This window comes from Labeo rohita, chromosome 1, assembly GCF_022985175.1.
Source record: "Labeo rohita strain BAU-BD-2019 chromosome 1, IGBB_LRoh.1.0, whole genome shotgun sequence".
Taxonomy (NCBI): domain Eukaryota; kingdom Metazoa; phylum Chordata; class Actinopteri; order Cypriniformes; family Cyprinidae; genus Labeo; species Labeo rohita.
Window position 1 is genome coordinate 49,684,100 of NC_066869.1, and position 60,288 is coordinate 49,744,387.

Sequence of the window (60,288 nt, forward strand, 5' to 3'; positions counted from 1 at the left end):
TATGTCGCACATCAAATAAGACTTAGAAATATTACACGTTCAAAAATGTCATGTTTACACGACGAAAACGTTCGTCTAACAACACGTAACAAAAATACACGGCCAAAAATGTTACGTTAAGGCGATACAAACGACCGTGTCTTTAAATAACACGACAAAAAATTTCGTGTATAGACGTACAAAACGTTCGCGTTTACACGTACCAAAAAGACACGTACAAACTTTGCGTGTTAATGCGTCCAGATTTCTCGCGTTTCATATAATAGGTATTGTCCCCAATGGCGTTCCATAATATAGTGATGCGAAGTTCGGATCATTTTACCGACTCGGACCTTTGAGTCTCGTTCAGCAAAACGAACGAATCTTTTTTCGAGTCATTTCGTTCATTTTAGCAAAATATAATTAAAATGTTACGTGTTACTTCCCTAACACATCCACTGCTTACACAAACGCTATAAGAAACAGAAAAGATTAATTCATTGTTTACCTGGGTTTTTAGTCTATGATTCGCTCACCTCACCTCTTATCTGACAAGTTTTCGGGTTCGAGTCGTTCGTTCATCACGTGACAGCCCCATAAGATGAACAAACGACTCGAAAAACAGGTGAACTAATTCCAGTACAGAACCTAGCAGGATGTTGCGCATGCGCGACTGAACGAATCACTCCCCGAGACGACTCGTTCGTCCCGAGTCACATTAAAGACTCGTTCAAAATGAACGAATCGTTCAAGAACGACCCATCACTAGCGTCATACCCATAAGCGCCCGCGGTGATCCGGAAGCAGTTGTCCGCCTGTCTGTCTGAGGCTCGGGTGTCAAACACAAGGTTAGACGAGATTTTTCTTTGTCGTGCATGAAAATGTAAATCTATTCTTTATATGTGTGTCTGTGTAAAGTGTTGTCGTTAAACACGCGTGTGCGCGCTTTAGTGTGCTCGATGTGATGTCGTGTTCTTCTGCTCACACTGATCTCAGAGCTGCTGCTGATCACACAGAACTCCAATATTCAGCATTCGCGTCAGTCTCTGCTGTGATCCCGCACTGTGATATCGACTCTGCTGTAGTGTAGATTTACTCTGGTAAAACTGTGGTATCGTGTGCTGAGCCCAGTTTGACCTTGTTGAGTTCTGCTGCTGCTGCTGACGAACATAAAAGTCCAGCACTCGACACACAGTCACACGTTTAACCCTTCGTAATGTCAAATATTACATGTTAAATGTCATGTTAAAATATTAAAGCGATTAAAAACAGCGCAGCTCAAACATGCAGGAAAAGTGCTGATTTTTCGGCCCGTTTCATGTTGTAAATCCTGACGTCATTATGTTCAAAAACATCATTTTACAATCATTTGTTGTCATTTACAGCACCTATTTCTAATGAGGGAGATGAAAGAAAAAGTCAGGGTTATTATAGTACTAAAACAATATTTTTTTATTACTTGAAACAGACAAACGTTGACTTACAATGAAGTATAATTTTAGGGCTGTCAAATGATTAATCGCGATTAATCACATACAAAATAAAAGATTGAGTTTGTCTAATATATGTGTGTGTACTGTGTGTAATTATTATGGATATATAAATACAAACACATTCATGTATATATTTAAGAGAAATATGTTATTTATGTACAAAATATTTTTATTTAAATAAATTATATAATAAATACATATACTTGTAAATATTTCTTAAATATGTACATGAATGTGTTTGTATTTATATATCCATAATAATTACACACAGTACACACACATATATTAGGCAAACTCAAACTTTTATTTTGTATGCGATTAATCGTTTGGCAGCCCTATAATTTATTATTTTCTTTGAGATAATTAACAAGGCATTGGTTCTCATTTTTATTTAGTTTAACTTTGTGCTAAAATAACTAAAACTAAATGTAATAACTATATACCTTCAAAAAATAAATAAATGACAGCAGAAAAATGACTAAAACTTTCACTGAAGTGTAAACAGAAAATATTAAAAACGGTCAAATATGAACTGACTTTTTCACGTAAGATCATTAAAATGACATTAAAACAATTAAAAATAGCACAGCTGACAACAGGTGGAAAATTGCAGGTTTTTCGGCACCTTTAGTGTTGTAAACCCTGTTCCGTTCTGTCAAAAACATAAAAAGAACTTAAAACAATCATTTTTTTGTCATTTTGATGACTTATAGCACTTATTTCTAATGAAGGAGATGAAAGAAAAAGTCAGGGTTATTATAGCACTAAAACAATATTTTTAATTACTTGAAACAGACAAACGTCGAGTTAAAATGAAGTATAATTTAATTATTTGATTTGAGATAATTAACAAGGCATTGATTCACATTTGCATTTAGTTTAAATTTGTGCTAAAATTACTAAAACTAAATGTAATAAAAACTATATACTTTCAAAAAATAAATAAATGACAGCAGAACAATGACTAAAACTTTCACTGAAGTGTAAACAGAAAATATTAAAAACGGTCAAATATGAACTGACTTTTTCACGTAAGATCATTAAAATGACATTAAAACAATTAAGAATAGCACAGCTGACAAAAGATGGAAAATTCATGTTGTAAACCCTGTTCCGTTCTGTCAAAAACATAAAAAGAACTTAACTTTTGATGACTTGTAGCACTTATTTCTAATGTAGGAGATGAAAGAGAGAGTCAGGGTTATTATAGTAAACTAAAACAATATTTTTATTTTTTTTATTTGAAATAAGACAAATGTTGACTTAAAATTAGGTATAATTTAACATTTTATTTGAGCTAATTGCCAAGCCATTGGTTCTCGTTTTCGTTTAGTTTAACTTTGTGCTAAAATAACTACAATTAAATTTAATGAATAAAAACTATATGTACTTTTTAAAAAATAAATAAATGACACAGCAGCACATTTCTAAAACTTGAACTAAAATTTAAGTAAAAATAGAAAACACGGTCAAATATTGACTTTTTTTTTTTTTTTTTTTTTCCCCACATAGAGTTGTTGAAATATTAAAACTATTAAAAACAGCACAGCTGATAAAAGGTGGAAATTTGCAGGTTTTCCAGATCATTTTATGTTGTAAACCCTATTCTGTAATTTATATTCAAAAACATACAAAAAAATTCTAATTTTTGGCAATTTTGATGGCTTATAGCACTTAATGAGATGAAAGAAAAAGTCAGGATTATCAAGTAAACTAAAACACTATTTTTATATTTTATTTCTTGAAATATGACAAAAATTTACTGAAATAAAAAGTAATAGAAATAAACTTTTTTTTTCAGCTAGTTGCCAAGGCATTCTCATTTTCCTTTAGTTTAACTTTATGTACTAAAATAACTCAAAATAAATGTAACAAATTAAAAGTATGTATGTATGTGTGTGTGTGTGTGTGTGTATATATATATATATATATATATATATATATTTTTAATTAAAATTACAAAAACACAGCAGCAAAATGACAAAAAATGTAAGTAAAAACTGAAAATCTAAAAATCAAATGTAATTAAAAATATTAACCAAAACTGTGGCAGTATCTCAGTGATAGTATAGTTTTTTTTTTTTTTTTTTTTTCTTTTTTTAATGTTATGCTTTATATAGCCAAGTACCTAAGTGTTTTTCTATATAATTTTGAAAGCATGTGTCCATTCAGTAGGTGATGTATTGATATATATTGTGTGTGTGTGTGTGTAGATACGATGGCTCTTCATCGGCTGTTCCGTCTGTCCTCTCTGCTGCGTTCGGCGGTGAGCGTGACGCTGCGCAGGAACATCGGTCTGTCCGCCGTCGTCTTCAACAAAGCCAAGGACCTGGATCCCGTGCAGAAGCTCTTCCTGGACAAGATCCGCGAGTACAACACCAAGAGCAAGTGTGTGACCGATCGCATTCATACTAGTCACGATGAAGCGTCTCGTACTGCACTCTGAGTGATTTTGTCTGGTTTGTGGTGTCGTAGGGCGGCTGGCGGTGTGGTGGAAGCCGGTCCGGCGTATCAGAAGAACCTGACGGAGGAGATGACCAAACTCCAGCGCTTATACGGAGGAGGAGACCTCACCAAATTCCCTCAGTTCAAATTCCCAGGTCAGCTTGAATCTCTGCTGCTGTACAAACATCTCACACTCACAAGATGAACTTCAAATAACAGTCATGGGTTAAATTAAATGACTGTGGGTGACATGACTTTATTTTTTCTGTTATTGCATTTTGCATTTTATTGTTTGAAAGTGTGCAGCACTAATCTAATTAATAAGGTAATTTGTGTTTTTTAAAGTGCTTTAAATAAAGTTTGACTTGATGTTTCATTACTTAAAATAGTCCGAAATAAAATCTAAAGACCTTGGCAAATCAACATTTCTCATTTAGTTTAATTGATTTGATATACTTAAATAACAAAAATAAAATAAAAACTGTTTAGGTGTACATAAAAGCAAAAAATAAATAAAAAGTTCTAAATATTAGCAAACAGGATGATTTTCATCTGAACTACAGGAGCAGATTATTAAACTTACATAACAGTGCTTCTATAATCACACAATGATCTGGATGACATTTAGGTTAGTTTGGCTGGTTAAACTAGTTGTTTAATCTTTGCTTAATGACGGATTTGCATGTTTGCCATGTTTTATTTTTTCCCGCAGAACCCAAACTAGAGGAGGTGACGACGAAATGAGCGCCGTCTGTCCGTCTCTGTCTGTGTGCTGAAAATAAGAGCTCAATATTTAATAAACAGTCTTTGGTTCAAACATGAGTTTGTCTGTGTGATTCTGCGCTTTTATCAGTTCATTTACAGCCTGAGCTCCTTCAGATTATGTTCCTGAACATTCACGTTTATTGATCTGCTTCTCCAATCAGCTAAAAACATTTTGGTCATTATTTGAGGAACACTGTATCATAAGACCTTGTTTGTTCTCATTGTTTTACTAAATTAGTGAACGTGATTTAATAATAAACTGCACCTATTGGTGGATTTATTTCACACACAAATGATTATTGTCTTCATTTTCACCTTCATGTTGTTGTTTCAAACCCAAAGCTTTAAGTTCATCTTTAAAATGCAAATTATATTTTTAATATTCTCTCCAGGGTTCATTGATGAATCCACAAAAACATTCTTGATGTAAACATTAACTGAAATGACATTAAATATTTCACCTAGGCAACACTGCTTATTTTCATATAGTTTAATTACAGTTCTACAATTGGAAAAAAAACTATAGACAAAAATGACAACAATATACAACAAATTCACTAAAATTAAAATCTAGAAAAAATACTATAATAGCAAATAATAAAAAAAAAAAAAAACATGCTTTTTTTGGCTATCCACTGAAAGTCTAGGTAAAATAACATTTTAGAGCATCAAAAATATAATTGTAAAATCCATATGAATCGAGGGGTTTAATCCAAATCATCTAAAGAAACAGATGTACGCATTTATTAGTGATATGTAATAAATGCAAATTAAAACGTTTAAAAAAGAGTTAATGTAATGCACTTTTTTTAAAGAAAAAAAACCTTCATTAGGGTTTGGAAAAAGTCTTTAATGCTAATTCCAACATTTCTGATTTAAAAATCAAAATATCAGTAAATGTTAAATTAAACACTAGAAATTCATGGTTAGTTCTAATGTAGTTAACCAATGTAAACTTGAACAACTGTATTTTCAATATTAAGCTTTACAAATATTGTGACAAGTGCACTGTTATTCAAAGCATTAACATCCACAAATGAAACCTTACTGTAGGACTTTTCCTTTCTGTCTCTAAATCTATGAATTTTGTATTTGAGTGTTTCTCATTTCTCATCACAATGAATCACTTTTGAATGAATGCTGCAGCTAAATGAATAAATGTTCCAATTCAGACAAATCAGACAAAAATGCATTTATTTTTATTAAAAAAAACAAATATTGATAAAATATACAATAATTCAGCCCATCCCATGATTCCCGTCATCACACGCAGTAGATACAGACATGATTGAGTTGAAATAAAGGCACGGTGTGTCAAACATCAATCTGACTCTTTCGAGCTCGTTTAAAGGCGCTTCGGTCGCTCAGATTTATTCAGTTCATTTGATGATTCACCAGCAGGAGGCGCTCCGTGTTCTTACATCAGTACAACATTGATCAGAAAACCACATGAGACCGGCTCTCGCAGCAGCTGGATTTTGGAGGCCTTTGGAGGATCATTATTGCAGGAAAGAGCAAATGTTACTGTTTGTCCAGCTGCAGCCGGATTCTTCATGTTCCAGTGTCACTACAATCACAACTATCACCATCCGTCCGTCCGTCCGTGGTTTCACATCACAGCATGAATGACTGAGTGTGCTTGAAATCCTGAGGATATAAAATAACATTTATTTAAAAAAAATAAATAAATAAAATTATATATATATATATATATATATATATATATAGATAGATAGATAGATAGATAGATAGATAGATAGATATATAGATAGATATATAGATATATATAGTACTTTATTATAGTGAGTTCTTCAAAAAATAATTTACAGTTATATTAATTTTTTATAGAGTAAATTATAGATCTGCTTGAAATGAAATAGTGCATAAGTGAAGATTAAATGAAACAAAAAATGTTTTAAATTCATGTTTAAACATGTAATAGTGCTGTATTATTGTGAATACAGAAAAAAAAAAAAATTACCACTAGATTTTCTGCAAATAAAATTTACATGTAATTTTTCATAGTACGTAAAAATTGTTTAAGTAAATTAAAAAAAAAAAAAATTAAAAATGCATTCTAATAGTAAAAAAAAAAAAAATTGTGGGGCCAAGCACAAAAGAGGCAGAATGAGGAGTTAAGCACGGCAAGGAGCAGCAGACCGACTACAACAGTGAGTAACTTAAGCCATTTTAGGATAATATCAGTTGAAATGGCTGAAAAATCATAAATACAACCAATCGTAATAAAATTTAATGGCTTATCACTTTTGACCAACAGGTGGTGCTGTTTTCAAATTGATGTGACGTGTTCTGTGTGAAATGACAATGACACACACAAAGTTTGCCGTCATTATGTCAAAGCTTTGCAGAGATACAGCCTCAGATGTAGTTTGGCATCTTTCCAGCAAATTTGTTGATGCGCTAAACGAAAACGGTTTCGTATATCGACACGAAATTCATAACTTTTTGCCAGCATAGTCTGAAGACGATCTGAGCCAAATTTGGTGAAGATCGGACTAACAGTCTGGGAGGAGTTCGAAAAAGTAGGTTTTGTACATTAATCAAAATGGCGGACAGGAAGTTTGGCCAATTTCGGCATAATGGGTATCAATGTTCTCGACTTGACCCAAGGAATCTATTGGCATCAGTTTCATTCCAATAGGCTAATGTAAACAGAAGTTATTAGCATTTTTGTAAATTTCATTATTAATGTTTAGTGAATGGCGTATTACTTCTGACCCATAGGTGGCACTGTTACCAAATTGATGTGGCTTGGTCAGAGTGTGGTGACAATAGCACATATAAAATTTGGTGTCAATATGTCAAAGCTTTGCAGAGATACAGACTCGGATGCAATTTGGCATCTTTCCAGTAAATTCGTTGATGCGCTAAACGAAAACGGTTTCGTGTATCGACACAAAATCCATAACTTTTTGCCAGCATGGTCTGAAGATGATCTGAGTCAAATTTGGTGAAAATTGGACTAACGGTCTAGGAGGAGTTCGAAAAGGTAGGTTTTCAACATGAATCAAAATGGCGGACAGGAAGTTCAGCCAAAATTGGCAAAATTGGTATCGGTGTTCTCAGCATGACCGAAGGAATCTATCAAAATCAGTTTCATTTCAATAAGCTAATGTACGCAAAAGTTATTAGCATTTTTTGAAATTTCGTTATAACTTTTGACCACAAGGTGGCGCTGGCCCCAAAATTTTTATGTACATACAGGGCATGGTGCCGAACATTTTTGTAATTAATGTCGAAACGATACGCTAATCCGTTCTCAAGATACAGCATTTTAAAGCTAAATTCAAAATGGCCGACACCCAAAATGGCTGACATGGGAAAATTGGATATGGTTCGACTCGGTATGACACACCGAATCTAAAGAGACCAGTTTTGTGATCATTCAGACGTTATAAAGAAAAATAGCCATTTTTCGTATCTCCTGACCACTAGGGGGCACTGCACCGAAACACTGCAGTTAGCCTCAGGTCATGCTTGTTATAACACACACCAAGTTTGGTGTCAATATGACAAACTATTACGGAGATATAGCCTCACATTGATTTTTGCTAGCTTTTCGTAGAATTATTTTGCGTGTTATTCATGAACGGCTGGACAAATCGACTTGAATTCCATAACTTTTTGCCAGCGTGGTCTGAAGATGATCTGGATCAATTTTTGTGACAATCGGTGCAACGGCCTAGGACGAGTTCGAAAAAGTAGGTTTTACAAACAATTGAGAATAGCGAAAAAACTAAACCTTACGATTTTTGAATTTTGGTGTCCATTCAACTCGGCATAAGCCAAGGAATCAGAGGAAAAAAGAATTTTTGTTGTGTGGCTTACGGTTCAAACGTTATTAGCATAAATCTTTTGAAAGTTTGGACAAGTGGTGGCGCTAGAGAGTTTGAGTTAGAGACTCCAAACTTGCTATGGTTAATGTTGGGACTGTCCTCTATCAGTGTGCAAAATTATACAACTTTCCCGCAAGCGGTTCTATGGGCTGCCATAGACTTGCGGCGGAAGAGGAAGAAGAAGAAGAAGAAGCGGAATAATAATAACGCCAACGGATACAATAGGTGCCACCGCACCTTCGGTGCTTGGCCCCTAATAATAATAATAATAATAATAATAATAATAATAATAATATTATTATTTATATATATATATATATATATATATATATATATATATATATATATATATATATATATATATATATATATATATATATATATATATATATATATATATATATATATATATATATATATATATATATATATATACACACACACACACAGGTCAGTGTTCACAGTGAAGTCTAAAGAAAATCTCACTCACTTCTTTGGGAGGATGACTGTAGCCTGAATTTTGACTGAAACAGGAAATAACACTGTTAATCACTCAATCACATCATAACACAAGAAAGAAAAAAAACACCCAGAACAAACCACTCTCTCTCTCTCGTGCCGTGTGTGTGTCTGCAGTCACGTGTGTGTGTGTGTGTGTGTGTGTGTGTGTGTCCGTCTGTGGTGTGACTCACGTGTGTTCGGTTCTGTGGAGGTTCTGGCTGCTAATGTGAGCGGCGCCGTGACACTGCGGGATCCAAAACGACCTGCAATAACCCAGCGCTCAGGTCAAAGGTCAAACGCTACCACCTGCCGCCACACGCCCAACGCCATGCAGAATGATGGGAATCGGTGAGGGACGAGCGAATAAACCAATCGCATGCGGTTATTAACCAGATCAAGCACGACTGACCAGAACACACACACGGCCGACTGATCAACTTCATGTGCTTCTGCATCAACCAGGATGATTAGTACCTTCATACACACGCACACAGTCTGTTAGTGAGTTAAGCAGTGAACTAGCAGTCTCACCTTCCTCTGTGTCCTGTGTGTGAAAAGAAATCAAAAGAAAGTCAAAATGGAAAAACAACTAAAGCGATATGAAGATTAATAAGAGTCTCTCAGGAAACTGAACTAATGATTCACTGCTGATATAAAGAACAACACAAGCAACTTCAGAGTCGTTACAGTTACCAAAACTACAACTATTCTGAACTGATTCTGTTCATTTTAATAAAACTGAAGTACAATATAAATAATCTTGCAAAACTTAAAAACAACATAAAAAGGTGAAGTACTAAAATTACTAAAACTGAAATAAAATTAAAAAAAAAAAAAAAACTTTTTAAAAAATTCTGTTCATAATTCTCAAAATCATATAGTTAAAAAAAAAACTTTTTTTTTTTTTATGAGTTTTAGGTCAATAAATGTATCAGTTCATAAAAGGACATTTAATTAAAGTGTGATACAAAGTATCAGTTTCTGCTCTAAGGCGAGACACTGCAGGTGAACAGGATTAAAAAAAAAAAAAAACAACTACTAGTTATCACCTTACTCAGCTGATTGATTACATTGATAATTGCAAACATTTTTGTATTACAAGTTTTCTAAAATGTTAGGTTCAAATATGCAAATGAGGCATAATTTACTGAAATATGTGATAATTTGCATACATTTCAAATACAAAAAAAAAAATCTAAACACCGGTTTCAAAAATCTTGTTTAATTTCTTATGACACAGAGTCAAATGTTCTTACAGAGGGAATATTGGGTGTCTCATTTTTGTCACTCCATAATTCAGAAAATAATGTTTTGGAGAATAAAATGTTGTGTATAATCAAGCAAATTCTATATGAACAAATCCCTCTGTAAAAACCTTCAGGATAAAGACAGGAATAAAATGTCAAGTGCTGCTGAAGTGAAGATTTTAGGCTCAGTGCAGGAGAAAAAACTCATTTTGAGAAAATGGTCTTTAAAAATATGGATTGCAATTGAAATGTGGTCTGAACAAAAAAAAAAAAAAAAAAAAAAAAAAAAAAAAAAAAACCCCAAAAAGCCCAAAATCTCAAACTTGACAGGTGCACGACAGTTTTTTTTGTCTGCAGTGTCTCCCCTTTAACTTAGTTATTAACATTATTAAAAATAAAACAAAAATATATAAAACAAATCAAAAGGAAAATATAAAATTAAAATATTAGCCAGTTCAAAATATTAATAAATAATGTAATAGTATAAATAACACTGCTCAGTTATATTTCTTTCTTTTTCGCAGAATGAAATATAATTTTAATCCATAAAGTGTTCCACATTTTCTCTTTTTTTTAAACAAATGTCAATCAGTTTGCAAGTCTTTTGAATGGACTACTATATCAACTTTCAAATGAATCAGAAACAGGTCAGTTTATCCTGAGAGCGAGTCATTCAAACACAGAGCAGCTGAACTCACGGCTGAAGTATCCGTGCCGATGGGCGTAAAACACTCCGAACGCGCACAGCAACACCAGCAGAGCCAGAATAACCACTCCAGAGATCACCGCCGCCACGTTCAGATCATCTGACAGACACACACACACACACACGCTCATTACAGATCAGAAACACCTTTAAACCAGTCTGCAAACATTCACTCAGTTAGATCTAAAGATTCAAAACACTCAACGTGATTCATAGAACAATGACATCCAGTTATTTGAAGTTATTACAGGATGAATCTGTAATCACCAGTGCTTTGTGTTTCTCAAATCAGTGTTTTTACATCAAACTTCTTCACCAGCACAATCATAATCACAGCGTTAGTTCAGCATTATCACATTAGTTTTTATTAGTATTTTGTATTAGCTTTTATTTTTATATTTTCATTTTAGTTTTTTTTTTTTTTTTTTGGAATGGTACTATTGAGATTTTGACTTTTATTTCAGTTTCTTTTATTTATTTTAATATAAATTAGAAGCAAGGTTTTCATCTAATATTTATATTAAAACAATTTTTAAATAGATTTAGTTAACTATAATAACCCTGATATTCACACAATCACTGCTCAATCACTTATCTACTTTTGTTATCATTTTATTAATTATAATTCATTTTAAATGAATGATTTTAGTATCACTGATACACTAGTTTTTGTGTTGTTTTTTATTTTATTTTTATATTTTGTTCTCATTTTTATATAAGTGTTAGTGATTTTGTTGTGCTTTTGTAGTTTTATTTGTTTAATAAGCCTGTTAATACTTCATTATTTTCTAGATTTTATTTGTATATTTCCTGTTTATATTTCAATTTGAAAGTTTTGTAATTTGTTGTGTTTTGTTTTTAAAAACAAGTCTGTATGGTTTTGTTAATATTTTAATGTTTAAGATTTTATTTTTATATTTTCTGTTGTTGGTTTTAGTTTTTGTAGTGCTTTAAAAGCTAAAATGTTTATTTTCTTTCAGTAAATGTCTCTTTGAGGTTTTGTCAGGCTCAGCTCAATTCTGGGTACAAATTAGGTACAAACACATTCTCTCGCACACACATTCTGTCTCTCAGACACACACTCGTGTACACGCGCCGCTCACCGATCTGCATGTGTGTCCCCGGGCACTGGCTGGATCCCACCCTGTTTCTGGCCTCACAGTAATACTGACCCGTATCGGCTCTGCTGACCGTCTGGAACGTCTGAACCCAAACACAAGAGAACAACAGTCAAACACAGCACCATCACCTTCGGTCAGGATGAGAATCAACAACTGCTTCAGGTTTGGACTCATGAATCAATCAAATGACTGGTTCACCAAATGTAGTATTTAGATAATAATAAATCATTCAGTTGGATGCTTCCTCAAGCGAACTGCAATGAAGCCCGGCATCATTTGTTTAGCTCTAGCTCTAGTCTTGCGGCGTGCGAGTGTGTGACGGACAGCGTCAGAGCGATTCAGAGACGCTCGTGTCAGTCTGTCAGCATCAGTTTGTCAGCGTGACACTCATAATGCAGCTGAAGATGAGGACATTCAGCTCAAAACCACAGCATAACTAACACTTTATACAGCACACAATATGAACCATTAATCACCATTGTTTGACAGCTCTGGGATTATTCTCCAACTTGCTCATATTTGCTAAAACACATGTTCTTCCTTTTAAATTTGGTGCATGCAGTGTTTATGAGCTCAGTTCTGAATATAAGGAAAGAAATAAAAATAATGTTCATCAGTCAGAGCATGATGTTTTCTATGGCTCGTATTAATCCTGTTCTGCCGTATATTGAACTTTTCCGTTTTTTCAATTAAAAGATGTAAATATTTAACCGAAGTTTCAAAATTAAGACATTTTCAGGAAATCCTTTATTTGCTTTTACATTATTATTTTGATATGCATGCTTTATATTTTATGTAAGCACCTGTGCACCTGTGCATTATACACACATACACTTTTTTTTAAATTATTACATTTATAAAGCAAGCAAGGAGATATATATATATATTTTAAGCAAGGATGCATTAAAATTGATCAAAAGTGACAGTAAAAACATTTATAATGTTACAAAAGATTTCTTTTTCAAATAAATTCTGTTCTTTTGAAATTTCTATTCATCTGTGAATCCTAAAAAACAAAATGCATTATGGTTTCCAGGAAAAACATTGTGCAGCACAACTGTTTTCAGCATTGCTAATAATCATAAATGTTTGTTGAGCAGCAAATCAGCATATTAGAATGATTTCTGAAGGATCATGTGACACTGAAGACTGGAGTAATGATGCTGAAAATTCAGCTGCACATCACAGAAATAAATTAGTTTAACAGATATTCACATAGAAAACAGCTAATTGAAATAGTAATAATATTTCACAGTTTTACAGTATTTTTGATCAAATAAATGCAGCCTTGGTGAGCAGAAGAGACTTTTTTCAGAAACATTAAAAAACATTTGAGCAGTAGCATAACCAAGAAGCTCTTTCACCATAATATACTTGATTTTGAACATATTTCTAATGTTAAATGAGCTGAAGGTGTTGTGCTAACTAGATTAAACACTCATCTCAGGAGTGAGCAGGTTCGCAGCGGTATGTGTTCACGCTCACCAGTACGCCGCTGAACTCGTCGATGGTGTATGTGGCGTTGGGCTGGCGGATGGGCAGAGCACGGTTGTCTTTGTACCAGGTGTAGACGGCAGGCGGGATGCTGTGCTGGTCCCTACAGCGCAGCTCCACCTGAGAGCCCGTCAGAGCCGAGCTGGGCACGTCGCACGACGGCATTTGCGGAGGCACTGAAACCACATGAAGCACGTCAGACACATGAACACAACACACAGAGCATCGGACAGCGGGACAGACGTGTTACCCAGCACTGTCAGCGTGACGTTGGTCTCTCCCAGCGTGACGCTGTCCTGCGGAGCGCTGACCTCACAGCGGAATTTGCCAGCGTCGGCCTGAGTCACTCTGCGCAGCCGCACCGTCGCCCCCTCGATCTCTGCGCGGCCCTGAAACGGCCCTGAACCACACAGGAGAGACGTGCACATCACTCAATGATCCGAACTGCCGCACCACATCTAGTATTTACACTTTGTTACTGCACTTGAGTGCATTTAAGTAACTGTATGTTAGCAGTATTTAGTATTTTTGAGAAAATTGTACTTTTACTTCACTACATTCCAAAGCATAATAAGGAAGCCCGTTTCCACCACTGATTTAAAAAAAAAAAAAAGTTAGTTGCAACTTAATAGTACAATTCTGACCTTTTTTACACAATTAAGAGTTTATATCCTGCAATTATAACTTTTGTACAATTTCAAGTTTATATATCACAATTCTTTTTTCTTGCAATTTTGACCATTTTTGCACAATGGTTTATATCTCAAAATTCAGACCTTTTTTTGCACAATTGCACGTTTGTATCTCGCAATTCTGACCTTTTATTGCAATTTTTACCTTTTTTATGCAATTATGCATTTATATCTCACAATTCTAACTTTTTTTTTTTTTTTTTTGCAATTCTGACCTATTTTTCATAATTGCGAGTTCATATCTTGCAATTATGACCTTTTTATATGAAGCATAATATGGAAGTCTGTTTTTACCCTTGAGTAAAAAAATAAAAAAGGTAATTGCGTCTTTAATTGCACAATTCATTTTTTTTGTGTGTGTGTGTGCAATTTTTAGTTTATCTCACAATTATAAGCTTTTCTGCACAACTGTAAGATTATATCTTACAATTCTGTGCTTTTTGTGCAATTGAGTCTATATTTCACAATTCTGGCACTTTTTCAAGAGTTTGTATCTTGCAATTCTTTTTTCTTTCAATTTTGACATTTTTCACACAATTGTAAGTTTATATCAAAATTCTGAATTTATTTTTTTTATTTATTTTTTTTTTTTTTTTTTTTTTACAATTCTGAGTTTTTGTGCACAATTGCTAGTTTATATCTCACAATTATGACCTTTTTTTGTACAACTGAGTTTATATCTTACAACTCTTTCTTTCTCACAATTTCAACCTTTTTTGCACAATTGCAAGTTTATATCACAAATTCTGTTTGTTTTGTTTTGTTTTTTTTTTAATTGCAAATTATAAAGTCCAAAGCAATTTTCTTACAATTGCAAGATTATATTATGCAATTCTGAAAAAGTCTGCAATTACTCCACCACATTTCATAAAATCATGTCATTCATCATTCTTTTGAACTAGAGAAATCACCGCCTGCTCTGGGATGCAATAATGTCTGATTTGTGAATTGGCTCGCAAATCACATTGAACAACTCATTTTGTTTGAATTATTGAATTACACACTTTAATTATTTATTGCAAAACAAATAAAACATTCAAGTACTTTGGTACTTTTACTCGAGTAAAATGTAAAACGAGTACTTAATACTTAACTATTGGAGTGATATTTTATTAGGGTATTTTATCCAGCACTGCTCAGATGCACATGATGTGATGTTCTACAGGAAGTGAGCAGTTGGACTGAAGCGCATGTCAGAATCAGACACAGAAATAGACTCATCTCTTTAACCTCCACTACAGCCATTTATATTGTGTCACACAGAATCTGTGCACTTCCTGTTCTGACTATAAGGGGAAATCTGCAGAACTGATATAAACACAAAAACACTTCACCACACTCACTGATTACAAGACAACAGTCAACGGCTCCAACACGCAACTGTGAGAACAAAAGAAATATAGCTGCAGAAAACAAGCACATAAGTAAGCCTGTAACCACCCAAACCAAATAAAAAAAAGCATTTGTGTCGAATCCAGGTGATTTACCATAGAAATATGATGTTTTTATAACAGCTTTATAGCACCAACTGTGGTCTGAGCTCCCTGAAACTTTGCATGCTTGTTTAGAATCACCTGTCGCATGTGCTCAGCGGGTTTCGTGAAGCTTTGAGTTTATGTTTAGGCTTTATATAGGGTGGTTCCAGAGGTGGTATGAGTGGGTTTTTATACGTTACTATGTGGTTGCTAGGATATTTTAGCCATTTACTAAGACTATGTTGGAATGTTCCAAGCAGTTACTAACTTCATTGCTCTTTTGACAGGTCACAAATGTCAGTTACCTACGAAACGGCTGCCATAATAAACGAAGGACACATCCTTGTCGATCTTCTTCCACTCGATGCGAGGATTATTGTCTTTTTCTGTCCTGAACTCACAGGAGAGCTCAGCATCTATGGAGGACAGCAGATATGGTGGAGTTACAACACATCATCTGACTGACTTTTGCATGAAGACACACACACACACACACACACACACACTCACTCACTCACCAGAGAACTCTTCAACTTGCACTTGGGGACTGCGGCTGGTGACGGTGACAGGGACCACAGCCGCACCTGAAACATAAAACAACACTGTGAATAACGTCTGTGTTGATATGTGCTTCTTAAGGTGGTATGGATGGACTCTAATATGCAGCTATACGGTTCCTAGGATGATCTAGCCGTTTGTTAATTTCGCACAGCGCTCCAGCGGTTCCAGGATTGTGTTTGCAGACTCCCAGTAGGATAAAGCAGGACAATATGGATTTCTAAACATAGCTGATCTTATTCTGTAGCGAATCGACACAAAGGTCAAGCTTCTGTTCAGTCAGATTCTGATTTCTTCACAGGAAAAGGAAACAGGTGTTTCCCTTCCTCAATAACATGACAGTCATTGTTGGCCTTCCTGTTTCTGCCCATACATCATTAGAGCAAAACTGAGAGTATTAATGAAGCCCACAGACGAGTGATCAGACTAAAGCAGATTTCCTGATGAGATGTGTGTTGTAATAATTTTACAAGACCACAAGACCAACTTCTTCTCTCATTCACAGAAATCACTTTCAGATTGTTATTTTCCAGATAACTGAGTGTGCAATTTCTCGTTGAAGGAGAGGTCCATTTCCAGAACAACAATTTATAAATAATTGACTTACCCCCTTGTCATCCAAGATGTTCATGTCTTTCTTTCTTCAGTCGTAAAGAAACTGTTTTTCAAGGAAAACATTTCAGGATTTTTCTCCATATAATGGACTGATATGGTGCCCCGAGTTTGAACTTCCAAAATGCAGTTTAAATGCAGCTGTAAACGATCCCAGCCGAGGAAGAAGAGTCTTATCTAGCGTATAATAAAAATAATACAATTTACATACTCGTTAATGCCAAACGCTCGTCTTGTCTTACTCTGCCTGGACTGTTTTTGTTCCGGTTCATGACCGTTAGTGTATGTCCAAAAACTCCCAACTTCAAAATCATCCTATATCGCTGTTTTACCTTTTTTGTTAAGGGTGTTTGATCTTCTTTGCATGTTCACTTCGCAAACACTGTGTCTGTACTTCTGCAGTGATGTAGGATGATTTGGAAAAGATTTCTGAAGTTGAGGGAGAAAATACGATTGGAGTTTTTTGACATACCCTAACTGTCTTGAACCAGAATACACAGAGTTCAGGGAGAGAAAGACAAGACGAGATTTTGACATTAAAAAGTATTTAAATTGTATTTTTTAAAAATGAAAATAACCAATCATTTCGCTAGATAAGACCCTTCTTCCTTAGGTGGGATTGTTTACATCCGCATTTGAAGCTGCATTTAAACTACATTTTGGAAGTTCAACATCAGAGCACCATATCAGTCCATTATATGGAGAAAAATCTGAAATGTTTTCCTTAAACAATTTCTTTATGACTGAAGAAAGAAAGACGTGAACATCTTGGATGCCAAGGGGGTGAGTACATTATATGGGAATCTTTGTTTTGGAAGTGAACTTCTCCTTTAATGTGCCGCTTGCTGATAATGACGTGTACAGAAACTAAGCATTCAAAACACTTATTGGAACTGTTGTTTCTTGACAGACACAATCATTAAAAACAGGACTGCGGCTGATTACAGCACTTGGTTTATTGTTGTTGTTTCATCATTTAAAGGAAGCACCGATCATAACACGAGACGGATCAGGGGATCATTTACGTATCTTGACGCACTTAGTCTCAAGAACACAAATCACAAAAAACCTTCTGTGAAAACCCAACTTAAAATCACACAAACACCATACTTTACTTAATAACACACATGGTATTAAACAACCATATTACGGTATTAAACAACATGATAGATATATAGAACACTGTTTTTATGCATTGTGGCACTGATAAAGTACTATTATTACCTTTTAGCTTTAATTTTTATAGTGAGCTTTTATTTTGTGGGTTTTTTGTTTTTTAAAGTTTCTGTTTTTTTAAATATTAAATTTAGCTTTATTTTTTATTTCAGTTTAGAGATTTCTCCTGGACACACACCATGGCATAAAAAAAAAAAAAAAAAAAAAAAAAAGTAATTTATTTTAACTGTCTGAATTTCCAAATATGTTATCTACAGGGTAATTTAACTAAAATAATAAATAAATAAATAAATAAATAAATAAGGAATAAAAGAATGAATAAATAAATAAACAAACAAACAAAAAAGAAAAAAGAAAAGAATTTCTCAGTTTAATTCGATTTAACTTGATCTACAAAAAAAATTTAAAAAATATATATACAAATAATTAAATTAAAATTAAGAAATACTATAGACATCTTTTTTTTGTTTGTTTGTTTTTTTTAAATGAAAATAAGAATAAAAAAAACAGAACACAGAACAACGACAACTACAACAGCAAAACTGTTTAAACCTGAACTGAAATTATAAAAGAAAAGTGAAAAAAAAAAAGAGAAAAGAAAATCTGGTTCTAAATATTATTTCAGTGATACCAAATTCACTGATACAAACACTGATCTACAGGTTTCCCAAAACAACTGATGTGACTAGAAGAAAAACTGATTCGAAATTTATTAGCTGAATCATTATTGTTTTAATAATTATGCATAATTCATTAATTCAAATATAAACTCGCATTTGTATTTTTTATCTAATATTTACAATATCTTTTCTATCTAATATTTCTAACTTTATTTCAATTAAATGACATCTTTTAACAGTTTAAGTTAACAGCAGTGATTTTTCTGGAATATTTCTGTCAGCACACGTGTGTCTGTGAACATCCATTATTTCACACAGAAGGAATGCTGACATTCCTCCATATCTATATTACTCCAGTGGAGTATGAAACAGGACGGCTGGTGTCAGGAACGTACATCATTTTAACATGAGCTACTCCCTCACCTTACATGATTCACAGCAATACTTCAGACATACATATGGAAATCATTTACTCTCCCTCATATGCTGTGGAACACAAAAGGAGATGTTTAGCAGATCGTTCACGCTGCTCCACACGGAACATCACACTAAATGTCTTTTGCGTCCCACTGAAGAAACCAAGTCATACGGGTTTGGAATGATATTAGGGAGAGTAGATGACGGCAGGATCTGTGTTTCTGGTCAGCGATTTCTAGCTACATCTTATCAGTGAACTCGACCTTGCACCTGACATCTTATCACCTCTCCCTCGTCTGCGTTTGAGCAGAGATGGAGAGAGGCATTGTGTGCTGACGGGAATCAACACACATGAAAACACTGTGTCCAGTCTGATAAGACGACCTGACAGCAACTGTCCCACATACACACACACACACACACACACACACACACACACACACACACACACACCTGTCACTGCTTGTGTCCTGAGTCAGCACATAAACACACTCACTTGCTGATTCAGACTCATATTTTACAGCTTTTAAACACACCAACAAATAATACAAATGAAGCATGGGGAGATTTAAACAAGTATTATCATAAAGATACACCTGCTGAACCATATTTCACATTAATAATCTACAAAAACAAAAAAGGAATTGCAAAAAGATCATTATTGCATAAAGATGGATTATTATATTATTATAAATATTTTTATGAATTATAATGAGCAACAACATTGCTAATAATTGTAATAAATGTAATAATCGTTTATAATATTATAAAAATTCAAGACATTTACCCCCCAAACACTCATTCCTGTAATATGGCCATTGCTTGTTTATATAAAAGCAAATAATAATAAATAACAATGACAAATAAAAACGACCAAAAAAGGCAAACTAATGAAAATCAAATTATTAATAAAAAACTATAATATTATCTCGATACTTAAGTACACTTTCTTGTCATTTTGTCCTGAAACATGAGGCAAGCATGTTTTTTATCAGCTTTAATGATACAACTACAAAAACTACAACCACTCACTTCTGAATGTTTGTGTATGAATACAGAATGCCTGTGAATAAAGACGGAAAAAGCTCAGTGTTGATTGATTGTTGTGGTGGTGGGTCAGTGTTTGTGAGTTTGTGGAACGCAAGACACCCTGAAAGAACAAAGACCCTCTGTGTGTGTGTGTAACTCTGTCTGCAACAGCTGGTACAGACAACCCCACCCTCAACACACACACACACACACACACACGTGTCATTTGATCAGAGTCGTGGCACCACAAGTGCTCTGAGATCTCATGAGATGCAGAATTACAGTAAAACACACCATCGAACTCAGCCAGAATCAACAGATGCAGAAGCAGAGACGCGCCGCACATCTAAAACCTCACAAACACGCTCAGCATCACACGGATGACCACCCAAACAAGCATTCCACAAACCATAACCGTATCTGCATCTGCTTGCTTGGACACGCACCATGGTACTTAATAAAAAAAAAAAAAAAAAAAACAAACAACAACCACCACCTTGGAGTACTCAAAAATTCTGGACTTCCAAATAATTGATCTATAGGGTTATTTAACTTAAAAAAAAAAAAAAAAAAAAAAAAAAATTTATCAGTTTAATTTGGTTTGACTTGATCTACCAAAATAACTAAAAATATCAATGAAATAAAAATTAAGAAAAACTACATATACATAATTATTATTGTTATTTTATTTATATAACAATAAATAAATAATAATAAAAATACAGGACCAAAAAAAGGACCAGATTTTGTTTTATTATATATATAAATATAAAAAAGAAAAAAATCTGGTCCTAAATATTAATAAAATCTATATTTCAATCTATATTCTCATATATTTCAATGATAATACTAAAAATAACACTGACTCACAGGCTTCCCAAAACTCCTGATGTAAATAGGAGGAGGAAAAATATTCTTTAATACATGTTTTTTTTTTTATATATATTAACTTTCAATACAAAATTCCCAAGCCTGGAAAACATACAAAAAATAAAAAAATAAATAATTTATTTATTTATTTTATTTTATTTCTATTTATTTATTACCAGGTTTTGTTATGACTTTTGGAACCTTAAATTTAACTAAATGCAGAGAAACTGAGATAAACAAAACATTCAAAAAAAAAATAGGTTTACATCCTGGAACTTCATAATAAACTAGTTCCACTAGCATAGTTAGTTACACTGACCATCTCACTAGTCATGGTTGTGATAATAATCGTAGCTCATCAACTTCTGTTTACTTCAGATAATGATATATAAATATTAATATAACTTAAAACCAGAGCAGCTGATCATTACTGTTTTAATTAGTTATCCTTCATTAATTCAGATATAAACTCACAATTTTCTTTGAGTAAACAACAACTTTACGAGTTTTTTTTTTATAAGATTAGTACTCCAACCCTTACAACAAAGTACTGTAGATCTGCTTTAACAGACACATCGAGCTAACGAATGACTGCCACATTCAGGTACTGGGGTATTTACGTGCTATTTCACAGTTTTAGCCCAATAAATGGAAAACACGTGTACAGATGATATATATACACATATATATAGTATTTAATTGAAGAAAGTATATGACAGAAGCACTTACTGAGAGCATCTAATCTTATTCTGTAAAGGGGATCATGAGACTTTAAGAAGATCACATGGAACAAAGCACTTACTCTGAATTAAAATCAGCAAAGCCACGGACACAAACATTTCATCCACAAAGCCGGTGAACTTTTCCAGAAGAATCCGCGAACGAAGCTCAAACAAACGCGTGTTTTGTGCAGAGAATCCGAACCGGGTTTGATTCACTCAAACTCACTGACTGAACTAACACCGCTTCTGCCGGCGTGCGTGCGCGTGCGTGTGTGCGTGAGGAGAGGGCGGGAACAGCACTAATTACACGCACACTCATTACCATTTAGTCAAAACACAGGGTCACGTATTGTGATTCTAATATAAATAACAGCGACTGTTGAAAGTAGTGCGAATGACATATTTACCAGTCCATAAACAGTCATGACAAAATATATAGTTCCGGCACTGAAATCTGATTGGATGAGCCCATTGTTCTCTCACACACCTGTGACCGCACGTCAGAGTACAGAGTTTTTTTTCTCTGTATACCTGTTTTCAATTTTTTTCCCTTACTGTTATGAGGTGTATATGTTTTTATTATTATGTACATAATTGCATAATTATTATTATTATTTTTTTAAAAAAAAAAAAAGGCCGCACGTCAGTGTATTATTGCGCCATGTTGCATGGCAAACGTAACGATCCACACAGTCAGACTAATGAACTACATTAACTGGTGGAGGAAAGTGTGTTCATGATAGATTATTTGTAATGAAATGGTAATAAAATCAGAATTTGGACTGGATGGTCCACATTTGACGACAGCAACACCTCTGTATTAATGCGCGACGTTACCCGGCGTTGCTGGTGTAAACAGTTCACTATTAGGAACTATTTTACTTTGCGGAATAACAGTTACGGTTTGCCTTGATTACCGTGCTGTTGGTACACGTTTCATTTTTATGCATTTATTAAATACATAAATTATATGTATTTATTTGGGGGGGCGGTTTGAGATATTTTTTTCCTGGCAATTCTGACATTTTTGCAATTCTACGTTTATTCTACATAGGAAAAGTCAGAATTCTGAGTTAAAATTTCGCATTTTTTATTTTTTTCTTCAAATTTGTGAAATATATATTTCAGTATATTTTATGATTTTTCATAAGTGTATATCTCGCAATTGTCAAAAAAATACATGTTTATCTATTTTTCTTTTAATCTGGTGGCAAAAACAAGCATCCATTGCCAGAACTATAGATAGATTACTTATAAATCGTAATCCATTATTGATTCCAAATTATATGACAAAAATTGTAGTTAGTAACGTAATCCATTACATTACACATTTTAGGTAATATAATCAGATTACTTTTAGATTACCTTTGACCTAATTTAACTACTTATAAATTGAAGTTGATTAAACAAATTGCAGCATTTTCAGTCTCAAACCAGGTTTTATTTGTCGAACAGAAGACAGTTTATGAGGATCAGAGCAGGTTGAACTAACATTAGTCCTAATTATCCATTCTAATTAGGCATGAAATGAGATGATTAGTCCCGTCATAGAAATCACAGCAAAAACAACAGCAACTACAAAAACTCATGACTTTTCAGATGCTTTCAGGATATTTTTTATCTTATTTGTGGTGACAGTCCTGACTAATGGCACAATATTAGAGTTTTATGGTGACCACAGTAAATGTGCATGACACGCAAAACAGCCACAAAAACACAGACGCTCATTCCAGTCTGCTGGAAACACAGCTGAACACTGCAACGTCTGGATTTCACAACATTCTTAATACAACATTTCTGTCGTACTTCAGACGCTCACAGAAGCTTCTATTCAATATCTTTATTGGTCTGAATTCAACTAAAGTGTGTGTGTGAGTGTGTGAGGGGTCTGGGTGTGTCACACACACACAACAGCTGGTCAGCACGCTTTCACCCGGGGCCGTAGAGTATCCATCACATATGAGAGCTGGAGCACAAATCAACACAAGAACAGCTGATCTCACTCTCCACTATCTGAAGTTTTCATAATTGAGTTAAGACAGCACAGGTGAACAGGGTAAAATGTTAATAAACATCACCAAACTCACACAGCTGATTAATCACGCTACATTAAGACTACTGACTTGTATTGCAAGTTTTCTGACATGACTCTGGACTACAAAACCAGTCTTTAATAGCACGGGTATATTTGTAGCAATAGCCAAAGGTGCATTGTATGGGTCAAAATCATTGTTTTTTTTTATGCTAAAAATCATTAGGATAGTAAGTAAAGATCATGTTCCATGAAGATATTTTGTAAACTTACTACCGTAAATATATCAAAACTTGATTTTTGCTTAGTAATATGCATTGCTAAGAACCTAATTTCGACAACTTTAAAGGTGATTTTCTCAATATTTTGATTTTTTTGCACCATCAGATTTCAGATTTTCAGATTTCAGATTTCAGATTTGTCCTAACATCAATAGAAAGCTTATTTATTCAACTTTCAGATGAATAAAAATGATCCTCATGACTGGTTTTGTGGTCCAAGGTAATAAATATGTAAATGAGGCATCTAATTTAATATGTACTAATTAACATTCATTTCAAGCACATAAATCTGACATTGAATAAAGTCAGATTCATAATTGTTTGATTTTGTGGTCATATTACAGGTTTTTTTCAGAAGGGATTTTGCATTTTTATTACTTCATAAATCAGAAAAACACATTTTCACTATGTTTTTTAACAGCAAAATGTTGTATAAATCAGTGTGAATGAAATATGAGCAAACCTTCAGAATATAGAGAGGAATAAAGCTGTAAAGTTTGGTGTTTGTAAGAGAAAACACTCTTTAAAGATTGAAATCTACAAAAATACAGAATGTGGATTTTGGTTTTCTTTTCTCTAGACTGAAAGAAAACATGGAACAAAATAGACTGACATTTCAAAATTGAGAATAAATGAAGCACAAATTGATAAAGCACAATAAAAATAAGCACTTGAAAAAAGCCAAATGGTCCAAAATCTCAAATCTGACCAGTGCATACAGTGTCTTGAAATCTACTCATGCAAATAGATAAAGTGCAATAAAATAAACATTAAATGCATGTTTTTTTCCTCTTGTTTGACGTTAAGGAAACTGAAATCTCAAAGCTGAACAGTGCATGAAAAACACTGGTTTTTGTCTGTTGCATCTCAACTTCAATAACCAGAATCTCAAGTGGTCAACTCCTCTGCCATTTAAACACACACACACACACACACACACACACATGCACCTGTCTGCATGCGACAGACGCAGCAGCTGCAATAATCCTGACAGTCACACTCACTTTTACAACACTGCCTTTGTCTTCGTTCTGACAAAGTGCTGACTGCTTATTTTACACACACATCAAACTTTCCCACACACACACACATCAGCTCGGACTAAACACACACACACACACACACAGGCTGCAGCGCGACTCCTCCGAGGGTTTAAATGCAGCAGATGCAGAGACGGATCAAAATGCTCTGGCTGTTGCACACATGCGAATTAAATGCGAACACAAACACTTCTAGCTATGCAAACAAAACTTCATGTGCACTAGTATGCCAGAATGTAGAGAAAGAGTTTGCACAGAATCTTGTTAGTTAATTAAGTTAGTTAAGCACACCTGGTTTGACCACGATAATCCAGTTGGGTCCATTTTGATGCTGTAATGCTGTAATGCTGTAAGACCCTCAAAATACACCTCATTTAATTTTTACAGATTTTTTAAGAGAATTTATGATTTCAAAAAATGCCATTTCGTGTTCAGGTCATTTTGATCCATGGAGTAGCAACCAACCTTGTGATTTCCAGTGATTAAACTACACGCATTCATTTGCTGGAAGCAAAAAGAAGAAATCACTTCGACTGCTGGAATTATTGATGATGTTTTTGATGGGAACACAAGATGCTTGTAAAAACAAAATAAAACAAAACAGACTTTCTTCACGTTACAAACATGTTTATTCAACAATATAATACAAACACTGAATGCTGTTGATTACTGAGGAGGGGGCGGGGTGGTGGGTGTGGCCTCTGGTGTGAGAGGAGGAGTCACTGGAATCTCCACCTGCAAATAAGAAAATAAACATAAATAATGAGCTGGAATATTAACTGCAGCTGTATATAAAAATTAAATCAACAGAACCTGTAAAGAATATTAAAGAATATCCCTGTCTAACTCTAATTTGCACTTATTTCCAGAACATAAATCTAAATATTGGATAAAGTCTCATTTATAACTCTTGTTTGATTTTGTAGAGTTAAAGAGTTAAAGGTTTTCCCAGAGGGGATTTTGGATTTCTTTGTTTATCACTCCATATATCAGAAAATACTGTCAACAGACAGAAAACAACATGTTTTAGGAGTGAAATGTTGTATAAACGAGTGTAAATCACATGAACACATTTCTTACTAGTCTTTCTGCTCTTTTCCGCAGCATCCTCCACGCTTTATGATGAGCCTAGAAACACAAATAAACCAGATATTTGCACATGTGCAAAACCAGAATCAAGAACATTCATGCTAAAGCACATTGTATTAGAGACAAGGAACAAAATCACTCTTAGAATCAAACTTTAAAAATAACAGACTGAACTGCTCTTGTTATTGTCCCCAGTGCCCATTTACATGAATTCTATGGGAAAATAACCCACTGTAATAATGTCAGCTGTACGTACGGTGAGGTTGAGGGGCAGCGAGAGCCCTTGAGAACGGCGCTGGACGCCCCACTCGCTCTCTCCCAGCGTATGGACGCACGTCACCTCATACTGAGAGCACAGACCCGTACGGGCCACTAGAGGGCCTCCGCTCACCGTCACATGATCTCCACACCTGAAAAACGCAACACAGCTGATGACGCCTGCTTTGACGTACATTATGAGTACTACACATTCTGATAATGCTGCCATAATACACATAATATACTTTTTAGCATGTTTATATATACATGCTTGTGTGTATATATCATCAAAACTGCATTTATTTGATCAAAAACACAGAAAAAAAGTGTAATATTGTGAAATATTATTTCAATTCAAAATAGCTGTTTTCTATGTGAATATATTTTAAAATATAATTTATTCCTGTGATCAAATCTGAATTTTCAGCATCATTACTCCAGTCTTCAGTGTCACATGATCCTTCAGAAATCATTCTAATATGCTGATTTATTATCAGTGTTGAAAATAGTTGTGCTGCTTAATATATTTTTGGAACATGTGATACTTTTTTTTTAGGATTCTTTGATGAATGAAAGGTTAAAAAGAACAGCATTTATTTAAAATAGAAAGGTTTTCTAACAATATACACTACTGTTCAAAAGTTTGGGGTCAGTACATTTTTATGCTTTTGTTTTTTTGAAAGAAATTAATATTTTTATCCACCAAGGATGTGTTAAATTAATGAAAAAAAGAGCATAGATTTACATTGTTAGAACAGGTATATATTTTGTATAAATGCTGTTCTTTTTAACATTTTATTGATCAAAAAATCCTGAAAAAAAAAAATAACAACAGGTTCCAAAAATATATTTGTCAGCACAATTGTTTCCAACATTGAAAATTCTAATAATAAATCCGCATATTAGAATGATTTCTGAAGGATCATGTGACACTTAAGACTGGAGTAACAGCTGATGAAAATTCAGCTTTGCATCACAGGAATAAATAAAAATTTAAAGTAGATTAACAAAAAACATTTTTATATTGCAATAACATTTTGCAATATTACTGTTTTTTTCTGTATTTTTGATGAAATAACTGCAGCCTTGATGCACATAAGAGACTTTAAAAAACATTTACAAATCTTACTGATCCCAAACTTTTGAGCAGTAGTGTGTATATATATATATATATATATAAAATGTATATACGCACACACACATTTAGTATGTTTATGTATTAGTATGTTTAAATTTTTATTTAAAAGTGCAGATGCAAAAATCATCAGCTCATTATGAAATTCATTACACCTCTGGAAAGTACTTAAAATGACAGGAGTGAGTGTGTGTGTGTTCACCTGTATAATGACACTGTCCCGTTCTGACTTTGAGCTGCTCTTTCTTCAACGTCCTCCTGCTTACACCTGAACAAACACAATCACACACGTGTTACTGATTAATGTGCTGTAATTCAACATATGAAGAGTGTTTTCATACTGTAATAGTCCTGCTCTCACTGTGAATGAGTGGTGTTATTAAAAAACACTTTCGGAATCTTTTATTTTAATTTTTCAGTAAACAATTTCCCAAGAAAATCAAGTCCTGCTCATGGTGAATATCTTGACTGACCTCACTGACTATTTGAGTTTATTATATTTTATTTCAGTTAATGTAAAGAATGCTTTTCAGTTTTATTTAACAATAGATAACAACCCTGTACTGGATGTAGACTAACTGAATATATAAGAGATCAACAGTAGAATAGTGTTTTGTGTGAAGACAGTGAAAGTGTTTCTTGTACCTGCTGTGAGAGAAGATCTCGAGCGCCACAGACGGAGAAACCTCCAGCGGTTCCCACAGCAGATCCTTCTGGATGAGCTGCAGAGCGTCACGGGTGAAACTGCGCAGATTCTCCTGCAACGGATCGTCAGAATGAAACAAACGCACAAACTACGTACAACTCGGATTAGGAACGACACCAAAGAGACAGTCAAACCGACAAAACCAGGAGCTCCAAATCACATCCGTCTCAGTCAGGGTTGCCAGTTTTTCACAACAAAACCAGCCCAAAAGTAGCCATTTCAAGAGTTTCCAGGGAAAAACCATGTTCCAGGTGTAAAATACACATTTTTTTGGTGGGGTTCCTCTGGTAAAATTAGCATTCCAGGAGCTGAATATTACATTATTGGGGTCGCTTCAACCCATGGATGCAAAAAACAACCCTATGTGAAAGCCCAATTCCGCAGGGAAACCACAGACTTGGCAACACTGATCTCAGAGTTCAGCACTAAATGAACTAGAGCAAACTTCTATTTTATGGTTTATGGTTTTGCTATTTTTTAATTAATTTAGGTTTTTAACATTTCTATGCACAAAAAAAAAAAAAAAAAAAGGTTAAAACAAAAATATGAATTCGAATGAAGATATTCTCCGATGACATGTTTTTTCCTAGTTTTCCCCCTCCTCTCGTGATATGGCAATATTGAATTGAGAATGAATGGTAAATTCCAATTCACTTCCTGGAATGGAATTGGAATTGCATGCAGCTGACAGGAAATGGAATTGGAATTGAATTGGAATGTCAGGAAACAGAATTGAAATCAAATAAATTCCACTAAATTCCACTTGAGATATTTAGGCCTGAGAGATGCAGTCTTAGCGATGCCAAATTTCAGGAAATGATGATAATTCGATGCAATAAAAAGTGAATGAAATACATGAATGAACATGACTCATTTTTTTTGTGAGTTGAGACATATATTATGTGGTAATCATATATTGAATGTATAGTACATCCAGAAACTTATCACCACTGTCATTCAATTATTAATTCATAATGTACAGTTCTCATTTTTATTTACTTGCATTTGATCAGCTCTATTTCATACATTACCTGGTATTTGTAAAGCATCATAAATAAAGTTCAAATGTATGTCTCTAAATGCAATCACAAATAAATGCTCAGAAACAGCAATAAACGGAATTCAGTGGAATTTCCCTGAATTGAATTCCACTTCCTGTAATTCCAATTCAATTCCAACTCTGTTTCCTGTAATTGTTGTTGAATTCCAATTCCAATTCCATTTCCTTCTTTGAATTGGAATTGTTGAGTTCATTCCTGAATTGACCCCAACCCTGGTGCATTTATACACGCACATGCACAAAACTGCAGTGAACACCTGTATGCAAGTACATCATACACACATTAAAATAACTGATCAACATTTGCGACGCACATCAGTAGCGCTGAGATGAAGAAGCGGTTCTGACCTCTGTAGGCGTCCAGGAGTCTAAACAAGAGTCCAGAACCACATCGCAACAGAACGCACCAGCGGTCACTGCAAACACAACAGATAAAGACTGAACATCATCTGAATGCGACTGAAGACACTCAGCTGCGAGTTCATCGGGTTCAGTCGCACCTGGAACTTCAGGAAGCTTCAGCAGCTCCACGCTGAACTCGTCCTTAAACGCTCCGTCGAGCACGTGACCCAGAAGTGCGGCGCACGAGCGCCAGTACGCCTGAAACACACACACACAGCGGTTCATAAGGAGAACACACAGCGCCAGAAGCGGCTCACAGAGACACACGCTGACCTGATTGACTATCTGAGGGTCTTCGTCTTTGAAGGTGAGGAGGGTGAGGTCGCAGGAGCGGGTCAAAGGTCGGTGCATGTGCCACGGCTGCCCGTCCACCAGAGCCAGAGCTGAGCTCTTCACGTGCCACTCCGTCAGATCTGACGCAAACATCAGAAACATTTGATTTAAAAAACAAAGTTTGTTGTGTGTGTATATACACATGTATAATCCAAGATGTAGATGAGTTTGTTTTTTCATCAGTCACTTGTTTTATGCAAAAAAAGAAAAGTTTTTTTTTTTTTTTTTTTTTTTTTTTCTAAAAACAAGACAATAATTTTGACTTGTCTAGAAAATACTTCTTAATTTAAGAATTTTTAGATGTTTTGGCTGGAAACAAGACAAAAAAAATCTAAGCAAGAAAAGCATTTTTTTTCAGTGCAGTGAATGGGTGCCGTCAGAATGAGAGTCCAAACAGCTGATAAAAACATCACAATAATCCACAAGTAATGCACACCACTCCAGTCCATCAGTTCACATCTCGAGAAGACAAAAAGCTGAAACAAATCCATCATTAAGACATTTTTAACTAAAATATGAGTCCATAATCCATAAAAAAGTGGTCTGGTCTGAATCAGGAGAGAAATCTGCACAGATCAAGCACTGTTTACAAGCCAAAACAGCTCTAAATGAGTATGTGAGAGACAACAGAAGATTGACTTTTGCCACTGGAGGATGCGTTATTTTGGATTATGGACTCGTATTTGAGTTAAAACGTCTTGATGGATTTTTCTTTTTAGGAGGAGCACTTATCTAATCAATAATCAAAAAATCTGATCAAAAATTAGCCTTTCCATTACAAGGTGATCCTAACCCATATATATATATATATATATATATATATTTTTTTTTTTAAGCTTTTTTATATTTTTAATTAAAACAACAGAATAAGAGTAAGTTACCAATTAAATGAAATCAGTTAATTTGTACTACAGAGGTGCACAGACGAACACAAAAGTGTCTTGTAGGTGTATTTTCATGTTTAATGAGGCTCAGAGGAGGCATGAGTGCAATCAAATTCATAAACTCATGTTAAGATTAATGTTTTAAATATAACATTTTAAATACAGAAATTGATTTAAATAACTGAAAAGATACTTTAAAAATGAAATAAACTGCCAGTAGGTGATGGAAAGTCACTGATTTAATTACTGAATCATTCATTCATTTGATTCGTTCGAACAGCAGATTCATTCAGGAATAAAGCAAGTGCCTGTCTGTCTTTATGAATGGGAAATTGAATCATTGACTCACTAGATTTTAAAAACGCATGTTCATTCGTAAAGGAAACAGTGCTGTGTATGAATGGAGATGTGCAGCGGCTCAGTTGTGACTTGTTTCAAACTATTTTTGATGACGAAATGGAGCAAAATCAGGCGATAGTGTTATAGTCAGACTTAATATTAACCTCTTGTTTATTTAATTGTTGTATTAAATCAGTATCTCATTTACAAACTCCCTTAAAATTCATTAAAGCTGTCACTCGTCTCAGTTCATGGCGAACTCACAAAGTTCCATTATAATCAACGAAACTTTCTACACTGCACAATCAATCTCTTTGTTTATGAAAGGATTGGTGAGAGATGTCTGTGTTACCCAACGTTGCAAAAACACATAGAAAGCTTTGAATCTCCCCTCAGCGCAAACACAAATATGCTGACGGGGTCAGTCGCACTGATGCTCCGAAATATTTTTTCATAGTCGCAAATGCAACTGAAATGTTTGCACTGTAGAGCCTTTTGTCTTCTCAAGATGTGAACTGATGGACTGGAGTGGTGTGGATTACTGCGATGTTTTTATCAGCTGTTTGGACTCTCATTCTGACGGCACCCATTCACTGCAGAGGATCCGTTGGTGAGACAGTGATGGAAGGACACATTTCTACAAATCTGAGATTGTCTGAGAATGAGCACATTAGCGTGATCTGTTCATTAAACATCAGACACTCACGGCGTGTGCAGCTGTACGGCGTCGATACACCTTTGTTCATGACCAGCAGCGTCCCCTGTAGGCCGGGCCCCTGTAGCGTCACCTCAATCTTCTCCGTCCGTGGAAACAGAGATCTCTGACGCGCCTGCTCTTTGGAGAACAGAGCGCTGCGATGACTGCGCAGTTCCGCGGACGAGAGGCGCGCAGCCGCTGCGCTAGACGCCAGACCTGCAACACACTCACAATCATTATATATGACAATCATAAACTTTCCAGCAATCTACTGAGAACATGTCATGGAAATAACACATTTATTCATAAATTAATACATTCAGTGGGACAATTTTCTTCATTATTATCATTATTTTCAAATATAACTCAGAAATGTCATTCCAGAGTAGTTTAGAATAAACTCAAAGCTGATTTTCACTCATAATGATGCTGATCTGTGCGTCATTCATCTGTATTCACCCTAGAAACACACCACACCACACTCACACGATCAGAGAATCGAGCAATACATATAAAACATGGTGTTGTTAGCGTGCATAGCCTACAGTACAATCTGTACGTGGTTAAATGAGAAGCTGACATCTGGCAGCTGTAGTTTTATTTGACAGACTGTGCGCTGTGAGAGTGTGAAGGTCAGGAGTTTGATCATTTGTGTTTCATCATGATCGACTTACGGCGCTGAAGCATCTGACAGACTGTCCGAGCAGCCATGAGCATCACACAAGGACGTCCTCCGCAATATAAACAGATAAATGGAAATTACAGGAAAAAAAACAGCTAAATAAAGCGGCTAACTGACAGAGATGAGCGACATGCTTGTGCAGCTTCCGGCGGGAGCGCTGCAGCGATAAAAACATCCCGTGCGAGCTGAGCGAGCGCGTTTAGGGTTCCGTTTCGAATTTAGTTACAGGGGTTGGACAATGAAACTGAAACACTGGCCAATATAGTGTTGGAGGTTTCATGGATATGTTTGCACAGCCTGGTGGCCTATCTTCACTGATTGCACACTGCACCAGTAAGAGCAGAGAGTGAAGGTTGACTATGTGCACCCAATGGATCAAACATTGTACCCTGAAAGTAGTGCCTTCAGGATGATAATGCACCAATACACACAACAAGGCTGGTGACAGAGTGGTTTGATGAACATGAAAGTGAAGATGAACATCTCCCATGGCCTGCACAGTCACCAGATCTGAATATTATTGAGGGATGTTTTGGAAGAGCGAGTTAGGAAAAGTTTTCCTACGCCAGCATCACGTAGTGACCTGGCCACTTTTTTTTTTTTTTTTTTTTTTTGCAAGAGGAGAATAGCTTACAATCCTTCTGGCTACTGTGCAGGACTTATATTTGTCATTCCCAGGATGAAATGATGCTGCATTGGGCACAAAAAAGGCTCAACAACGTACTAATTGTTTTTAAAAAAACAGGTGTTTCAGTTTTATTGTCCAACCCCTGTACAATCTAAGTCGTGTCCAACGGGGGCGCTGGAAGCAGTATTTTTGAAAGGGGGGCGTTTGGTCAAGACGAGTTTACACCAAAGATGTATGGGCTGAAACTTGCAAAAGAAATGGTCTGCCACATCCTAACGCTGTCTTTACTGGATACATCAAAACGCACTTTCTATATCTATTGTTCAACTTGTCTGTGGCGCAGGCGCGTTGAATCCCGCAGGCAGAAATAGAACGCGGCACCCGTTTACTGTAGCGCTCGCGCTCAGTTGTTACTGAACGACTGATTGTAACGGGATCGATGTGCATTAAAACACGTGTGGCGCTGTTCGCGGTCAGTGTAGTAGTGGTGGTAGTTGCTAGTTTACACCGATACTCCCGCTCCTAGACCTGACGGTGTATCATTTCCTTACCAACGACTTCAGCACTTCAGTGTTTGACTTTCTGTAGCGCAGCTGCTGCGCCAAAACGATAGCAAGCATTTAGACACGATAAAGCAAGAGATGTTTTTTCTTGTTTAGAAAAATGAATATAAATACTTTTTGTTTGCTGATTGGCTGCGGTTGGTTTGAATACCAAATTTCTAAAGAGTTTATTCAAAGCTCACAAATATAGCCTAATTTATATCCACGTGGCTTTTTTGCTCCTTTTTTGCTTCTAATGATAATGACACTTAAAATGATAAATCAAAAATGAGATGAATGTCATGTGCTATTCAATGACATTAAAAAAAAGCTGTTTTGGGGGTTAAGATACATGCTTTCAAAACGGGCCTATATATTATAAATAAAATATAGCCTATAACGTACACTACCATTAAAAAAGGTCAGCATGATTTGTTAATAGGTTCATAAAAACGTTTGCATTTGTTTGTTTAAAAAAACAGCCTACAGTAAAAACAGTAAATCTACCATTTGGAAAAAAAAAAAAAAAAAACCCTTTCTGTTTGAATATATTTTAAAATGCGTTTTCTTCTCATGCTAAGCTACAGTATATTACTCCAGCTTTCAGTGTCACATTATCTTTCAGAAATTATGCTGATTGTTGCTTAAGAAACATTTCTTATTATTATTATAGCTGGCACAACACACTGACCAAAAAAAAAAAAAAAGAAAACAAGATTTGAAATTTAATTGACTATAACAAATATATAAATCAGGACAGCACTAACATAGTAACTATTTTGAAAATGAGGAGCATATGTTTCCCATCTTTCTACAAACCCCAATTAAAAGTTGGGGCGTTTTGTGAAATGCCATAAAATTAAGAATATGTCATTTGTTCTCTTTAGCCTTTATTTAATTGACTTAAGTACAAAGAAAAATCCAATGTTTTCACTGGCCAACTTAGTTTTATTTTGTTAATATAAACACATTTTGAGTCATGATCCAGCTTTGCTTGCAAAGACTGAGAAGCTCCATTTATAGCCAAACATGATTCCCTCACCTGTTACCAATTCACCTGCTTGCTGTGTTTCGAAGCAGTTTATTTGGTTATTCTATAACCTTTTCACTTTTATTTTGCCTCTGTCCCAACTTTTTTTGGAGTGGGATGCATACTTCAAACCAATCAATCAATAAATATTTTATAAATAAATGTTTATATTTACAAAATACATTTGAGTTGGTCAGTGAAAACAAATCACAGATTTTATCATTTTACTAAATGTCCCAACTTTTCTAGAATTAGGGTTGTACTTAGTTTTTCTTAAGTAAACTGTGAAATATTCTCACAAAATCTATGAAATATAGTAAAGTAGGGTTTATGTGTAAATGTGGTATTTACTCACCAAAATAACAATGTCCACTATGTCATTTTTATTTAGTCTTTTTAAATTTGGGGCAACGAGATATATCCGCATCTCAACAACACTGAAGCTGTAGCAATGAAAACCACCAACATGCTCAAAAACTCTGTAAATGAATGTTATTACACTTATTTTAAAATAATTTACTGTAAATAAGTACTTCACTGTCTTTTTTGATCAATTCAATGCATCCTTGAAATAAAGTAATTTCCTAAAAATCATAATGACTCCATACATTTGAATTACTGTAAATACAATATCAGTCCTCATTATAAACACAAAATAATAATAATCAACTTTAATATTCAGTGAGGACAATTAGACTATGATTTATTTGATGGGGGGCAGTGAGGGGCCCGGATAATGGGTAGGGGGGCGCTGGCCCAAAAAAGGTTGAGAACCACTGAATTACAGTGTATTGTCGTGTATTTATTATGATAACTGTTGGGAAAACATGTCAGTTATCCCTTATGAAAATTAACCATGGTTTTACTATAGTAAAAGTGTGGTAACTATGTTTTTTGGGGTATTGACTACCCCAATTGACTACAGTTTTACTACAAATACCATGGTGTAGCGAAACCATGGTTTAACTATTTTATAGTAGCTTTTATAGTAGCTATTGGAATTGCTTCGTTTATTATTAAGGCCCGAGCCCTGAAAGGGCGAAGGCCCTATTGATCCCCTAAGGATTATTATTATTATTATTATTATTTATTTTATTTTATTTTTTTCCGCAGAGACTGGGACCCGGGCGTGACACAGGGGCTCTACAGCGCCCCCTGGAACACCTTCCCAAAACTTGATGTATATCCCGCACATACTTGCACGTATCCATATGAAACTCGGTACACATATAGATCTCACTGAGCCGAACAACTCACGCACTCTGTGTCATGAGCTAATCCCAACAGGAAGTGAGTTATTCAAGGCTGTTTAAAAAGCGCATGCTCTGGAATTTGATATACTCCTCTGAGGCCTTTATTCCGACGGCCACCAAACTCGGTCAGCATGACCTCAAGACATTGGGGATGCTAAATTGCGGAGGGATTTTTGAAATCTCGAACGGTTTGGCCGTGGCGAGGCGACGAAATTATGGCGAGAAATGAGAAACAGGAAATGGCTAATAACAATTGCACACATTGTCTGATTCTGATGAAACTTCAGGAGTTCGTTCGTGGTATGATGCCGATCACATAGATATTGAGAGTCAAAGTTGTAGCGCCACCAAATGGCAGCAGGAAGTGTGTCGTTTTCAAAATGCTTTTAAATCAGCCTCTTAATTTTACCCGCTTTGCTTCAGACTTCATCAGTAGGGATGGGCGGATCGATCCTGAAGTATCGATACTTTCGATACTGATGTTGTATCGAGAGGATCGATCCTCACATAAAACTATCGATTCTAAAGTGCACTTTTAACCATTAATTTAATTTATTTAGCAAGAAATTAGGGGCATAAAATGCCTCTAAGAGGAACAATATACTATTAGCGCAGATAGCATTCGCTGCTGACGCTTCGCTTACAGTGCTTGTTCAAATAGGGCAATAGGAGCAGCACAACTATTTTCAACATTGATAATAATCAGAAATTATGTTTCTTGAGTAGCAAATGATATTAGAATGATTTCTGAAGGATCGTGTGACACTGAAGACTGGAGTAATGATGCTGAAAATTCAGCTGCGCATCACAGATGCTTTTTAAATTACATCAAAATACTAAAATAGAAAAGTTATTTTAATTGTTATATTTCCCAATATTGCTGTTTTTACTGTATTTTTGTTCAAATAAGTGCAGCCTTGGTTGGCATGGTTAAAGACACATTACAAAATCATACTGACCTCAAACTTTTGAACAGTATAGTGTACATGAAATATTTATTTAATTAGTTAACTATTTGTGCTAAAGTTTCACCTTTAGGGTTACAACAGTCTGGCAGCCTTTTACAAAAAAATAGCCATGGTTTTACTACAGTAACCACATTTTCCACATATTTGTAGTAAAACTGCAGTAACAACAAATTTACCATGGTTAACTCTCTGTGTCTTTCTCTCTCTCTCTCAGCTTGCTTTCTTTTACCATGGTTCAGGCCCGTAGCCAGCCTAGCAGAAGGGGGGGGGGGTTCTTTTTTTCCAAAAAGAGGACCTTTTCAGTTCCCACCCATTTTGTATTTAACTATGAGGTTCAAATACTTCATTCTGGTGACTACTCATGCACCAATTTGCGCTGTGTTATCATGTGTGCTGGTATCTTGATAAGCATGATTTTTGTATTGACCAAAAATATTTACTACAATGTTGTCAAACTGTTTACCAAGATATCGCCTTGTTCAGTAAATATACACCAATACCTAAAGCAATAAGTTAATTAAATGAGTGACATTTTTAATGCAATAAATTAACAGATTATTTATACTGACACATATATAAATGGTTGGTGGATGTGTGTCCCTCTAGGGTGGTCTGGGGGCATGCCCCACCAGGGGAAAATTTTATACATTTTAAAGTGAAATTCATTCATTTGGTGTACTTTAAGAACTCAAAATTAAGAGATCCAACCCATGTTCATTGTGCAAATTGAACAAACAAAAAAGTTGATGACAGTCTGAAAAAAAGAATATACTGTGTTCTTCCTTGAGTTTTCTGAGCCCCATTCTGGGCCCCTTTCAACCTCTGAGCCCTATGCAGTCTTTCCTCCTTTTCAAAATACAAATATCAAAAAAGAAATTTCATGCAGCGTTTTTTAAAATCAAATTTAAGGCTTTTTGTTACTTTTTTAAAGACCTGCAGAAATAGAATTATTAATATGGAATAAGCAAGATGTCTAAACTGATATCCTGATTTACAGCACAGATAATGTTCATTATCAAAAACAGTAACATCTGTAAAAATTGTAATAACCTTATTTTGATATGATGAAATTATTAAAAATAATTATTCACCTCAATACCATGGTATAAAAATGAACTACATGGCTTCTAGGTATTTGTATGAAGAACAGTGGTCTTAGTATAAATGCACAAACGCTATTAATCACAAAATACTGTAATTCTATTCCATTACTCCTTTAATATTTAATACATGTCTACATAATAATATAACACAGTTCGATACGTACCATAATTCTGCGGCAAGACCATAGTGCAGTCAGTGTTACAGTAAAAATAATCCATTATATTAAATGATTCTGAGTTGCGCACAGTGTTTCTCCTGTTTGTCAGCGCTGTTTCATCTGTTTAAATGTCATTGTGTTCTTCACCGATTTCAAGCGCTTCACTCTGGATCTCACAGCGCTGTTTAGTGCTCGCGAGTAAACGCGTCTGCTCTAGTGAACTTGCGCTCCGCTGCTGTTTGGACTGTGATCTGTAGCGGATAACGCGCGCTTCAAACGACCAGCACATTTAATCCATAACGCGATTTTTGTCTTTTCGTCCCCAAATTTAAGACCTCTTGAAATTATAATTTAGACTTTTCTTATACTAATTAAGGTGTTTAATACTTTTTTATGACTGTAAAAGTTCGTTGTTATTTAAAAGAACACTTGCTGATTTAAAAAAAAAACCTTTGGCTCGATGAGGTGGGTCGTTCGAACCACCCGAACCCCCCCTGGCTACGGGCCTGCTGGTAAACACTACAGGAACATTATTTTACCTTAATATTTGTAGCAAGAACCATGGTAATAATAATTAATTATGATAATAATAATAATAATTTTATTGATTTTTATTTTAAGTAATTTTAGTACTTATGTAACATCATGGTTGTTTTTCATCAGGTACCCTCAAAGGTACACCTTGTATCTTATCTACCCTCAATGTGCGTGTACTTGTATGGTATTAGTATGCTTTCTGGTTTTTAGGGGTAGAGAAGGTGCACCTTTGAGGTTACTGCCCCAGTAAAGAGCTAAAATAAAATTTCAGTACATTTCATTTATAGACATTCAAATATAGTGTTAAGTGAGTATAATTACTTATTTTATTCTTTGAATAAATTAAAAGATCAGTTTACTTTAGAGGTATCGGTATTGATATCGACGATACTGGGCTTGAAAATATCGGTATCGGATCGAAAATAAAATAAGAGGTATCGCCCATCCCTACTGAAAGCAAAAGGCAACATACAGCTCACGGCAATTGCTTTTCAACCCATAATAACAAGCGTCTTTTAAAAAATTCAATTAAGCCAAATTACAAGCGCCATAATTAAAAGGGGAGGGGACATAATGTGAATTCCGGCTCTTTTTACGGAACCGAATCACTTGGCTCTGCTCAGTAATAAGATCCGACTCTTTCATCTCCCAAACGACCTTCATTAGTACCAAATTTAATAATAGTTGGCCTGTGATCAATATGCATATATTTCACTTAAATTATTCAATATAATTACGCTATATTCACTTTTTTACATGTTAATTAAAAAAACAGCTAATGTACAACCAAAAACTCTACACGTGTTTTCAACATTTCGTTTACCATATATTGAACTATCCAAACTAAACCAAGAAAAGTACACTACTAAAGGCTACAATTAAGGTTGAAGGTTGCTCGACATGATAGTTTAACCTTAGCTTCATGTACCTTAGGTATGTCTACTTTATTAAAATGTATCCAAAAGCAACTTCGTTTGACTCTTGTTTTCTGATCTGACATTAACAGTGATCTTTTCGCCACACTGCTCGACCACACGCACTCCATGCAGTGACAGTATAATAATATAACCGTACTGTATTGCCACCAATGCATTGCGACGATTCAAGGTCGTTAAGATATGGTGAAAACGACTCTCAAATGGAAACAGACTCTAAAGAAGCCGGCTCATATCCGACTCGAGAAGAACACATCACCTAGCTGGTGATTACAAACACAGAAAGCATGAGAAGCGCCAGTTGAAAGATTTTACTACATTTCGAATGTGTACTGTTTTCATATAATCGCCTGAATAGAAGACCGTTTTCATCAACTTACTTCTATAAACTACAAATAGGCCTACTGATTAATAATCGTGCTAACACACGACGTAACACGTACGCAATGTATTTCTACGTTTTGGACATTTCATGATCTTACCAACTGACCATGACGTGGCATGTCCGTAATTTTATTACCATCAAATTACCAACTCACAACGTCGTCAGTATTTCCTCCTAACGTCGTATTAAGGCAAGAATGTCCCATATATATATATATATAACCATATATATACAGTCGGTACGGAAAGTATTCAGACCCCCTTAAATTTTTCACTCTTTGTTATATTGCAGCCATTTGCTAAAATCATTTAAGTTCATTTTTGTCCTCATTAATGTACACACAGCACCCCATATTGACAGAAAAACACAGAATTGTTGACATTTTTGCAGATTTATTAAAAAAGAAAAACTGAAATATCACATGGTCCTAAGTATTCAGACACTCATATATTTAACTCAGGTGCTGTCCATTTCTTCTGATCATCCTTGAGATGGTTCTACACCTTCATTTGAGTCCAGCTGTGTTTGATTATACTGATTGGACTTGATTAGGAAAGCCACACACCTGTCTATATAAGACCTTACAGCTCTCAGTGCATGTCAGAGCAAATGAGAATCATGAGGTCAAAGGAACTGCCTGAAGAGCTCAGAGACAGAATTGTGGCAAGGCACAGATCTGGCCAAGGTTACAAAAAAATTTCTGCTGCACTTCAGGTTCCTACGAGCACAGTGGCCTCCATAATCCTTAAATGGAAGACGTTTGGGACGACCAGAACCCTTCCTAGAGCTGGCCGTCCGGCCAAACTGAGCTATCGGGGGGAGAAGAGCCTTGGTCAGAGAGGTAAAGAAGAACCCAAAGATCACTGTGGCTGAGCTCCAGAGATGCAGTCGGGAGATGGGAGAAAGTTGTAGAAAGTCAACCATCACTGCAGCCCTCCACCAGTCGGGGCTTTATGGCAGAGTGGCCCAACGGAAGCCTCTCCTCAGTGCAAGACACATGAAAGCCCGCATGAAGGACTCCAAGATGGTGAGAAATAAGATTCTCTGGTCTGATGAGACCAAGATAGAACTTTTTGGCCTTAATTCTAAGCGGTATGTGTGGAGAAAACCAGGCACTGCTCATCACCTGTCCAATACAGTCCCAACAGTGAAGCATGGTGGTGGCAGCATGATGCTGTCAGGGACAGGACGACTGGTTGCAATCGAGGGAAAGATGAATGCGGCCAAGTACAGGGATATCCTGGACCAAAACCTTCTCCAGAGTGCTCAGGACCTCAGACTGGGCTGAAGGTTTACCTTCCAACAAGACAATGACCCTAAGCACACAGCTAAAATAACGAAGGAGTGGCTTCACAACAACTCCGTGACTGTTCTTGAATGGCCCAGCCAGAGCCCTGACTTAAACCCAATTGAGTATCTCTGGAGAGACCTAAAAATGGCTGTCCACCAACGTTTACCATCCAACCTGACAGAACTGGAGAGGATCTGCAAGGAGGAATGGCAGAGGATCCCCGAATCCAGGTGTGAAAAACTTCAAAAAAACTGTTGCATCTTTCCCAAGAAGACTCAGGGCTGTATTGGATCAAAAGGTGCTTCTACTAAATACTGAGCGAAGGGTCTGAATACTTAGGACCATGTGATATTTCAGTTTTTCTTTGGCGCAGATACTGAATCAGGACAGCTCGTCTTAAATGCTTTCTTTCCTATTTCACTGTAAATCTTTTTATTAATACGTGTATTTTGTTGTTCATATTTGTGTTTTTCAAAATAAATCAAACGAACTCATTTCGACTCTTTATTCATCATTCACAGCTGTTGGAACAGCCTTTACGTTAGTTTGGACATATGACCACATAAAGTACCTCAAACTACTTCATGCCCGCCCATACAAAAGAAATAATTATCAAAAATATAAAATTAAAAATACCAACTCATTACCACCACTGAACTATTGATCCACGACGTTGCTATGACGTCGCAGTTACTTACTGTCAACCTCACAAACTTAATCTTTAACTTTTCCGCTTGACTTACTAGTTACGTAACTACTGATGTCACCACGACGAAACTTTGGTCACCACGTTATGTTGCAGTTACGTCATTTTGTTAGCTGGGACAGTACTCCAATTCCTTACCACAAACTGGTTCGTTTATAAATTGATTCAACGATTCAGTACTTCATTTACCTAATCACACAATTACCATACTTCATGTATAGACAATTTTATTATTAAAACAATCATTAATGATATATGGTTTGGTTTCTCTAAACCATATAAAGGGAATAGTCGTAGTCAGCTGACTTTTTTACATAAACCCTGACAAACCATAAAGAAGTAATTTGGCCTTATTTCAAGTAAACTGTTTCAGATGATCAGCTCATCAATTCTCCAAATAACTGAACTGTTTCTTCACTTCTTATTTTAACTCAATATTTGGCCAAATATTTACATTTGACAAAAGTTGTTACAATTACATTTGTAACAGGAGAGCACAATCAGTAATCAATAATACTTTATCACACTATTACAAAGAAAAATTATCACTCTATAACGTTACCTTTGCGAAGAAATCCATCTCTTATTTACAATAGGTTACATGGTCTGCCAAAAACTTCAACCCTATTTCTATTTCTCCTATTATTTTATAAACAACATACTCAAAAGCTAAATAACCACAAAAAACATACCAAATAAAATGTACTTTTATTCATTTATTTTCTAACTGAATCACACTTATTTTATATATTCATTAATTAATTGCCATTACCCCAGTCCCTATTAATTCTTAAACAGTTTCACTGTCAGTAGTGACATCTTCACTGATCTTCACAGGGTCAGTTTGAGTTCCAGCCTCAGTGACATCTGCAAACATATAGAAATAAAATTTAATTATAATACTTTTTTTATTTCATCCTACTTGTTTGATCATGCAGTCAACAACATCAACTCATATATTGACCCAAATATAAGACAACCCCTATTATAAGAAGACCATCCATTTCAAGATGTACCTTTTGGAAAAGGCTTTTTGAAAACCAAATCTGGTATTTCATATTAAAAAACGATATTTCAAAATTATTTTCATACTGAATACTTTTTTTATTTTAATTTGTGTTTTAAAAGTATGGTAAATACTGGCAAAATGTACAAGCAATCACATTTAACAATACACATTTTTTGATATAAAAATAAAAATACCAAGTATCTATCTAACTTATATAACAATTATTTATATATATATATATATATATATATATATACTATCTCAAAGTACCCTACCAAAATTACATTAACAGCAGACATTAAACCTTATTGTAGTCTTCAAGTCTGAGTACTGTCTTACATTTTAAAATCACTTACAAAGCACTTTTTGTCCCATCACACTAACATGACAGTCACGACTCATGCCGCTGAAAGCTTTTCTTTTTCTTTTGTTTTCACTAGCAACATTCTAACATCAACACACATTACATTACCTATTTCTTGGCATACTCGTTTCACACGTATTTAGCCCCACCTGTTTTTGTATGTATATTACTAACATGTCAAACTCTAGACCCTGAATATTCACTTGCACAGCAAAAATGCAAGGAAGGCGTGAGGCCAAGTATGCTGACCCATACACAGAATTTGAAAAAGTATACAAATTGCCAATTTATTTAAAAAATGACTGATCGTTTCTTTAGATAAGACCATTCTTCCTCACTTGGGATCATTTAGAGCCCTTTCAAGCTGCATTTAAACTGCATTTTGGAACTTCAAACTTGGAGGCACTATAGAAGTCCACTATATCAAGTTAATTCCTAAAATATTTTCCTCAAGAAAGAATTTCTTTTTCGACTGAACAAAGAAAGACATGAAAAAGGGATGACTAAATGATCTGTAAATTTTTGTTCTGGAAGTGAACTTCTCCTTTAAGTGAATGTAATCAGTGTGAATACTTCAGAATACCAATATGGCATTGCACTGGCTTTACTTTTTATAACATCAGAATCAATCCAGTTGTCTATTACAGATCAGTGGTTTCAGCACTTAACTGTACTCCAGCCAACAAAAAAGAAAATCACACAAATTACATTTACATAGTACAAAAATATCACACCATGACAATCATATCTTTGGCAGCATACAAAACAAAACCAAATACTTACCATCACATACACAGCTAAATGATGCCTGGGCAACCTCCAACTGCTGTAAAGCATTACCCAGTTTGCTCTTTGTACCCTGGAGCTCTTTTTTCAAAAGAGCAACTTTTTGCTCTGCACAACGCCGTAGACGCACCTGACGGACCAGCAGCTCCATCGCCCTTTTATGTACCCGCAAAGCCTGAGAGTACACCTCCTGGCGTGGCATTGCGATATCAAGGCATGCATACTGCATCAAAACGTTAACAATACATGAATGGACACTTTACAAACATAACTATTTAAAGGAATCATTTTCCCAAAAATACAAATTCTGTCATTAATTACTCACCCTCATGTTGTTCCAAACCCATAAGACCTTCATTCATCTTCACAACACAGCTTCAGATATTTCTGATTGAATCTCACAGCTATGTTACTATCCCATACGCAGCGAGGCAAGAATCACAGTAAAGACACAAAAAAGTACCAAGATGATCCACACAGCGCTCCATATAACATCACTACTTCAACCATAATGATACAAACCTAGGAGAATACTATTTTAGACAAAGAAAACAAAACAACTTTATTTCACATTTTCGTCTCTGCTGTGTCACTGGTGGACACACACATTCACAACACTACCCACAAGAGTATGGCGTCAGCGCCACTAACCCAAATCTGGCATGATCATTTTGAACACATCCACCATCCCTCGTGCCTCGTGTTTGAAGTCATCACTCCACATCTGCGTCAGCACCAACACCACCACCAGCAAACACTTACGTGACTTGGTCGAATATCTTGGTACTTTTCTGTGCCTCGACTGTGATAGTTACCTTGCTGTCGGTCCAAGTCGGTCCAACGGTCCAAGAGACTTCAGATTTCATCAGAAATATCGTACATTATATTCTGAACATGAAAGAATATCTTTAAATACCAATATAACACCTCCAGGACTGACTAACAAATGACTTTCACCTAGACTGACATACAGTAATTGTAACACAGACTTCTACATAAATATTCTAAATTACTCATATTTTCAAATATAAATGAAACGCATTAAAGTCTGTAATACTTTTTGAACAATGTTGTCAGTTTGTAACACATCTGTATTTGAGTGGTAAGTGCCACTGAACATTGGGTAATGCCATTCCTACTGTATGTTGCTTATCGTCCTACATCGTTTAACTTCCAAACTGCCCATGCTAGTGGGGACACAACATAAATCTACATTTGTAAACCTTTACATTTGCATAATTTTGCATAATCCTCCTTGCACACGTACTTATTTGTACGCTAGTGTAAGTACACTGGCCGACGCATTCATTTTTATGTCAAAAATTATTTTGAAACAAGTAACAAAACAAATAAAATCATCGACTTTTGCACTAATGACCTCGTCAACGCAACCTCCGATCTGACACCGCGGCAAGAAAATCCCACCTAATTAAAAAAAAATCCCGCGTAATTCTCACAGGAAACATTGGTTTCCATTTGAAAATTTAAAAAATGACTTCCCGTATGAGTCAGACAATCTCATTTGAAATAACCACACATATTTTAAAAATAAATATTTCAAACAAACAGTTGGATATCTTGGTATTATAATAAATAAATGTTCATCTGAGAGAATTGAATCCAATTTTTCTAAATGTTTACTTAATGCAAAAACAGTTTTTAATTGCTGGTCTCAGAGGAATTTAACCCACCCAACAAAAACTCGTCGAAAAGACGTCTAAACAACGTGAAAATTTGGTCGAAAAGTGAAAGACGAAAAGACGTCTATAAAAAGACGTCCAAATTACGTCTAAATGTGGTTGTAAAGTTAAAGTTAAAAAGACGTCTTTTTCAGGCCGAATTTCAACCGTAAATTCATGATTATATTTATCTCATATTCATATTATTTTTAACACATTAAATACATCTTTCAAGTAAAAAACACTTTCCTGATCACAAATTAAGCCTGCATTTGATTAAACATGCCGTAAAAACAGTAATATTATGAAATATAACTATATGTTTTTCATATGAATACATTGTGAAAGGCAATTTATTCATGTGAACTACATTTTCATCTTAATTACTCCAGTATTCAGTGTCACAAGATCCTTCAGAAAACATTTTTAATATGATTTGCTGCTAAAGAAACATTTCAGATTATTATCAATGTGGAAAACAGTTGTGCTGCCCAATATTTTTGTGGAAAACATATTTTCAGTATTCTTCAAATAGAACTTTCAAAGGAGCAGTATTTATTTGAAACTGATTTTTCAAAACAATAATCTTTGAAATACTGAAAATGACCAATTCTAACCACATTAGGACATATTTCACCCAAAAAATGCTAATTTTGCCATTAATTACTTACTCTCATGTCACTCCAAACCCATAAAAAAAACCTTTGTGCAGAATACACATAAAGATATTTTTAACAGATGCCTTGTGTATGCAAAAAACAGCAACAACAACAAAATTACGTCTTTATTCATACATTAGGTATCTCCAACGCATTTTCACAAAAGCACCATAAGATTTTTGTTTGTGTGTGAATAAAATGCAATGTTTTTTGTGCATATAAACCATTCACATCACTTCATAAAATTAAGGTTAAACAACTGGAGTCACATGGCTTACTTTAATGCTGTCTTTACTACCTTTCCAAAAGTTTTACAGGTTTGGAAAGACATGAAGGTGAGTGCTGAAAATTTTTGGTTTAACTAACACATTAGTTAAACGGTTCCCTCAGGGGCATCAGTAGATCTCTGCCTGATCTCTGGTCTTCTGCTTGTTCTGCTCCTTCCACCATCCCAATCCTGGATTTTTGAGCCACGACAAAAGTTTCCACTGTAAATGCTTTAGCCTGGCTGCTTTTTCTCCAGCATCTAAAAATGAGAGAGAAAACAAGAACCAAAATGTAAATGTTAAAAACAAACAAACAAATACACAAAAGAGTGGAAACTGACTTACAGCGCAAGAGCAATTTTCTAGAATTTTCAACACAGTTTTATGTCACTTCCTATATATGCATCACAAATGTGGTACAGTTAAAATTACTATGCAAGTACTAAATGAATTCAGCTGCTGAAATGTTAAATGGATAGTACATAAGAACTGTACTGAAACAGTGTTCCTTACAATGGTTATAAAAGCCGAAACATATATAAATACTGAGAATGTGTTTGACGTTTAAAAAAAAAAAAAAACCTACACAGCAAAAGATGCAGTGACCTGTGGCTGAATAGACTTTGGTTTTATTTAGCTGTGATTGACATAAAAGGGAATAAAAAATAATAACAGCACTGAATAGGAGTCAAATATTGCATATTTCTGTTCAAATGAAAGTGTAATCATTCTTCATGAGTGATTAATTAGTGTGTCAGGGGTTCTTCTCAAAGTCTTCTTCTCTGGCCCTCAAAGTCCACTGCTATACAGAGGTTGCGTCTCAATCACCTTTATAGTTTGCTAGGTTGTGAACGGATGACTATTTCTATCCTCACTATACAGCATCACTACTGATATTTACACACAGCATTAAAATGAATATCTCTTTTAATGCTATTTACGGTACATTATGATAAATACTTTGTTACATGAATGTGCAAGATTTCAGCCATAAATAAATTGTAAATGTTTGCTAGATTAGACATTACTGTCTAGAGATGTACGTTTATGCTGAAATATGATATTGGTTTGTGATTTAAAATCGGTCACATGTCATTTTGTAGTGATTTATCTCTTAAGTTTTGAGCTTCAGAACTTCCTATAAGGTAACGTAGTGAGCTTCGACGCTTCCTGGTTTTCACAGCTATTTAGGGAGCACACATTTCAGTGCACAGTAAAAATTGTGTGATTAAGTCCACTTCCAAAACAAAGATTCACAGATAACGTACTCACCCCCTTGTCATCCAAGATGTTCATGTCTTTCTTTCTTCAGTCGTTATGTTTTTTGAGGAAAACATTTCTGCATTTTTCTCCATATAATGGACTGATATTGTGCCCCGATTTTTAAATTCCATAATGCAGTTTAAATGCGGCTTCAAATGATCCCAAATGCGGCTGTAAATAATTCCAGGCGAGGAAGAAGGGTCTTATCTAGCGAAACGATTGGTTATTTTCATTAAAAGAATACAATTTAAAATACTTTTTAATGTCAAACGCTCGTCTTGTCTTGCTCTCCCTGAACTCGGTGTATTCTGGCTCAAGACAGTTAGGGTATGTTGAAAAACTCCAATCGTATTTTCTCCCTCAACTTGAAAAATAATTTCGAAATCATCCTACATCGCTGCAGAAGAACCGACCCAGTCTTTGAGAAAGTGAACATGCAAAGAAGATCAAACACCCTTAACGAAAAAGGTAGAACAGCGATATAGGACGATTCTGAAGTTGAGGGAGAACATGAGATGGGAGTTTTTCGACAAACACTAACTGACATTAACAAAACAAAACAGAGGTTGGGATGAGCAAGATAAGATGAGCATTTGACATTAAAAAGTATTTAAATTGTATTATTTTTATTAAAATAACCAATCATTACGCTAGATAAGACCCTTCTTACCCGGCTGGGGATCGTCTGAAGCCGCATTTAAACTGCATTTTGGAAGTTCAAAATCGGGGCACCATATCAGTCCATTATATGAGACTGAAGAAAGAAAGACATGAACTCTATTTTGCTATGTGCACATGTCACATGACTCCAGAGAGATTGTCCAGAGAAAGGTGCAGTTTTCATCAATTTTCATTCATATAATTGCCAACAAAAAATCTGAATCACCTTCACTGATTAGTAAAGAAGTATTTTCAAAAACCCTTCATAATATATCATCAAATATATCATAGGAAATTGGAAAAAAACTGCATGTCGCCTCAAGGTAACATTGTACCGTAATGAAATCACATATGGCCATACCAGGCATACAGCATAGCATACATGTATATGATATTTGTAAGAAAAAAGTTAGAATTATCTATTTGCATTTTTGCATGATATTGTTATGCGTTTATAAGAATTGTAATTCATATACAATATCTGCACATATTCTGTTGAGAGGAAGTGCTTCCTGAGGTTTCACCAGCAGTGAGTGAGTGAGTCATTAGTGAGGAAGGAGATTTTACACGCATGTGCTTGTGTGTGTATGTGCAGGCTTGTAAGGAAAAGTTATATATTAGCATAAGGTTATGATCATTTTATTTTTTTTTACTTTGAAACAACACTAATTATAAGGTTTTGGTATGAGAACAGATATGATAGTTTGGTTATACTTGTGATCCGCGATGGTACAGTGTTGCCTGAAAGCAACATTCGGGTATGAAATCTCACTTTTTGGTTAAATATGAGATGTGTAAAACATCAAAAGTGTGATAAATCTATTTGTTCAAATGTTTGATTAAAGAAACTGGTGTTTTAAATAAACTGATAAATTTTTTCTGCATGAAAATATCAAATGTTTAATTTTGTCCATTGTCCATTTTTAAAACAATAAATAAGTAAAAAAAATTATAAAAATATTCATTGATATTGTTATAGTGTCCAACTTTAAGCAGGAAAAACGTCACAAATAATTTTTTCCTCACTGATATCATATTGCGTACCGGGTTAACTAAAACTACACGCTAGAAAATCATTGTTAAAATATTTACAGTACCACCTGCTGTACAAATAAAACCCTTATTATACAGCTAACAAATTACGCTTAACTGTAGGCAAATATTATTCAAATTTCAAATCTGAAAATAAAATGATTTCGTGTTAACTATTTGGTGCTGTGCAGAACACCAAAGCCAATGTCAATATCTAAATGGCTATTTGAAACATTTACAAACTGCTCAGAAAACAGCAGCTTCTTTGTTTACTCTGTTACCAAGGTGAAGGATTAATTTTTGAATTCCATCATGGCCATCTACTGTCATGCATTTTCATTCAAAGTCGACTAATTCCCGTTTCTAGTTCGTGTCATTCAAATGAAATCCTCATCTTTTTAAACTTAAGTACACATATTAGTCTGTCTGTCTTTTTACACCCTTCAATTAAGTAGATTAAGACACTTTTTATAAACTGCCATTGAACAAGTTACGCACCCCTGCTCCTAAATGCAATTTCCATTGAACATCTATTTTTAGTCGTAAATGCCAATACAATATCCACACTGGCGATTTTATCTTATTGAGCGAATCGCAGTTTTATATATGTAATTTATGACATGACTACGGTGAGTAAACCATAGACCAATTTTCGTTTTAAAGTAAACTAATCCTTCAAATCCTTCTTTTTTTTTATGGAGTAACTGTAAATTTCTCCCGACATGACTACAGATAACATGGACAATGCAAGTGGCTAGACATTTATTTGTATTTTCAACTCGACGGAAGGGAAATAAAACTGTCTATTTTCCCCCTTCCCCGTCTGCTCCGCAGCGCACCACGCCCACTTTTTGTTTTGCGTTTTTCAAAACTGTGCTGACAACTAATCAATGCTGAAAAAATATTGTTCCTCTCATATAACCTTCTCTGTCTCTCTGTAGAAGAAACATCAATGACATCTACCTGAAGGATCCTTAGATCCTTCCATGCAAATTATTGTGTTGTGTTTAAATTTTATGTTTGTTTTTAATTTCATTTATAATCATTTATTTACATAATTATTCATAATCATTTTACAATCATTAGTCATTCACATAATTCATATTTAATTATTTCTTTGATTATTTAAGTATTTATCATTTATTCATATATATTGTTCATTTATATGTTTTTATATTTTATATTTCTTATTATTTTCCTAGCTTGACTGCAATTCAGTTCATAAATTAAACTTGAAATTAATCTTTTCAATTTAACATTTTTAATATAAAAATATGACATTATTTAAATAACTAAAATGATACTTTACAAATGACAAGTCACGCTTTTATTACTAACTCATTTATTCAGTTGTTTTTTTTCAAACAACTGATTTATTCAGAAACAAAGCAAATCACTTTTATGAACAGGTAATTGAATCATTGACTGAATACTTTTAAAAACACATTCATTCATAAACGAAAGACACTTTTTTTTTACACTATAATGCACTACAGCTTAGCTGTGACTATTTCAAACTAGTAAAAACACAACAAAATTAGACAATACAACTCACTTAATATAAAATTTAGATTTATTGACTTTGACGTCTACAGATATTTACAAACTCCAGTGAATCTCACATCATGTTTTTGTTATCATAACAGGATTTGTGAGCTTCCATAACTCAACACTGAACAAAACCGTATTTTCAGCACTAAGTGAATTCTGATTGACATTACATTCAATATACATTATATATATTTTTTCATAGTCACACTCAGTAGTTTCACTCACAAATGCAACTGAAATTGCTATCGACTATAGAGCTCCAAATATTATACAATAAAATGTTACTTTGTTAACAGACTCGATATGTCGCGGTGTTGACGACTATCTGCCAGATGCACAATGCTGGGTACACCCAGGCACTACACTGGACCGATCAACACAACAACACATATACCGCTTTGAGAGGATTCGCAATAATGCCGTGGTACTACTGCACGTTGGAACTGACGACATTGCAAGTGGAGCCTCTCCATCAATGATCATCCAACGAATGAAAGCACTAATCACTTCAGTCTCCCAAGCGACACCTCACATTTTGTATTTTGCAATTAGTGCTGTCCTGCCACGACTTACAGATGACTCAACAACAAAAACAACTGTGAAACAATACAACACCATGCTACACCACTGGGCTATGCAAACACACAACATCATCTTTCTGGACTCAACGAAACCTTTCCTGAAACACGGAAAAATTGCCCACTACCTGTACAAACACGACGGACTACACCTTAACCAACAAGGCAAACACAAACTTTTTACATATTTTCAAAAGTTCCTCTGGCATTTTTGCCACTTCCCAGCAAAAGCAAAGCATGTTTAAGTATCCAAACAATATTTTACAACAAACGTGTTCCCATTAATGTTCGTTGCGTTCTGTCGATTTCTGGAACAATAAACTACCTTTCTCCTTATGACAAACCATGTGACTTATTCTTGCACTTCACCTTTCTCTTTACTGCATACATAACACCGACATAAATGAATTCATTTTCACTATCACTTCATCATTACATCTTCGCCATTTCCTTTTCTAAATACAACATATACAGTCATGTGAAAAAGTTCAGACACCCTATTCAATTTCATGGTTTTCTGTATCAGGACATAATAAAAAATGATCTGGTCCTTGGCAGGTCTTAAAATTTGGAAAATAAATCCCTAGATAAACATCATCGCATGACATATCACACAGTGTCATTATTTATTTAAGAAAAATACAGCCAAGAGGGAAAGGCCATGTGTGACAAAGTTAGGACACCCTAACTTGAAGCATTCATTTTCTGTGTGACTTTATCAGTCTCTCACATCGTTCTGGAGGAATTTGGACCACTCTTCTTTTCAACGTTGCTCCACTTTATTGAGGTTTGTGGGTATTTGCATATGCACAGCTCTCACCACAGCATTTGAGTCAGCATGAGCTCTGGACTTGGACTGGACTATTGCAACACCTTGATTCTTTTCTTTTCAGCCATTCTGTTGTAGATTTGCTGCTGTGCTTGGGATCATTGTCCTGTCGCATGACCCAATTTTGGCCCAACTTCAGACGTCGGACAGATGCCCTCGCATTTGACTCTAGAATACTTTGATATACAGAGGAGTTCATGGCCAACTCAGTGACTGTGAGGTGCCCAGGTCCTGTGGCTACAAAACAAGTCCAAAATGATCAGCCCTTCTCCAGCATGTTTGTCTTTTGGTATGAGGTGTTTGTGCTGATGTGCTCTTTAGTTTTTCACCAAACTTGGCGCTGTGCATTATGGCCAAACATCTCCACTTCGGTCTCGTCTGTTCAAAGGACATTATTCTAGAAGACTTGTGTTTTCTTCAGATGCAACTTTGCAGATCTAAACTGTGCTGCAATGTTTTTTTTTTAGATAGAAGAGGTTTCTTCTGCCAAGCCTTCCAAACATGCCATTTTTGTCCCATATTTTTCTAATGGTATTGTCATGAACTTTATCACCTAACATGTGAACTGAGGCCTGTAGAGTCTGAGGTGTAGTTCTTGGGTTGTCTGCCATTTCTCTGAGCTTTACACGGTCTGATCTTGGGGTGAATTTTCTGGGCGTCCACTCCACATTCAAGCCATACTGTTAAAAACAACTTGTTGAGTCAACTTAAGATAACTTGTTAGCCGGCCAACTTAACATTTTAAGTTCAGTCAACTTGAAATGCTACGTTGTACTAAATGCCAACTTAGATATTTGAGTTGATTCAACTTAAAATTTTAAGGCATCTGGATAACTTACCCAGCTTTTAAGTTTAACTAAATGTTTAAGTCAACTCAAATATTATAATAAAGTTGTCAACTTAACATTTCAAGTTGACTAAACTTATTCAAGTTGACTGAACTTATGATTTTAAGACAGCAGAGTAACAAATGATTTTAAGTTGACTCAACAAATTGTGTAAACACTCACAGCTGAGCATCTCCTCTCCTCTTATTCAGACGAAAAAGTCTCTAAACTTCTCCTCTGCTGCATTCGACGTTGAATCTTTAGATTCTTCTGTCCAATATCTCATCGCTGGGAATCATCTCAACTGCGCTCCACTCGTGTGAGTTTTACCTCACAGGTAGGTCCTTCAAGGTGTCTTGGGGAGGAGAGGAATCTAAATCACATCAACCGGTCACTGGGGTTCCTCAGGGATCTGTTCTCGGACCCCTGATTTTCTCTATACACTACATCACTGGGACCCAACCAGACTAGATGATCCAACGGTACCTGCTCAGATCTCAAAGTGCCTTGACAGACATCTCAACATGGATGAAAGAACTTCACCTGCAGCTCAACCAGGCAAAGACTGAGCTTCTCATCTTTTAGCCTTCCTATCAATACAGCACCAGTTTACCATCCTCTGGGCTCATCAATAATAATCAATATTTATCAATATTTAATCAATATTTAATATATAAACATTTTTCTTAAATATATATATATGCATGTGTTTGTATTTGTATATGGATAATAAATATACACAGTACACAGACATATACAGACAAAAACTTTTATTTTGGATGCGATTAATCATTTGACAGCACTATTGCCATCTTATGATAAATCGCTTGTTGTATGGATAAAATCATCTGCCAAATGAATAAATGTAAATTATTAAATAAAAAATAAATAATTAAATAAAAAAAAAACCTTTTAAAACCCTTTTTTAAGGGTTTTCTAAGTAGTTTAAATAAATACATTTTTTAATTTAAAAAAATGTATTACTTAAGTAATTTTAGTTATATCTCTAAAATAATTAATATATAAATAATATAAAAATACAAGTAATAAATAACAAATCATATTAAATGTAAGGAGGGGTTATCAATATATATTACATCAACTCAAATCATTGGAGTAGTTACAAATTGTTTTAAAAAAGTAAAACCTTCAAAATGTATAATTGAGTTATGATATGTAATTTATGTACAAATAAACAAGATGATCTCATTTAAAAAGAACATTAACCATAGCTGATTTTTGCTATTCTAATTTTTTAGTACAACTTATTACAAACTTCAAATTTACTTTTAACGTAAACATTAAATAGTTGGGTTTTTTTTTTCAAAATCCACTGACATTGATTAATTGATACAAATTCTGTCAAGATTTATGATTTTACAGAAGCAAACACTGCAGTGACATCCGTTAAACCTTTCTATTCGAAACAAAAAGTGAAAAAAGGTTTTGCATCTTTTTAGGAATGGTCTTTAGATAACTGTAAGGCTCTTTGTCATACAAAATAGTTATCAATGAAGCTTTATTTTTAAGAGTGTATGCTCTGACTATAGTTATTGTGGTAAAAAAAAAAAAAAACACAAAAAAAAAAAAAAAAAACACCTTCAACATGTATATTTGAGTTATATGGTGTGTAATTTATGTACAAATAAACATGAAGAAAATAATTACCACAGCTGACGTATTGCCATTCTACTTCTTAAATACAACTTATAAAACTCAAATTTCCTTCGAACTTAAAAGTAGGATTTTTCTTTTTCAAAATCCACTGACATTGATCAGTTGATACAACTTCTGCAGAGATTTATGATTTTACAGATGCAAACTAAAATCTTCCCATTACAAAGAAACAATCATTTGGATCTTTCAGAAATGGCCTTTCTTAATAACTGTAAGGTTCTTTGTGACCCAGCATAATTCTATTATGACATGTCTGTTGTGATGTATGGTATGTTTATAGTAACTGTGGTAAATGTTTATGAGGGTGCTTTTCTACTCATGCAGCTTGCATCATGTTTACTGGAGGGACTGTCCCGCTGAAGTCGGGTGCTTTACTAGCGTGCAAACCGGGGGTCTTACCTTCACTTTATGAATCACTTCTGTGAAAACTGACAACTTTTAGATTACTAGAAAAGCTCTTGAACCACTAAACCACCAGCAGCCCTGACGGTTTCTAAGGCTTGACCTGAATTAAAATGCTTACAGAATTGAGAGCTGAGATGCCATTTAGACGCACATACGCTTTTGTTCTGGTGAAGCCGTGACGGATGTGGCGAGGCTACTATGAATATTGAGCAACGCTAGAAAAAGTAGTAAATTGGTTCATTCAGAAAAAGAGAGCAAAACAACCTCATTCACTCACATGCATACAATCACACATTCAGCTTGTCAAAGAAAGGAAATGAAAGTGAATTCAAAGGACGGACGGTTGCAGGTTCCTTTTATTTGCTTTCAGTTTGCATGCGATTCAGCGATACACGCTTTATACTTACATGTGGTTATTATTCGTGTCGCTTCGGCAGGTGAACGTGAACAACTCACACAACTCACACAATCTAGTGATGATCCTCAGCGTTTCTGGACGTTCGTTCACCAGCGCAGGTCTAATGCTAACAGCATAGGTGTTCAGTAGCACAAACCCCTATCACGATTAGCATTAAACCCGAACTGGGACACTTTAGAGCCGCGATCGCAACCAGATCTGGACCAGAACCTGTAGAGAAGAAAACAAAAACAAAATCATTATGTAAAAGCATTTCTAAAAACACTGATGCCTGCGTCTGGATTCTGACTATAAATGCAAAGTAGAGTCAGTCCTAACGCTAGAACAGTGTGGTTTGCATGTTCTCCGTTGCCCACACATCCTCCCATCCAGATCAGAAAGGTGACGATCCGTGACCTTTAAATGCTGGCAACACTGAGTCACATTCACATCTGTCTCTGTGCTCTTATTCCCCGTTTTTAGCCGCTATATGAGAGTCCTTCGGTCTCAGATATCACTGGCTGATTCAGACGCTTAAACTGAAGAAAAGAGACCGTAAAGCCGCAGCAGCAACAGCAGCAGCAGTGTGTGGTTTTCTTCAGAGCTCTGAAAATCATTTACCTCTGCGACTTCCTTCCTGGTTCTGTCGATATATTCCTGCCAGTCCTGCGGTTCGGGTCGAGAGCCGTTTCTGAGCGCCTCTGAGATATTCCGTTCATTCTAAACAGGTCTCACTAACTTTGCCTCCTCTGAGCAGGAGATTATATATTAGGAGATGAGTCACAGAAAAAGTCCCCTCCAACGGAAACAAACGATGGGACACATTTTCAGACATCTATGCAAATGAGTGTTTAGAAAGGATTAAAATCAATAGTTCGCTATTATAAAATATCTAGGAAATCAAAAGTGGTACTGAGAAATTGCTGCTCATTTTATATCAGTAAGGGATTTTCTAAGATTCACCTCTGTTCGTGTTCCTTCACAAACCGAATCATCTACGATTTATAAATAAAAGCTGCATTTACATTCAGGATGAAGAGCTGATGATGATGATGATGATGATGATGACAGGTGACAATCAATCATATATTATTAACACGAAAGACAGGAGATGTGCACATTTATTCACCTATATTTCCTGCTGCCTCGTTTGGTTAAATGCCACTTTGCATATTTTTCTCTATTTTATCCACCTGGCCAATAATCATCAATGATGTGATTATTTCAGTTGGCATGAGTCAGTCAGGGATTTCACTTGTTGAGTTAAACCCAGCATTCATTATGACTTTCTCACGCGATTTTTACCTCAAATGACCTGCTTGAGGACTCAAACTAACCAGGTTAAACAGGTAAACGGTGTACTTAAAATAAATAAATAAACTAGCTGATTTCTGAAGGATCACGTGACACTGAAGACTGGAGTAATGATGCTGAAAATTCAGCTTTGATCACAGAAATAAAATACAGCTGAACTGATATTCACATAGAAAAATGCTATTTTAAATTGTAATAATATTTCACAATTTTTTGATCAAATAAATGCAGCCTTGGTGAACAGCTCTAGCTACTGACTAGGTTAAATGTCAAATGCAAAATGAGCTGGTTTGCAAACCAAATAATCAGTTTTAAAATAAAGTTTTGGAAAGAAATCAGCTTTTAAGGTGCATTCTAGCACATGTAAGAGGTGCGCACACACACAAACAGCACGAAAGGATTTAAGAAAAAAAGATCATGTTGAAAAAGTGAAAGTTCCATCATGAACCACTGAGAACTTCATGATGAAGTGGATGTTTTCTTAAGTCATCTGCTGTAATGCAGAATACAGCCATGAACACACATGAGCAGTTGATTAAAGAAGCGTCACAGTCACGTGTTTCACGCCAAAATGCAGCAGCAGCCACTTCATTCTATTCATCAGTTCAGAATTTCATACGGCAGACCGTTTCATTTTATTTGAACAATCACTTCTGTTCGTATCATTTTCCTTTCTTTAGTGTTTACATTACAAAAAGACACAAGTATTTTTAACAACAATCTGACCTGTAAGACCTCTCTTCAGCTCATCAAGGCTGCATGTATTTGATCAGAAATACAGAAAAAAAAGTGAAATATTTTTGCAATTAAAAACAGCCGTTTTCTATGTCAATATCAGTTAAACTGTAATTTATTTCTGTGATGCGCAGCTGAATTTTCAGCACCATTACTCCAGTCTGCAGTGTCACATGATCCTTCAGAAATCATTCTCATATGCTGATCTGCTGCTCAACAAACATTTATGATTATCATCGATGTCGAAAACACTTGTGCTTGCCAAAGTTTTAGTGGAAACGGTGAAAGATTTTATTTTTCAGGATTCACAGATGAATAGGAAGTTTGAAAGAAGAGCTTTTTTTTAATAGAAAGCTTTTGTAACATTATAAATGTATTTACTAAGACTTTGATCAGTTGAATGCTTCCTTGATGAATAAAAGAATGAATTTATTTCAAAACAAGAAAACAGGGCTGACCCCAAGGTTCTGAGCAGTAGTGTATACCACTACAAAGATTTCCATTTTGAATAAAAATGCTGCTCTTTTTAGGTTTCAAAAATAAAGTATCATGCAGCTGTTTCTGACATGTTAAAAACATTTTAATAAAAAGTATCTAATCAGCCAATCACATTGCAGCACAATGCAGCAATTACGCATGTTGATGTAGCTAAGAGGATCTGCTGACGTCCATGCTGAATATCAGAATACGGAAGAAAGCTGATTTAGGTGACTTTGAACGTGGCGTGGGCACTTGTGCCAGTCCAGCTGCTCTGATGATTTGAGACACTCTGGGGATTTTTATGCACAAATCTGTAGGATTTACAGAGAATGGTCTGAAAAGAGAACATCTCCTGTAAGCAACAGTTCTGTGTGGGAAAACCAAAGAAGAATGGACAGACACCGAGTGTCACTCCTGTCAGCTAAAAACAAGACACTGAGGCCGCAATTCACACAGGCTCACCGAGACTGGCAAAAGAAGATCGGAAAGTCTTATCTTCTGTGTCATTTGGATGGTAGGGTCAGAATTTGGCGTAAACAGCACGAAAGCACGGATCTATCGCTTCAGGCTGCCGGTGGTGGTATAATGGTGTGGAGATATTTTCTTGGCACACTTTGGGCCTCTTCACACCAACTGAGGATCATTTAAAAGCCACAGTTTACCTGAGGATGTTAAAATATGAGGATGTTAAAATGTTAACATTTTAAAACCATGTAACAAACACCATTTGCCTGAGGCTCTGGATTACAGGCATTAATGTTGTAAACTACCCTGGTGAAAAAACCAGCATATGCTGGTAGGTATGTTTTGGTGCCGGTTTATGCTGGTCATGTTGCTGGTCAAGGAGGAATCATGCTAGCAAATTCAGCTGCGCATCACAGAAATAAATTACAGTTGAACAGATATTCACATAGAAAACATTTGTTTGAAATTGTAATAATATTTCACTGTTTTTCTGTATTTTTGATCCAATAAATTGGTGAATTTAAAAGTATTAAAATGACATTTTAACAGATATTCACATAGAAAACAGCTGTTTTGGCTCCTAGTAATATAATGTTTTTTTCAGTATTTTTGATCAAAATAAGCGCAGCCTTTCTGAGCAGAAGAGAAACATGCAAAAACCAACGTAAAAAGAAGATCTAGATGAATTCATATCTGATATTAATGTGTGTTCAGGGGATTGTGTGTGAATATGGTATTTGAGAAGTGTGGTACGGGAAGTACCGCCGCCCACGCTCGTAAACACTCTTACCTGGCGGTGCGATACCGATCGAGCGTCTCATTCTCAGTGCTCGTCCACCTGTCACCCTGATCTCATCTCTATATGAATGAAAACGCTTCATTAAACTGTCTGCTACGTGGTTTTCTGATCTGCGTTGAAAAGGGAAATGACATAATGGTTTTTTTCTCATGATTGAGCATCTGGATGGGGGTGAAGAATTACTCACCAGAACTGTGCATGCTTTTTGTGCGTGCTTAGAATAGTATTTAGAAGCGTAACGTAATCAGAGTCCTTATTTA

General features: G+C 35.2%; 3 protein-coding genes across 6 annotated transcripts; 1 reads left to right on the forward strand and 2 right to left on the reverse strand.

Moving 5' to 3' along the window:
• Positions 1-672: 672 nt before the first annotated feature.
• Positions 673-4,734, forward strand: atp5pf (ATP synthase peripheral stalk subunit F6). Its single transcript, XM_051115126.1, has 4 exons — positions 673-827; positions 3,686-3,860; positions 3,948-4,072; positions 4,630-4,734. The coding sequence occupies exons 2-4, from the start codon at positions 3,691-3,693 to the stop codon at positions 4,659-4,661; spliced, it is 327 nt and encodes a 108-aa protein (XP_050971083.1). The 5' UTR covers positions 673-827; positions 3,686-3,690; the 3' UTR covers positions 4,662-4,734.
• Positions 4,735-5,859: 1,125 nt separating this feature from the next.
• Positions 5,860-22,153, reverse strand: jam2a (junctional adhesion molecule 2a). Of its 4 annotated transcripts, none has more exons than XM_051120366.1 (11): positions 21,860-22,153; positions 16,294-16,359; positions 16,081-16,191; positions 13,859-14,008; positions 13,600-13,784; positions 12,097-12,196; positions 10,986-11,093; positions 9,572-9,584; positions 9,232-9,303; positions 9,030-9,063; positions 5,860-6,329 (listed from the first exon to the last, which is right to left on the reverse strand). In XM_051120366.1, the coding sequence occupies exons 1-11, from the start codon at positions 21,894-21,896 to the stop codon at positions 6,297-6,299; spliced, it is 909 nt and encodes a 302-aa protein (XP_050976323.1). In that variant the 5' UTR covers positions 21,897-22,153; the 3' UTR covers positions 5,860-6,296. The 4 variants fall into 4 exon arrangements, 2 of the variants coding, with proteins under 2 accessions (XP_050976323.1, XP_050976332.1); XR_007828540.1 differs by having other exon boundaries at positions 6,239-6,329; positions 9,232-9,346; positions 21,860-22,151; XR_007828541.1 differs by lacking the exon at positions 9,232-9,303 and having other exon boundaries at positions 9,515-9,584; positions 21,860-22,151.
• Positions 22,154-25,742: 3,589 nt separating this feature from the next.
• On the reverse strand, positions 25,743-33,116 carry mrpl39 (mitochondrial ribosomal protein L39). Its single transcript, XM_051101801.1, has 10 exons — positions 32,710-33,116; positions 32,045-32,251; positions 30,056-30,195; positions 29,881-29,980; positions 29,729-29,796; positions 28,260-28,372; positions 27,817-27,882; positions 26,478-26,631; positions 26,213-26,260; positions 25,743-25,867 (listed from the first exon to the last, which is right to left on the reverse strand). Exons 1-10 carry the CDS (start codon positions 32,750-32,752, stop codon positions 25,799-25,801), a joined length of 1,008 nt encoding a protein of 335 aa, XP_050957758.1. The 5' UTR covers positions 32,753-33,116; the 3' UTR covers positions 25,743-25,798.
• Positions 33,117-60,288: the final 27,172 nt, after the last annotated feature.

What these genes read in the sequence shown, in the direction of transcription:
- mrpl39 (XM_051101801.1), bottom strand. Translation starts at nt 32,752, where the DNA reads ATGCTCATGGCTGCTCGGACAGTCTGTCAGATGCTTCAGCGCC. An exon ending in GCCGTACAGCTGCACACGCC is followed by an intron (nt 30,196 to 32,044) that starts GTGAGTGTCTGA and finishes TGTTTGCGTCAG; the next exon opens with ATCTGACGGAGTGGCACGTG. An exon ending in ACCCTCAGATAGTCAATCAG is followed by an intron (nt 29,981 to 30,055) that starts GTCAGCGTGTGT and finishes TGTGTGTTTCAG; the next exon opens with GCGTACTGGCGCTCGTGCGC.
- atp5pf (XM_051115126.1), top strand. Translation starts at nt 3,691, where the DNA reads ATGGCTCTTCATCGGCTGTTCCGTCTGTCCTCTCTGCTGCGTTCGGCG. An exon ending in GAGTACAACACCAAGAGCAA is followed by an intron (nt 3,861 to 3,947) that starts GTGTGTGACCGA and finishes GTGGTGTCGTAG; the next exon opens with GGCGGCTGGCGGTGTGGTGG. An exon ending in CCCTCAGTTCAAATTCCCAG is followed by an intron (nt 4,073 to 4,629) that starts GTCAGCTTGAAT and finishes TTTTTCCCGCAG; the next exon opens with AACCCAAACTAGAGGAGGTG.
- jam2a (XM_051120366.1), bottom strand. Translation starts at nt 21,896, where the DNA reads ATGTTTGTGTCCGTGGCTTTGCTGATTTTAATTCAGA. An exon ending in CGTCACGCTGACAGTGCTGG is followed by an intron (nt 13,785 to 13,858) that starts GTAACACGTCTG and finishes ATGTGGTTTCAG; the next exon opens with TGCCTCCGCAAATGCCGTCG. An exon ending in GGGGACACACATGCAGATCG is followed by an intron (nt 11,094 to 12,096) that starts GTGAGCGGCGCG and finishes TGTGTCTGTCAG; the next exon opens with ATGATCTGAACGTGGCGGCG.